Source organism: Adiantum capillus-veneris, chromosome 3 (genome assembly GCF_014529385.1).
Source record: "Adiantum capillus-veneris isolate H3 chromosome 3, ASM1452938v2, whole genome shotgun sequence".
Lineage (NCBI taxonomy): Eukaryota > Viridiplantae > Streptophyta > Polypodiopsida > Polypodiales > Pteridaceae > Adiantum > Adiantum capillus-veneris.
The window spans coordinates 170,548,023-170,620,111 of record NC_140933.1 but is presented as its reverse complement, the minus strand read 5'-3'; the positions used below and the strand labels follow the sequence as shown (position 1 = coordinate 170,620,111).

Genomic DNA, 72,089 nt, shown 5'->3' with positions numbered 1-72,089 from the left:
GCAATAGAAATTCTATTGGCAGTATGACATCAAGACCATAAACAAGGTTAAAGGGTGTAGCATTTAGAGCTGTTTTGAATAAAACTCGATAAGCCCATAGAGCAGCATGGAGATTCATTTCCCAGTCTGTCCTTCCTGAACTAACCACTTTGGTTAGTACCAAGCTAAGAATTTTATTCGTACACTCAGCTTGTCTGTTTTCTTGTAGTTGATTTGTTATGGATGACCATAAACTCATTAAGCAAATACTCTATTACCTCATTGAAGAAATAAGTTCCCCGATCATCACTGACAATCTCTATTGGTAGTCCATATCTCGTGAATACATACTCATATAAGAATGCAGAAATGGTTCTCGCATCATTCTTTTGGGTTGCTTTAGCCTCGGCCCACTTGGTCAAATAGTCCGTAGCTACAATGATATATTGAGCTTGGGTTCTATAAGCACGTAGTTGTATCGGTCCAACAAAATCTATACCCCATTTTGCGAAGGCTCTAGTCCCCATCATTGGTCTTAAGGGCAGTCTGTCTACTCGTGTTGGCATTTGTGCTCGTTGACAAGCATCACACCTTCGAACATATTCTTTAGCATCTACAAAAAGTGTTGGCCACCATATGCCTGCCATCAAGATTTCTCTTGCGGTGGTTTCACTAGAAAAGTAACCTCCAGCTAATGCAGCATGTGCTTGTTCTATAATCGGAATATACTCGTTTTCATTTGCACAAAGGCGCAAATGTTGATCTTTACCTCTCCGATACAATTGGTTCCCAATAAGAGCATAGTCTCTTGCTTCAGTTTCAATTGCTCTTTGACAACGTTTACTCATATCCTCAGGATACGTTCGGCTCGATAAGTAAGTAACCAGATAATTACTCCACTTAGGAACATGTGAAATTTAGAACAATGTTACATGAAGAATGGGTATTTGTTTTTGACATTGAGGGCAATCTTTTACAAAAGATCTAACATCTCTCCTCATAGTCGGCCAAACTACTCCAAGTCTCAAGATTCATTGCATAGTTTGGTCTTCCGCAAAGTAAAGTCCTACTATGGTAACATGTGCCTGATTTAGGTATTGTTCTTTTTCTTCAGGGTTAATGTATAAAAGCAATACCCCGTCCCAATTTCTTTTATATAGCCTTCCAGCTAGTAATTGATACATAGTCGATTGCTCGATTAAATCAATTGTGATAGGAAATTGTATTTGTGAATCCACTTGAGCTATTGTCATCAATGACACAATGTTTTCCGACCATCTAGGTATCATTTCCATGGAGAACAAATAGACATCTGGTAAATCATTGTCTACCCCTTCAGGTAATTCCCCTGAAACAATCCTTGACAAATGATCTACTCATTGATGTGTAGTGTCTTTTGTTACAACCACAGTGAAATCAAATTCAAGAAGAATGATGAACCATCTAACTATTCTCCTGTGATGCATGGCTTGTTGACCAAATACAACAAAGCTTGGTGGTCCACAAAGAACACAAACTTGTTGGCTAATAAGTAATATCTATACTTTTTAACGGCATAGATCATCCCTAGTCCTTCTCTTTCAGTGGTGGTGTAATTATTTTCTGCCATGTTCAATTGTCGGCTAGCATAACAAAAAGGAAAGTCAATTTTCCCATCTCCTGGTTGAGCTAGTATACAACCAATAGCAAATTTGAAACATCTACATGTACGTGGAATACCTTATCCCAATCTGGTGCTTTCAATATTGGAGCTGAGGTGAGAGCTTGCTTAAGCTTCATGAAGGATTATTCACATGCCTCAGTCCATTCAAAGTACGTAATCAAGCTATACATGGGTTTTGCAATTATAGCATACATGTAGATGAACCATCGCTAATAACCACAATGTCCCATGAAGGTTTGTACCCCCTTGACTATTGTTGGTCTAGGCAAATCAGCAATGACATGAATCTTCTCAATATCAGTAGTTATGCCATTTTTAGACATTATATGTCTAAGAATTTTCCCTTGTCTTCCCATGAATGTGCACTTTTCAGGATTTAAGCAAATCCTATAAAGTCTACATTTCTCAAATACCTTTTTGAGGTGTTCAAAATGATCAGCCCAGATTGACGAATGTACGCATAGATCATCCATATATACTTCTAAGAACCGTCGATAATAACCACAATGTCCCATGAAGGCTTGTACCCCCTTGACTATTGTTGGTCTAGGCAAATCAGCAATGACATGAATCTTCTCAATATCAGTAGTTATGCCATTTTTAGACATTATATGTCTAAGAATTTTCCCTTGTCTTCCCATGAATGTGCACTTTTCAGGATTTAAGCAAATCCTATAAAGTCTACATTTCTCAAATACCTTTTTGAGGTGTTCAAAATGATCAGCCCGGATTGACGAATGTACGCATAGATCATCCATATATACTTCTAAGAATTTTCGAAGATACTCTTTGAAAGCATGGCTCATCAACCTTTGAAACGTGGCATTAGTTAACCCAAACGGCATAACCCGATAGGCAAATATACCCCATTCTGTTGCAAACGTAGTTTTATGTTGATCTTTTGGGTCAACCAAAAGTTGATTGTATCCCAAAAAGCCGTCTAAGAAGCTGTAATCTTCTTTTCCTGCAACTCATTCTAAAACATACTCAGTTATCGAAGAGGAAAGTTGTCTCTCATGCTAGCTGCATTCACCTTTTTGAGATTAACACACACTCGTAATTTCCCATTCTTCTTAGGTACTACCACAATTGGAGACACCCAATCTGTGTGTTCAATTTCGTAAATGAATTCAACTTCCTTTAGTTTTTCAATATCTTCTTTGATCTTTTCCTGGCAAATGTTTCGTTATAAGTGTATGGTCTTTGTCTATTTGGTTTTGCATCATCTCTCATGGGTATAGTATGTTGACAGATTTCTGGATCAACACCCTTGAGATCCTTGTAAGACCAAGCAAAGATATCTCGGTATTCCTTTAATAAGCTCAGTAAAAGCTTTTCTTCTTCTTTTGTTAGGTCATTCGCAATGTAAGCAGGTCTACGCTCTTCTCCTGGTTCATCCAAGTCTACCCTTTTAGTGTTTTCATGCCCTTCGTAAGATTCGCCTTGTTTCCGTAGTTCCCTAACAGGTTGTTCAATTATGATTTTCCGATCTTGGAGAGTATAATTTTTGTAATGGGATGGAACATGCATTACATCCTTACCATCCTCTTCCGTGGTTTCCATTTTGGTTGTGTTTATCTCCTTTAGAGCTTTTTTCAACTCTTGATATTTCTTTTTCCGCTCGACTCTGGTCATGAGTAATTTTTTTGTTTAAAGGATATCTGCGAGTTATTTTTTCCTTGACACAATCATTAGCATCTATCTGCATCAGGAATTATGTTTTACTGGAGACTCATGGCATAGGTCGTGTTTTTACGATATTGGTGTCTCTCTTTCGTCTATACCATTTTTGTCTTCTTGATTTCTGGTTTGGAAAGTCAAAAAACTTTTTCTCCCCTCCCTTTAAGAGTAACTGAGCTCTCGTATGCTCTTTTTTTTACCGCGAATTTTCTGAGGTAGCTGAGTGTTCATCTAACTCATCAGGCATCATAATAGAGGTCTGAAAAGACTTGTTGAGCTTTCATCAAGTCCTTGGGTTCCTCATCTTCCTTTTCAATGTTGAGGACTAACATCATTTGGATGGGAATTATGTCGTAGCCATCCTCATTGCAAAATTAAGTAAGCATAGACGTACTCACACATACATCCATTGTCGCTAAAATTTGAGTCCACTCAAATGGCTCAAATAAATGCTCTGGAAAGGGTTCTGGTATGTAGGCTTCGTCTATGCAGTCCCTTTCTAGGATACATTCTTCTCGTCTTAAGCTTCCATTTTCTGAAGCTCCGCATATCCAAATAGGTGTGTCTTTGTTTAACCAGGATGGGAGTTTAGTTTCAGCCGAAGAGACTGAATCAAACTCTTGGATGGGTGTTTTCAAGACATCTCTATAAGTGTGATCTTTTAGATTGACTCTTGTTATAGATCCCACCTGCTTCAAGTACAGATAGTTGTTTCCCTAATCTTGGATAAGTTGTACCTGTTGCATGAAAGGTCTTCCCAATAGGATTTAATAGTTGAGTTTTTTCCCAAAGTCTACTATGGCAAAAGTGTGTTGATATTCAATTCCACAGGAATTGACTATCACTTTTTCAAGCAGCCCTAGTGGTCTCTCAATGTGTCCGTCAGCCAACTGCAATTTCATTTGAGTTTATCTTAATGGCTGGCTATCCCCAGGATTCCCATACTGCTTTAGTGGCTATGGCTATGCCATCTCCACTATCCAGTATTGCCATGGTTTCAATGTCATTATATTTCACTGGGAGGGTGGTGTTTCCTCCTTCCCCTTCATAATATTCTCCGACCTTGTTCATAGGAACTGATCGAATCTCTTTGTTTTCCATTTCATTTTTCAATTTTCCCAAATTCTTAGAGATTAACCCGTTATCCCCACCTTCTCTAGGATTTTCTGTAAATCGTTCCACAAGTATGATCTGAGTTTCAACAGTTCTCCCAAAGTAAGAGTGCATTGGATGGGTGTAGACATGATAGAATGAATGTTATCTACTTCTAAGGTCTGTTCAGCTCTTTTTACTTGAGTGGTCTTGCAAATGATGGATTTATCTTCGTTATCTCCCAAGTAAGAAGGTAATGTTTTTAATGTCAATGTTTAGATATTCCTGAAGCTTCCGATCCGCAATCCCTGTACAAGGATTGTAAATCCATGTTCATATCAGAAGGTAGGTTATCCAACCAGACTTCCTCTATAGGAGCTGACTTTAAAGTTAGGCTCCCATCATTGATCTCTCTCACCTTTTCCCATAAGTGTCCTGGCCAGTCTTCCTTTACGAATGGAATTCCGTCTAAGGCATCTTCGTTGTCCGGCACTATAAGCTCTGGTTCATTTGTTTCAAGGTAGGTTCTGCCACCACATCGAATTTTGCTTTCATTCCTTCTGACGTGAGCTCTTCAGGTTTTGCAATACTTTCAAGCTTGGGTTTTTTTTTATCCAGTATTTTTTGCGTGATTCTTACCAAATTTTGATAAGCCTCCAGCTTCATTGCTTCCATGTCTAGAGATGGATAGTTTTTCCACTTGTTTTCCATGTTTTGGCCTGCTTTAAGTCCTGCTTGGTAGGCTTCCAAGGCAGCATTAATAGGTTCAAAAATTTTATCAACTAGAATGGATCCTCTAGATTTCACGGTTGTTTCCTTGAATTCACTGCCAGTTTCTTTCAACTTGTCCTGGGCTAGCATTTTTGCTTTCTCTTTGATTTCAGCCCGTTGTTTTTGTTTTCTCATCTCATATCTTTTGCTTCTACTCCTTTTGATTCTTTAAGAAGAAATTTTTGTGTTCTCTGAATCATCAGAGGAGTTGTGTTTCTTTTTCTTTGCCTGGGCTCTAGTGATTACCTTGATTGGAACAATCGGTTCACTCTCTGATGAGCTACTAGGCATCACTTGGACTACGTTTACGACAGTTTTTCCCTTGTTCAAAGGATTCCTAGGACAATCTTCCGGAAAGTGTCCTCCCTTTTTGTAACATTATATGCAATAGGCTTCAATTGGTTTGAGGTTTTTGTCAGGCTCTGGACATTCGTTCTTCCAATGGTCATCAGCACCACAGTTATGACAGTTTCGTGTTCTAGGCTTCATCATGGGTCTTCCCATGGGAGGTCTGACACCTTGATTAGCTACATAATACATTGGTGCAAGCTCTGGTGGAGCATAAGTCATGGTTTCTTCCATTGGTGGTGGATGTGGACTATACCAATCTCCTTCTACCATTACTGTAGATAAACTAGGCTCTGCATAGAGTATAACAGGCACTAATGCTTGTTCATCTATGACTCCTTGAGAGTGCATGTACTTTACAGGCACTGCATTATGTCCTAGATACGGAGGTTGTTGTTCCAACATAGGTTGAGGTCTTTCCATACCCATTGGTGGTCTGTGAGCTTGGGCCATATTAGGCTGATATCTATACATGGGTTGTCCTTGTGGCCTCATGGGCATGTACTGAACATTCCCATCATACTTTGGTCTGAAGTAGCACTCATGGGTCTCATGGTTGGTCCATTTACCCTCGATTGCACACCATTTTTGTGGCCTAATTGGTTGTCCCTGTGGAGGTATCCCTTGTCCTGGTCCTCTCATAGGTGCTTTTTGCATATTGTTCATTATGTCGTTCATCCTTTTTAGCATATCTTCTATGGATGAGAGTGATGCAGCAGTAGCCATTTCCACTTGTGCTGGTTTAATGGATGCTATCTTCTCACTTTGGTTATCCTTTGGGACATCTTCTTTGTTGAATATCTCGCAATTGTCTCCTAGGTCAATCGCATCAGACACACATGTGTCTAGGGTTGTATGCTTTTTACTATAGAGTATAGCATGAAGTTCTTTGTTTAGCAGTCCCTCCAAAAATAAAGATACAAGTCGTTCTTCTGCAGGATCCATCTATGGGCATCTAGCAATGTATTGTTTCATTCGAGTTGCACAATCCCTAACAGACTCACCATGTTTCTGTTTAAAAGCTGTAGATTTGAGCTACTGTATTATGTTTAATCCCCGTTTTGGAACAAGCAGCTACAAATCCTTGAGCTTATGTGTTCAAGTCCATGATTGACCTTGGTGGAATGTTTTAGAACCATGTCAAAGCTTTCCCTTCTAATGTCATTCCAAACCCCTAGAATTGAGTATGGAAATCGAATATACGCTCTACTCTTAGCACTTGCTTAAAGCTTGCTAAGTGGTCATATGGATCCCTGATCCACTGTATTTTCTGACCCATTTTTTAAAATTAGCTGGTTTGACACGTCTATTTGGTTCAACTCCATGTCTTCTGGGAGTTGGTCATGTTCCAAGTCCTTCAAACCGGTATGTTGGAAATAGTGACTCATGTAGCCCTGGACTGGCCTTAGTGTCACCTGGTTTTTTACGTGATGAGGTGGTTTCTTGTTTCTTCACATTACTCTCAGATGATCTGGGCCACGGTGTTCATCCCTTGGAATTGTGTCTGGTCCTTGCCCCAATATCCAATCCCGTATGGAATACCCTTGGTATTTGGTTTGTTCTACCTACTCGGGAGTCATCATAACAAAGTTGTTATAACAATCCCTAAACAGGTAGGTTGGTAGGTATGATGATCCCTTATCTTTGATCTTGAAGATATAGATGATCTTCATGGCCGTTAATTGTCCTGGTTTGGCATGAGAAGTCCACAAAAAATCTTTTATGTTTCTATCTTCCCAACAATAGACTCCGATCCTAGGATTATCCGTACTAAGCCGTTTCAAAGGCTTCAAGTCTACTTGATCGTATCTCTCGAATTCCAAAGTTGATGGTCCTTCTTTTGCTCACATATCTGGGATTATAGTGTTTACTTCTAACCCCCATTTGTCTATCGCGTTAGGGTTTTCGACCTGTAAATACTGAGTTCCATTTCGATCCATGTACATTTTTCCTTATTTGTTTGCCCTAACTTCTTCTTCAAACTCAATACTATGGTCATCAATGCAAATAGCATACTCCTTGTTAGGGTCCAAGTAAACATGGGCTCCATGACAGTTAGTCTGTAGAAAGATAGTATATGCTTATAGTGCACTGTCGTTCCAGTTTCCGAGTGAGTCGAGTAAGAAGACCTTTTGGATATTGAATCTGAAAAAGTGTATGAGATTTCTTCAGGAATTGTGTGCAAGGAATTGCCTTGATTCATGCTTTCTTCGGTAGATACTCTACTAGAGGTTTCTCCAAGTATGCCCTGATTTCCTAGTGCATGACCAGATCTAAGGTTCATATAGAATTATGAAGCCCTGGATAGAGTACTCACCTTTGGACTGACTTGTCGTCAATTTCCACTTGATTCAATTACAACTTTCTATCAAGCCACTGATTCCTCGCTTGCAACCTGATTCCTGTACAAATTTAATCAAGTTAGTTATTCTTCTATAAAGATAGTGGAGCTCTTGAGAACTCTTGTGATTGGTCTCTGTGTATCACTTCAAATCGAGCTATGGGAGTCAAAATTTGACTTTCAGATTCGACTTTAGCAAAAATCAAATGTCTAATCTATAACCTATAAACTGAGTGTATCTGTACCAATTTTGATCCGATTGAACCCAAAATTGCCCTGTGGCCTTATATTATGTTGGTCTATCACTGTATGAGTTCAAAAGTCCAAAATTATGTCTCTGGATAGCAAAAGTAAATAATCGCGATTATTTACTTTTGTCAATTTTTTGCACTTTTTTGATAGGTTTGGCAAGTATACAATTTGTTAGAGTCTCTGGGCAAATTTCAACAAGTTTGGACCAATTTTGATCAACTGTTTGGTGTCCGCAGACTCTGATTTGGAAAATCTGGCTTAAGTATCACTTTTGGGATCCAAATTTCACCAAAATTGATTTGTGAGGTCTAGTTGATGTGCTTGGCCTTGTGGTATACTCAAATTTGCAAAATCATCAAGTTTTGAAGCAGATGTAAATAATCGCGCTTATTTACTCCAACTATAATTTTGTAAGTTTTTGCCCCAACTTTGATACAGATCTGTTAAGCACCTTAAGTTAAGGTCACTAGCCAATTTCCATCAAGTTTGGATAATTTTTTGTCAAATGGTCATCAATTATGTGTCCGCAGACTAACTTTGCAATTTTAGTCACAAATTTTACTCCAGTGGTCCAAATCTTACCAAATTTGGTTTGTGGGCTTATTACCACATGGTGAAGCTAGTGGTATGCAGACTTGGTCAAAAAGGTTGAAAAATAGGGCAGGTGTAAATAATCATGATTATTTACTTCTGATAAATTTTTGCAAATTTTTGGTCAACTGATCATAGCCACATGTTTATCACATCAACATAAGCCTATGAATCAAATTTCAACAAGTTTGGATAAATTTTTTCCAAATTTATACTCAAGATTCAAAAAGTTAGTACAAACTTTAGTTTTTACCCAGTTTTTTGCAAGTTTAGTGATCCAAATCTTTTGGGCCTTTACAAAAGTTGTTTGTACACATGCAATGAGTCAATGATATGAACCTTGGCCAATTTAGAGCAGAAAGTTAATAATCACGATTATTAACTTTAGGCTTGAATTGAGCACTTTTTTGTAATTTCCTCAAAGACAGTCTTTACATGATGTATTTTAAGCCTATAAATCAAGTCAAAACTTAATTTGGCCTAAAATGTCAAGAAAAAGTAAATAATCTGAGTTTTGGCCAACTCTTGAAATATTTACCTCGAAGTGTCTTTGAGCTTACCCCTGGTTCAGACAACTCTTAGGCTTACTCTCCAGTCGGATTGAGTGGATTCGAGTCTTTTCAAGCTATTTCTAGCCGTAGACCTGAACTTCTGCAACTTCCAATAACAACTCACACTTGATTCTTTCAGAGAGAGCAATGTTCTGAAATCCACCTCGGATCCTACTTACCCTTCTCCTAGATTCTCATGCAATGGGGTTGTGGAAAGTGTCCACAAACACTCGTTTTCTTGTGTTTTTTATGTTTTTCAGAGTCTTGATCTTAATACTTGTCTCGTCTACCAATTATTCTTCCAATCATAATCTAAATCTACAATCCTACAGTTCTAAAGGTACTCAGCAAGTACGATTACTTTCAAGCTACCTCTACACAGCAAAAGATGACAATCTTAAGCTATGCGGTTTCTAAAAGAAAGTTTTGAACTCTAGGAGAACCTAGAAGAAGTTAAAGGACAACTACACAAGATGCTCATGATTTTCCCTAGTTTAGGTCTCTTTGATCCCCGGCAGTGGCACCAAATATGGGACTCATGTCTAACCTCACCATCCTATCTTATTGCAGTATTAGTGAGAACCACGATTAATTTGTCAAACCATGGGATGAAGCTGACTCCATTAGTGCATAGAGGCTACAAGATGTTGTCAATCTCTCAAAAAACAACTAACAACTCGCATCTAACTCAAGCTACACTCAAGTGACTAAAATCACCAAAAGCCAATCGCTCATCGGCAAGCAAATCACATCCATTACAACATCAAATGACATCCAAACGTAACAAAACTTCTAGGACCAGTTTATAAGACCCAAGCACACATGCCTATGGCCTCAAACCCCACTTTAGATCAAGTTTCAAAATCGCGATTATTAACAGCAGTGGATTTTTGACCTAGTCGTTTTTGACCCAGAATGCATCTAAATGCTTAGCAATGATGCTCCAATACCCTGCCTATGCTTAGTTTCGATTTAAAAGTGTAAATTCCTAATTATGATGAAATTAAGCCGCAGGTCGGCGACGCCAAAAGCTACAAAATACGGTGAATGGATTACATCAATGCGTAGAGCTCTTACCTGCGGTTGCAATGCAACAAACGCATTTACAATGTGACAACCGGAGAGGGAGTAGGAAGCACGAGAAGGAGAGAAGTGAGCGTCGTTAGCTCACGCTGTGTATTTCTTATCAAAAACTTATAGAAAACTTACAAAAATTGGCTTTTATACCTTAGCCAAGGTTTTTGGGTGGTCAAAACTAATAATCTGGAGTTCTACCAAAGCTGGGAAATGACTGGCTGATACAATCTGGAAGCTTGTATCCCCGGCTCATTAATTACAAAGTTTATCCAAGAAAATAGGAGTTACAATATCCTCGATTTATCAAAATAATAATTGTTTTACAAGGAGAACTCCAAAAAATGGTGCCCGTGTTAGCTTGCTGCTAACAGTAAATAACGTACACCTAGGTAAAAATATTTAAATAAATACCAAAATAGCTATGAACAATTCCAATTTTAAGCCCTATATAGTATGAAATATTTACATACAAATGGATCATAATATATTTTTATTTTTATTTTTATTTACATTTGGCTCAACTAGCCCAATGACTAGCTAGTAGGAATTTAATATTTACGTAATTACCACAAATTTTGTGTGATCACAAGATCTTAATGACACATTTACATGATTACACTTAACATGATCACAAAGAATCTGGTTTAGGGCGACCTGAAACCCACTAAAATCCCATCGGGGTTTTCCATTTTCCTTGCGGGACCGACGAGCTTTTACTTTTTCCTACGGGCCCGTATTTCTTTGTTTCATCTTGAGAGAGAGAGAGAGAGAGAGAGAGAGAGAGAGAGAGAGAGAGAGAGAGAGAGAGAGAACTTGTCGACCGCCTTTGTAGGTACGTAGAGAGAGAGAGAGAGAGAACTTGTCGACCGCCTTTGTAGGTACGTTGAGAGGAGAGAGAGAGGGGATCGTGTGGGAGTGTGCTTTGCGTCGCAGTACGTGGCAGTAGCGGAGTGTGTGCGTAAGCTGTTCTACGGAACAGTGCTTACCATGAGAGCATCACCTCGGTGACGCGGGGAAGATGGCGTCCGTGTGGTAAGTATTGGCTTACTATTTGGGTACTACATTGGTAACGCGGTGAATCTAGTATCTTTATGATAAATCAACTTCCCTTTTCCTTTCCCAAAAAACATATGGGTATCGATCGGTAACGCGGCTATATGATGTTCGTATGCAAGCCATTATTTTTCCTTAGATTCAAGCGGCACTCGATCAGTAATGGGGCTAATAGAGTGTCATCTATTAGAAGCATCTGTTTTTGCATAGATGTGGCGTTCAGGTCGTTAACTCGACTGTACGAACGTCATATAATTTGTATGTGCATGTGCAGTTAATTTTTTAAGTATTAAATATACGAAATACTTGGTCGATAACGCGGCTATGAAGAGTATTTCATATACAAATGTTTGAATTGTTTGAGTTTGTTGTTTTTAAGTGCCCATATGAAATTATATACTAGCTAATTGTATTCAAAAGAATACTTTATTCATCAATCATCACTATTTTAAATGCTACATTTACATAAATTATATGCAAAAAAGTATTTGCACACAATTTGCATGTTAAATATTCATTTTTATCTTTTTAAAGGACCTCAAGCATTATCGCTATTTTTAATACTTCATTTACATAAATTCTCTGTAAAAAATAATTTGCACACAATTTGCATGTTAAATATTTTTTTGTATCTTTTTAAAGAGCATCAATTATCATCGATATTTTGAATGCTACATTTACATAAATTCTATGTAAAAAAGTGTGTGAACACAATTTGCATGCTAAATATTTATTTTATTTTTTTAAAGAGCAAGACATTCTTTGCAATTTTCTAGTCCGATTTGTATACTTCCAATGTTTTAAATGTTTTTGAAGTCTTTAAGTCGGTGTGTGCTTTGTTTGAACTAGTATGTCCGCACGGAGAAAAATATAAGTTAAAAATTCAATATATGTTGAAATGTACCAGATTGTTAACATGTATTGTTTGATCTGGATTAAGTTCTTATAAACCACTTGTTTAATCTGCATTTTATACGTGTAACAGATTGCAGTTTGAAGTGAAGAATGTTTTCAATTTTTATCAATAGTTCCTTGCACATTTCTTAAAGTCTTCAAGTCGTGGTGAAGGGTTTGCCTGAAATAGTGTGAGAGTGTTAGTGCCATTCGCAACCATGAATTTGTATTTGATATGTTGTTTTTTATTGTCCAGTGCAAATATGACGCCAGATCAAAAGAAAAGTATTATGCGTGCCATTCGTAAAGAATGTATTTTGGCAATCTCATCATGTGCAGATGGTCGCATACAGCAGATTAATGAAAGTGATGTCTTCATCAAAGCCCTCACTAGCGCTATATGGGAGAACATAGAGTGCAGGCTGCGAGGTGAAGGCCAATATGGGTTGTTGATTCCAGCAAGGATTCGAGAATTTGACCCCCACCACAAGGTTGGGACAATGTTGGGCAATATGAAAGTATGTTGCAGAAACTTAAAGGAAGATATCCCACTTGCCTGCGACATGTCAAAATTAGAGCTCTGGGATAAATTATGGGAGGAACAAAAGGTAAAGATGAAACGTGTGAAAGCGTAGGACCAGCAGCCTTAGCCAAGAGATTGAAGATGGCCCAAGATGTGCAAGCATCTTTGGGAGGTCGATCCGATGCCAGCGGCACCAACACAATCATGCGCATGGCTTTGAATGCCAAGTGCGCTCATCTTGTCGGCATCCCTTACGAAGCCTTGGTAGAAGGTATGAGGGTTGGAGCAGGCTCCTTTGGTGTATGCACATTGTACACCATCAAAGCCATCTCTTTTTTCCAGACCACATTACATATGTGGAAAAATGCTACAAGGAAGGGAGTGAGGTGAAATTTGACAGCTTTCAGACAGAGCAAGGAATGCAAACGCTTCACCCCTCCATTGTAAGGTGCATTGGCTTTACTACCGAAGCTCCTTGGATCACAATATTCCCATACTACAATGGGGGTACCGTGGACGACATGATGTGCCGCTTACCACCTGCTTATGGATTGTTCAGACGACACATGCACAGGCTACAACACGACTGAAGGTCATTGCGTGCAGTAAATCTTCTTGTACAAGAGATAGACAGGGCGCGAATCAAAGTAGTGATCGAGCATATGCCATCCATTTGTCACGCCTTAATCGATGGCGTTGCGGATGCCCACTCGGTCGGGATAGTGCACAGTGACATGAACCCGTTCAACATAATGTTGGACTTTAGTCGTACAAATAAACCCCACGTTGGCATCATTGATTGGGGGATGATGCTCGAATGCCATCTAAGCGCGGAGCAATTAATTATTTGCATCCAAGCACACAGTCGAACTCTACAATTTTGGAGGCACAAAGAGCAGGGGATGTAGAGATGGCTAAGCGGCCGTGGATTGCTCCAGAACTATATGATCCACGGTGCACAGATGCATACACAAAAGCGAGCGACATTTATGCATTGGGCTATCTATTCAACATGCTGGCAGATTTTTGGAGTGCAACCAGAAAAGTTTATTTTCTAGAAGAAGTTTTTCACCACCCGGATGAAGATGTTATGAGGGCTATTCAGATTAAAGTAGATTTTTGAATGAAGTTAAAAGAGCGGGAACAAAGAAGGAATGCATCTAACGTATTGATATTTTTCAAAGAACATTTAAAGACAGACTCTAACCCTGTCCGACGTCCCCTTGTTGAACTTGCACCATCATCTCCTCCGATCTAAATATTTTTATGATATACAAGTGTCTTGTGTAGGGTATTCTATTTTTTATTGAAGTGTATTATTTGGTTAAAGTGGTTCACCTCCCTGATTCAATATCTTTAGTCATTTCAAATTTTTCATGTTGAGTGTCGGTATTTCAAATTTGCCTTGTGGTTCAATCAGTCGCATTAGTTGTGGTTTGATTTAGTGGATTCTGACTTCTTATATAGTGACGAGAAGTTGCTATCTTGTGCATCTATGAGACTGTTGAATCATGAGAATATATATTTGCCAATGATATTGAATACTTGTCTATCTGTCGATTGTAGCTACAAGAGAAAATGGCCGATGAAGAACAAGATATTGACACCCAATCAGTGCCCGATGATCAGCAACAAGCGGATGTTAATGCATTTTAGTCCATGAAATCTCTAGCACATGGTATGTCAGCACAACAAGCGACTGTTACCATATACATGTAGTAGTGTTGTGTGTGAACACACTAGGACCGTCGGGGCATTTTTTCCCTCTTTAGGAAGTTTTTTACCCTGAGAATTGTATATACACCCATCACCCTAGGGCTATCTATCTTTCCATTGCACACTAAGTAATACACTCTCTATTGGGTGCCTTGAGATTCCTTCGTCTTCTCCAAGCTATGTGCGTTTCTGTGCAACCCTAATTCCAACAATTGGTATCAGAACAGGTTGCGTCCTCCCGGGCTTAGTCGCCAACTGCTCCAGCACACACCTGCTCACTTTCTCCAATTTCAGTGAGCATTGGCAAGCGTTCACAACTCGACAAAAATTTTGGGAGAGCTCGTAATGCCTAGTCTGCTCAGATTTTTGATTCGGGCTCATTTCGGCCTCCGTTTCCACTACAGGCAGTACTACACATGCTATTTCGTCATTTTGTGCAAAATTTCTGTCAGTGCCGTTTTCTGCATAACAGGTGCATTATAGTTTTCTATGGTTTATGATATATAGCACGTGTTGTTCCCGCTCCGTTTCTCCTATTTTTGGGCAGTTTTCACATCAGGTGCAGCATTTACCATGGCTAACAACAACACAGATGTGTTCAAGATGTTTGCTACTAAGGACATGTTGGACGGGGACAACTACCCTATGTGGGCTTATATGATGCAACATGTTCTTGTGTCAAAGGGCGTCTGGAACATTGTGCAGGGCATTGATGTACGTCCTGGTTCTGAGGATGTAGGCGATGTTAAGGATGTTCCAGGTCTTGCTGCAAGGATTGCTGCTATTAGAGTTGTTTTGCCTATGGCAGAACAAGCTCATTGGGATGTAAAGGATGCACAAGCTCATGCATTGATTGCGTTGTCTGTGAAGTGCACCATTGTTCCTCACATTCGTTCACCAAAATCTGCAAAACAGGCTTGGGATATTCTAGCAGGTCTGTATGTAAGCCGCAATGAGGCTAAAATTGCTTTGCTGCGTAAAGAGCTGGAGTCGAAGATTATGCATGAGGAAGATGATATGGACACTTTCCATGCTGGTGTCAAGGATATCAATGAGCAACTTATTTCGGCAAGTGAAGTCATTTCAAACAGTTCCGTTGTGCAGATTGTTCTTGATGCCTTACCAAATTCCTACCAGACTTTTGCTAGTACCTGGAGACTGATGACCAAAGGAAATCTTGAAGTTGTCAAGTTTGATGCATTATGCGCATTGCTGTTGCAAGAGTCACTTTTCAAAAAAAAAAGAACTAGGCAACGTGCAGTTGAATAGGCTTTTATTGCTTCTCAAAGAATGGGTGGTAACAGCAATGCGGCCACTTCTTTTGGTTCTGTTGCGAGTGGCAAAACTTATGTTCCTAATGCTTTTGCTGGCAGCAATTCGTCTGGAAATTCTGGTGGTAAGGGCAAAAAGAAGATGCGTTGCCATTATTGTAAAGCTAATGATCACTTGATCAAGCAGTGTCCTAAGTTGAAGGCCAAAGAGGCTAAGAAGAAAGAGGGTGCTTCCACTACAAATGCTAGTTCCACTACAAATGCAGCCATTGTTGAGTCTTCTGTGAAAGGAGATTGTGTTGCTGATGTTGATGCAGAATGGGCTTTTAGTGCAGAGTGCACTTATAATCCTGTTGTCCATGATGCATGCTTGTCAGTTGTTGCTGCAGATTCACATGTGCGGTATTTCGACAGTGGTGCTATAAAGCACATTACCTCACATCGTGAATTGTACACCTCTCTCGAGTCTCTGTCCCTCGTGGGAATTCCGTCACTTGTGCCAACAATGCCTCTTATCCGGTTGAGGGAGTTGGAAAGATTGTGCTTACTACTGCAAATGGCAATTCCTTCAAAGTTGTTGATGCACTTTATGTACCTGGGATCAAGAAGAATCTCTTGTCTATATCCACACTTGCTAGACTTGGACTTGTAGTCAAATTTGTGGATGACAGATGTACAGTTCCTGATCTCAGTTTTGGTGATGAAATTGTTGCATTTGTCCTTTTGTGCCGTGGGCTATATAAGCTCACTTTGTATGACAAGTGTGGAAAAAATTTTGCAAATGCTGTTGCAGATTCAAGGGCTATTTCAGATGCAAAACTTTGGCATGCACATTTTGGTCATCTGAATTTTGCTAGTTTGCTGCATTTGCAGCGGCTGCAGAAATCTAATATGGTTGCTTCTTTGCCGCCTCTTGAAGCACCTGTCAAACATGTTTGTGAAGGCTGTATTTTGGGTAAGATATAGCGTTCTAAGTTTCCAAAAGATGGTTCAGTTCGGGCCACATGCAGGTTGCAGCTTGTGCATAGTGATGTTTGTGGACCCATGCAAACTCCGTCCTTGGGCAATTACCTTGACTTCGTGACTTTCATTGATGATTACTCCAGGCATGCATGGGTATTTCCGCTTAAAGCAAAGTCCAAAGTTTTTATGTGCTTCAAACAGTTTCTGGCTATGGCTGAAAATGTCTCGAAATGTACTATGGACACCCTTCGTTCCGATCGAGGGAGGGAGTATATGTCTCATGAATTTAATGCATTTTTGGCTAGTCGTGGGATAAAACACCAATGTACAGTGCCTTATACACCTCAGCAAAATGGTGTTGCTGAGAGGAAAAACAGATCACTGACGGAAATGGCACGATGTATAGTCAAAAGTCAAGCCTTGCCGCATTCTTTTTGGCTTGAGGCCATCATGTGTGCCACTAATGTACTTAACAGGTGTCCTACGAAATCTTTGCAGTCTATTACTCCATATGAAGCATGCCATGATTGAAAGCGTTCTATTGAGCACATGCGTGTTTTTAGCTGTTTGGCATATTTTTGGTGCCACAAACACAGCGCAGAAAATCGGATAATAAGGCTCTCAAATGTTTTTTTCTTGGTTATAGTGCTGAAAGCAAAGGTTATAGGTTATATCATCCACAACAAAACGTATTCTAGTTTCATGAGATGTAGTGTTTGTGGAAGATTCTGTTCAGCCCTTGCTGTCATGTACTAGAGACAGTAATGTAAGCTCACACGACATTTATGACACTTTGTTGCCTCTTTTCAGTGGTGGAAATACGAATGTAATTTTCAATGAGGCAAATGTACATCCTAGGGGGGTTTATGAAAATGTTACAAATCAGCCTATTACTGATGCAGATGTACATGATGTACTTGATGAGGAAAGGGTTGAAAATGAGTAGGCTAGAGGTATGCCAAAATGGCTCGTGCACACTTTGCGTGACAGTAAATTGGATGAACCTTTGTCTAGTCGTACTCGTTCAGGCTCTCGACATGCATCTTATGCATCAGATTGTTATGCTTTGGCTGTGTCTAGCTTACATGATGTTGAGGAGCCCTGTCTTTTGATGAAGCACCGAATTCAGAAGGACAATGGTTTGAAGTCAAGCACGCCTTTGAAGCACCAAAACCTCAATTGTTGATAGTGAAAGAGCATGTACAATAGTGGTTCAAAATAGGGCACTCACACTCTCTCACTTTGCAATGTGTAGCATCAAAGATTCTCTCACACCAAGTGTGAAGCTCACAGGGTGATGACTACACCTAAATCTCTCCTCGCGTATAGAGTGTTGGGGTACTATGTGAGATGTTAAAGATGATTTACAAGAAGGAGAGGGACATATTTAGACGTTGGAGACCCCTTATTAAGGTTATTGATAACCTTATTTACACGCTAATCAAATCAAGATTAGGATTTCTTTTGAATATCAAAACATTGCAGACCTTCTTTGTCTGCTTGAGTCATGGTGGATGTGGGCTTAAAAGAGAGCATTATTGATGGTAGATAAGGTGAAAGTAGAGTTTTAAGGAAGGAGAGAGAGAGAGAGAGTTTATTATGCACATGTGTTGAGGTGAGGTCCTTTTATGGTTAGGTCAATGGCTATTTTGTCTTAGTATGTTAGTGGTTAGAGTGTTAGTAATCACTAAAAAGTTAACGATATATTTACAATAGGTAGAAGGAAGTGGATGGTTGAAGTAATAGAGAGAGGCATAGAGATGGTATATGTACATGTACAGTTCATATGAAAGCTATGGAAGTGAGAGGGGAGGTTAATAGTGAAGAGGGTGAGAGAAACCATCAAAGGTGTAGGTTTGAGTGAGGGATGGAGAGAAGTGAGTGTGTGTGGAAGTGAATGGAGGTGAGAGAAGACTGGGTAACTTGTGAGAAAAAGTGGACAGACTGGATTCCACCAAAATAATCATATCTCATTGGTGGAAGCTCCAAAAAATTATGAAAATTTTTGAGGTGATGATTCAACCAATGAGCTAAAGTTTTTATTTTGGACACTTCCTCAAATTTGCAGTGGAGGTGGATGCCAAAAATCCCACCAAAATGCCTGTTTTTCTTCCTATACAAAAGTCTTCAATGGCCCCCCTTTTGTTGAATGCATAATCCTCCAAGAGTGAACCCCTCCTTGCATGAGAGCATGACCTAATAGATTCTTGAGGGTTTGAAAATATGCGTGGATTAGGATTATTCACAAATATGATATATGTATATGATGGGAAAAAATAGGTTAGTATATAAACAATTCGTGGAATCTAGAACAGTGTCAGTTGTATATAAATATTATATATATATATATATATATATATATATATATATATGAAAATATAGGAAATCAAATGATGGGGCTCTCATTTATTTTATTGATTTAGGACTATTGACAAGAAGTAAGGAAAAATGCATGTAGAAAAATGAAAATTTAGTAAAAGGGAATGACTGGGTGAAAGGTATTTTTGTGAATTTTTCTCGGCGTGGATTCACACCAAGATTTGGAGAGGCTTGCATGAAAATACTTATTTATATAATAAGTATTGTACATAACATACTTAGGTAAATAATGCACACTTAGGTAAAAATATTTAAATAAATACCAAAATATTTATACACAGTCCCTATTTTTAGGCCCTATATACCATGAAATGTTTACACACAAATGGGTCATAATTATTATTTTTTAAAAATTTATTTATTTGGCTCAACTAGCTCAATGACTAGCTAGCTAAGGGTTTTAAGGAAATATGGGGAAAGTCCCCTAACTCACACATGCTTATATACTTTAAAGTGTGAGGATATCCACAGTTTTTGAGTGATTTTAATAGGGTGAGGTAGATCACTATGGCATTTCCGAATAGCCGAAAAACGGCTATCAATATACACAACAATTTTGATGAAAAAGCATTGCATAACACTCACGTGCATGACACTACACATGCAAATACACTCACACATCATGGGCATAATCAAAGAAATTTTATAGTATTTGCATCTAAGGCATCCAAGAAGACCAAGGAGTCTAGGGGCCCTCTGTCTATTGAAGAATTTGAGAAGGCTAAAACAAAAAATATATGGTTTACATATTTAGGGAGTGAATATGATAAAAAGGATTGTCCAAGGGAAAATGTAATGCCCAAGGTAAGGAGAAAGCGGTGCACAAGATGGAACTATTGCCTCTTGAGTCCTCCTCTCATTTCTCCAACGTGGAGGTAACACACATCAAAGCGGTGCACGAGTGCTACATCACAGCCTCAATGTGGCAGCCAACCTTTGGTCCACATAAGTTGGTGCATATGCATGGGTCTATCTAAGGTCACAAGGTGCAAATCTTGGTGGAAGATGGTGCTTCACATAGTTTCATTAACTATAAGTTAGTGAAACGGCTCAAACCCTAGACTCCAAGTTCTCGCCATTAAAAGGTAGCAATGATGAATGGCCATGATGCCGAGGTGTGGGATATTCAAGTGAAATTTGTACCAATGGAGATTCAAGGGAATTTCACGTCCTTGAAGTTTCAAGTCATGAATATGGAGCGAGCAGATATGGTCCTTAGTCGGGAGTGGTTACATAGTTTAGAATCATCACTCAAACATAGCTATGAGCACAATAGTTTGATGTTTGAATCCAAAGGCATGCACGTGCTGTTATTGGGAGAGAAGGATGTTCCTTCCTTGCCACTCATTTATACAACCAAGCTTAGGAAGCTCTCTTCTCAAAATGAAATAGAAGAACTCTTTTTGTCTTACTCCATGTGTTATTTTCTTTGAAATGTTGATAATGTTTTCAATGACAAATCCTCAACACCGCATGCTTCTCTCTCTTCACCTCCACCTATGGCTACTACTCTCTCTCCTAAACAAAAAAATGTTGCTAATACACTAAAAGATTTATTAGAGCAGTACAAAGATGTATTTTTAGATGATTTACCACAAGGATTACCACCAACACATGTTGCAAAACATGGCATAGCATGGTTGCAAGCAGTAAGCATGTAAGTAGACCACCCTACCAAATGAGTCATTATGAGGCTGTTGAGGTGGAACATCAACTTGCTAACTATCTTAGTAGAGGGTTTATACAACCCAATTCTTCACCATGGGCCTCTCCCATCTTGTTGGTGAAGAAAAAAGATGATAGTATGTCCATGTGTGTAGATTACTGTGGTTTGAATGTGGTTCCTATTAAGAACAAGTGGGAAATAAGTATCTGTTGCCAAGGGTGGATGAGTTATTGATAAACTATCCATACTTGTGTCTTTACAAACATTGACTTGATGTCATGGTATCATCAAGTACGCATTATGCTTGGTGATATAACAAAAATTGCATTCCAAATAAATTTTGGAAACTATGAGTTTTTGGTTATGCCCTTTGGGCTGACCAATGCTCCCGCAACTTTCATGATGCTTATGGACAATGTCTTGAGACCATATTTGGACAGGTTTTTAATCATTTTCCTCGATGGAATCCTAGTTTATAGTGCCTCTAAGGAAGAGCACTTACAACATCTAAAGCAAGTGTTTGAATTGTTATGAGAAAATAAGTTATATGCCAAAGAATCAAAGTCTGATTTTCTCGAGGAAATTGTTACCATATACATGTGGTAGTGATGTCTGTGAACACACTAGGACCGCCGGGGCATTTTTTCCCTCTTTAGGAGGTTTTTTCCCCCGTGCATCGTATATACGCCCATCACTCTAGGGCTATCTACCTTTCCATTGCACACTAAGTAATACACTCTCTATTGTGTGCCTTGAGCTTCCTTCGTCTTCTCCGAGCTGTGTGTGTTTCTCTGCAACCCTAATTCCAACAATTGGTATCAGAGCAGGTTGCGTCCTCCCGGGCTTAGTCGTCGGCTACTCCAGTACACACCTGCTCACTTTCTCCGATTTCAGTGAGCTTTGGTGAGCGTTCTCAGGTCGGCAAATACATCAGGCAGTATCGTAGAGCTTGATCTGCTCAGATTTTTGATTCGGGCTCATTTCGGCCTCCATTTCCACTACAGGCAGTACTACACATGCTATTTTGTCATTTTGTGCGGAATTTCTGTCAGTGCCGTTTTCTGCATAACAGGTGCCTTACAGTCGTCTACGGTTTGTGCTATATAGCATGTGTTGTTCCCGCTCCGTTTCTCCTATTTTCGGGCAGTTTTCACATCAGGTGCAGCATTTACCATGGCTGACAACAACAACACAGATATGTTCAAGATGTTTGCTGTTGAGGATAGGTTGGATGGGGACAATTACCCTATGTGGGCTTATATGATGCAACATGTTCTTGTGTCAAAGGGCGTCTGGAACATTGTGTAGGGCATTGATGTACGTCCTGGTTCTGAGGATGTAGGCGATGTTGAGAATGTTGCAGGTCTTGCTGCAAGGATTGTTGCTGTTAGAGTTGTTTTGCCTACAGCAGAGCAAGCTCGTTGGGATGTTAAGGATGCACAAGCTCATGCATTGATTGCGTTGTCTGTGAAGTGCACCATTGTTCCTCACATTCGTTCACCAAAATCTGCAAAACAGGCTTGGGATATTCTAGCAGGTCTGTATGTAAGCCGCAATGAGGCTAAAATTGCTTTGCTGCGTAAAGAGCTGGAGTCGAAGATTATGCATGAGGAAGATGATATGGACACTTTCCATGCTGGTGTCAAGGATATCAATGAGCAACTTATTTCGGCAAGTGAAGTCATTTCAAACAGTTCCGTTGTGCAGATTGTTCTTGATGCCTTACCAGATTCCTACCAGACTTTTGCTAGTACTTGGAGACTAATGACCCAAGGAAATCCTGAAGTTGTCAAGTTTGATGTATTATGCACATTGCTGGTGCAAGAGTCACTTTCTAGAAATAACAGGACTAGGCAGCGTGCAGTTGAATAGGCTTTTATTGCTTCTCAAAGAAAGGGTGGTAGCAATAATGCAGCCACTTCGAGTGGCAAAAATTGTGTTCCTAATGCTTCTGCTGGCAGCACTTCATCTGGCAATTTTGGTGATAAGGGCAAAAAGAAGATGCGTTTCCATTATTGTAAAGCCAATGATCACTTGATCAAGTCGTGTCCTAAGTTGAAGGCCAAAGAGGCTAAGAAGAAAGAGGGTGGTTCCACTACAAATGTTGGTTCCACTACAAATGCAGCCATTGTTGAGTCTTCTGTGAAAGGAGAGTGTGATGCTGATGTTGATGCAGAATGGGCTTTTAGCACAGAGTGCACTTACAATCCTGTTGTCCATGATGCATGCTTGTCAGTTGTTGCACATTCACATGTGTGGTATTTCGATAGTGGTGCTACAAAGCACATTACTTCACATCGTGAATTGTTTACCTCTCTCGACTCTGTCCCTCATGGGAATTCTATCACTTGTGCCAACAATGCCTCTTATCCACTTCAAGGAGTTGGAAAGATTGTGCTTACTGCTGCTAATGGCAGTTCTTTCACACTTGTTGCTGCACTTTATGTACCTGGGATCAAGAAGAATCTCTTGTCTGTATCCGCACTTGCTAGACTTGGACTTGTAGTCAAATTTGTGGATGACAGATGTACAGTTCATGATCTCAGTTTTGGTGATGAAATTGTTGCATCTGGTGTTTGAATGGAGCCCGTAATGTCAGCTATGCTATTGTACCTAATTTTTGCTTGCGGCTTGCTGCTTATGAATTTATCCAAGATATAGTATTTTGTGGCTTTGGTAGTGTGTACTGTTATTTCAAGTTGTGTCTTTAAACTATTTCAAGTTGAATATTTAACTTATTTCAAGCTGGGCCTTTAAACTATTTCAAGTTGGGTATTTAAAATCAAGTAGCTTAGTAAGTTGTGTCTCTTTGCTAGAAGATGTGGGTCTTAACTTTTATCATGTTGTTGCAATGTAGATATGGACGATGTTGTCCGAAGTAACAAGAGCCAACCTCAGAATGAAGAGAATATACTTTCCCCTAACTAGAATCCACCTCTCAATCCATTACTCAACCACAACTAGCACAACAGATTTATAGAGAGGAGGAAATCTGGGCTACAAGTGGCAACCTTAGGGCTTTGGTTGTCTCTCAAGAGGATGAATCAGAGCTTCTGGAGAGCCATTGACCTACAAGGAATGTAGACACTTGTGTTCCAACCATTTTGTGTGAAATACACTTTTTAGGGTCAACAACAATGCTAAAGGATCACCTTCTTAAAGATTCTTGACTTATGACACACTATTTTTGCAAAACATATGCTTTGTAGATTCATATAGGTATATAGGTCACCTCCAAAAAACAATCAGGTGGCAATCTACTTTGTGTAGCAATGTTATTGTTACTCCATGGTGCAGCTCTCAAAGTAGGTTTGATTGATCATCCTAGTACAGTAGGCATCCGTAAAGGACGCTCGGCAAAGAAGGTTCATGCTCAGGAGGCAAACCAAGAAGAGCCTCCTTGCAAAAAAGGATTCACATATCTCCCTGAAGAGACGACTTTGAGCAACTCACGACTCAAGGTGTGGACCTAGCAAGCTAAGGAGAGATGCTATGAGGCAAGGGTCCCGAGTTGAGTTCAGACTGGGCCCCTGGCCTCTAGACCCTTGGCCTAACATTACTCCGCCCTTGGAGACGCATTTTTGTTCTCAAAGTGGGATATTTCTACTAAAGAACACTAATGTTTTCTCAAGTGGCACCTTCCTTAGGTCTGGCTTTCCACTTGACTAATGCTTGTCGGTGTACATGATGATGTGTACGTAGATCACGATAGTAAAAAATGCTTTCATTCTCATGCATCTCAATAGGAGGTTCAATGAAATCAACCAAAATCTTCTCATCAATAACATTGTTGTCCTAATTTAAGAGTTTACATAAATGGCTTACATGGAATATTGGATGAATGTGAGAGTGTGCGGGTGAGAGTTTAAAGGCCATAACACCAACTCTCTTGAGTTTTTTAAAAGGCCCACAATATATGGGAGATAATTTAGGTGCAAACCTAGTCTTCAAACTTTCTGAATGCTTTGGCACATGCAAAAAAACCTCTTCCTCTTTCATGAAGATAACTTGTCAACATTTCTCATCAGCGTACTTTTTATACTGATCTTGTGATTGTCAAACATTTTGACGAGCTAGTTTCAATATTTCCATATGGTTGTGGAAAAAATCCTTGACCTGTTGAATCTTTTCAGCCACCAACCCTACCATAACTAGTGACCTAGGTTGAAAAGCATACATAAGCATGAAAGGACTAAAACCGATCCTCACATGCTTAGCACCATTTTAAGCAAACTCAAGAATAGGGAGATAATTTTCCCAATCAGATTTCTTCTTGCTACTGTATGCTCATAGCATATCCTCTAGTACTTGGTTGACTCGTTCAGTCTGGCCATCCATTTTAGGATGATCTTTAGTACTTATGTTGATTTGTGTACTCAATTGTTTAAACAAAGCCCTCCAAAAATGACTGCTATAACTTGGGATCATGATCACTCACAATGTTACCTGGCAACCCATACAACCTATATAGATTTTCCACAGATAACCTAGCTAACTTTGGAGTCTTAACTATGGATCTTGTTGGAATAAACTTTGCACAATTTAGTCAACTGGTCTATGACCACCCATATCGAGTCATGACCTTATACAGTGGTTGGGAAACCCACAATCAAATCCATAGAGACCATTAGGAATCTCCAATGGATGCAAGAGACCTCCAGCCTTCATGCACTCTGCTTTATTTACTTGATATTTCTACCAATGTAAGACATAGTCTTGAGCATAGCCTTTTGAACCTAGCTAGTAAAAATATCATCATATGAGTGCATAAGTTCTTTATTCCTAGGTGCCCTAAACTTGGACTATCATGACATTTATAAAGAATCTGGCACCAATTTTATTGTGGGTTTACCAACCAAGGTACAAGGTAATGACTTGGTATGGGTAGTCGTAGACCGGTTGACTAAATTGTGCAATTTTATTCCAACAAAATCCTTTGAGATACTTTTCCATTTACCATTCTCCAATGAATGCAAGAAACCGCTGGCCTTCAGGTGCCCTGTTTTATTTACTTGATATTTTTGGCAATGTAAAACATAGTCTTGAACATAGTCGTATAAACCCAGCGTGTAAAACTATCATCGTACGAGAGCATAAGTTTTCTTTATGCATGGGGGCCCTGCACTTGGACTGTTGTGACATACATAAAGAATTTGGTGCCGAATGTTCGCGTCCATTGGTACACAAACTCTCCCCTTGTGAGTAGGTACCCATCATCTATGGAAAAATTCTTCCATTTCTGCAGCTCATCACTTGAAAGAGGAGATGGGTGTGGAGATTAAAGACACACTACTAGCATTGGAGAGAGAAAGCTCCCTCATTTTCACATGGCTCCACACTTTGGAGCATGCCTTATTCTGCTCATATCTACCCTTGATAAACTCCAAAAACTCACTTCAAAGAGTATGCCTCATCATGCTCACATCGGCCCTTGAGAGATTCCAGATTCTCACTTTGAAGCTCAATAAAGAGAAGAAACTTGATCTCAGGCATACAACTAAGAGCATCAACTACTACAGTGTATTGTCCTTTACAATACCTGAGCTTTGCCTACTCTTGAAGAATCTCAATCCACTTGGCCTTTTGACCCTTCAAATTTGTTTGTTGTGTAAACCATTTTATGCTTTCATGGTCAAACACAATATCAAATTAATCTCCATGCAAATAATGTGCCATGTCTTCAAAACAAACACTAATGCATAGAGTTCTCTTTCATAAGTAGAATAATTTTGCTATGCAGAATTAATCTTCTTGCTTTCAAATGCAATTTACCTTCCGTCCCGTAGAGGGACTGCTCCAATAGCACGATTACTAGCATTGGTTTCTAAAACAAATGGTTTCAAAGGATCCACATTAGCCAAAATAGGAACTATAGCTAATGTGTTCTTGAGAGCATCAAAACTTTTATGTTGACCTTTTCCCCATTGAAAGGTTTTTTTGTTGGATTTCAATTGGTCTGTCATCGACACAACAATATGAGCATAGTTTTTAAAGAACCTTTGATTTCATGCAAATCCCAAGAAGATTTGTAACTCTTTTAGATTTCTAAGAGAAGGCCATCTCTAAATTGCATCCACTTTGGATTGATCCATGTGTAGCCCATTAAACCAAAATAGCAAATCCTAAGCAATGAATTTCTGTTGGAATTAGGGTTACAGAGAAACACACACAGCTTGGAGAAGACGAAGGAAGCTCAAGGCACACAATAGAGAGTGTGTTACTTAGTGTGCAATGGAAAGATAGATAGCCCTAGAGTGATGAGCGTATATACAATGCACGGGGGAAAAAACCTCCTAAAGAGGGAAAAAATGCCATGGCGGTCCTAGTGTGTTCACACACATCACTACCACATGTATATGGTAACAAATCCTCCCCGGAGTGATGCGGTAAACGAGAGTTGGCACATGACTAAAGGGAAGTGCCATGCCCTGAGGACATGATCAGTCCACAAAGGGCAGTAAGCCCAAAGCTTTGCGGAAAGCTTCAAGCTTCTCACGAGACAATGCCTTTGTGAAAAGATCTGCAAGGCTGTCCTGTGTTGGCACATAAGCCAAGCTGATCTCTCCTGCTGAGATCCTCTCCCTGACATAATGGTAATGCACCTCAATGTGCTTTGTGCGAGCATGAAAAACTGGGTTCCTCGCAACTGCCAATGTGCTCCGACTGTCAGTGTAGATAGTGTTGGCAGCGTCCTGTCCAACACCCAAAGCAGCCATAAGGCGTCTGAGCCATACACACTCAACCGTAGCTGTGAAGACTGCCCTGTACTCAGCCTCACAACTCGAAGTGGCCACAGTAGGTTGCTTCTTGCTCAACCATGATATACATGAACTGCCAAGCATGAAACAAAAACCACTTGTGGACACTCGCGTGTCAAAACAACCAGCCCAATCTGAGTCGGAAAAAGCATGTAAGTCTGGCGGCAATAATCCCCCCTTGGGATAAAACAAGCACAGATGTAAAGTGCCACTAAGGTAGCGGAAAATCCTCTCGACAGACTGCCAATGCTTAGACCCTGGGCTATGCATAAATCTACTGACCTGTGAGATTGCAAACTGAATATCCTCCCTCGTGTTGCATACATAATGAGGCAGCCAACAGCAGTTTGATAAACAGTGACATCAGCAGGATCGCCAGCATCATGTAGACTCAACTTCAAACCTGTTTCCATGGGAGTGGCAATAGGTTTGCAATCCTCAAGTCCAAACTTACATAGCAATGTCTCTATGTAACTTTTCTGACACAAGGCAATACCACCATCACACTGCTTAAACTGTATACCCAAGTAATGATGCAACAACCCCAAATCTTTCATCTTGAAAGTAGCATTCAAATCAGCCTTAAATTCAGCAATATGTCTCTCATTTGGTCCAGTGATCAGCAAATCATCGACATAAAGAACCACAATGAGAAGTACATCACCCTCACGCTTTACATACAATGTGCTTTCTGTTGGACTATTACGAAAGCCTCATTTAACCAAATGAGTGTCAGCTTTCTCATACGAAGCACGAGGAGATTGCTTCAACCCATACAAAGCCTTCTTACATCTGCACACTTTGTCCTCTTGTCCTTTTATGACAAAACCGTGAGGCTGCGTTACATAAACTTCCTCAAATATGTCACCATTCAAGAAAGCAGTAACAATGTCTGATTGATGTACATCCCAACCAAAATGAGCTGCCAATGCACATAGAAAATGCATAGTAGTCATACGACAAGTGGGAGCAAAAGTCTCTTCATAATCTATGCCTTTTTGCTGTGCATAACCCTTTGCAACAAGTCGAGCCTTATGGCGATCGATCTCACCATCCGGCTTACATTTCAACTTGTAAACCCACTTCGTACCAATGGCCTTTTTGCCAGGAGGAAAATCACATAAAGTCCATGTGTCATTTTCTATGAGTGCATCATATTCTGATTGCATGGCAGCCATCCAATTTTTTGAATTCTGTGCTTCATCAAATGACAGGGCTCCTCAACATCATGTAAGCTAGACACAGGCAAAGCATAACAATCTGATGCATAAGATGCATGGCGAGAGCCTGAACGAGTACGACTAGACAAAGGTGCATCCAATTTGCTGTCACGCAAAGTGTGCACGAGCCATTTTGGCATACCTCTAGCCTGCTCATTTTCAGCCCTTTCCTCATCAAGTACATCATGTACATCTGCATCAGTAATAGGCTGATCTGTAACATTTTCATAAACCCCCTAGGCTGTACATTTGCCTCATTGGAACTTACATTTGTATTTCCACCATTGAAAAGAGGCAACAAAGTGTCATAAATGTCCTGTGAGCTTACATTACTGTCTCTAGTACATGACACCAAGGGCTGAACAGAATCTTCCACGAACACTACATCCCGAGAAACCAGAATACGTTTTGTTTGCGGATGATACAACCTATAACCGTTGCTTTCAGCACTATAACCAATGAAAATACATTTGACAGCCTTATCATCCAATTTTCTGCGCTGCACTTGTGGCACCAAAGCATATGCCAAACAACCAAAAACACGCATGTGCTCAATAGAAGGCTTTCTATCATGCCATGCTTCATATGGAGTAATAGATTGCAAAGCTTTCGTAGGAAACCTGTTAAGTACATAAGTGACACACATGATGGCCTCAAGACAAAAAGAATGCGGTAAAGCTTGACTTTTGACCATACATCGTGCCATTTCCGTCAGTGACCTGTTTTTCCTCTCAGCAACACCATTTTGCTGAGGTGTATAAGGCATTGTACATTGGTGTTGTATACCATGACTAGCCAGAAATGCATTAAATTCATGAGACATATACTCCCCCCCTCGATCGGAACGGAGGGTGCCCATAGTACATTTCGAGACATTTTCAGCCATAGCTAGAAATTGTTTGAAGCACATAAAAACTTCGGACTTCGCTTTAAGTGGAAATACCCATGCATGCCTGGAGAATCATCAATGAAAGTCACGAAGTACAGGTAATTACCCAAGGACGGAGTTTGCATGGGCCCACAAACATCACTATGCACAAGTTGCAACCTGCATGTGGCCCGAACTGAACCATCCTTTGGAAACTTAGAACGCTGCATCTTACCCAAAATACAGCCTTCACAAACATGTTTGATAGGTGCTTCAAGAGGTGGCAAAGAAGCAACCATATCAGATTTCTGCAAACGCAGCAAACTGGCAAAATTCAGATGACCAAAACGTGCATGCCAAAGTTTTGCATCTGAAATAGCCCTTGAATCTGCAACAGCATTTGCAAAATTTTGTCCACACTTGTCATACAAAGTGAGCTTATACAGCCCACGGCAGAAAAAGGCTCAAATCCCATATTTTAGGTCTATCTAAGAGATTTATTAATTCTTCATGAATAAGGTTCTTGTTTACATTTTGGGGCCCTTAAAAGGTTCAAGCATGTATGCAATCAAGCATTTAAGGATGTAGAATAAGCTATATACATTAGAGGCTTTGATAAAAGGATGTGGGTTTGTGCTGATGTTTTTGGAGGCACCCATGGATAAGATTGTACTTTGTCCGCAATTCGCAATCCTGGAATACACTCCTTGCTTGCCAAAATGCAGTAAATATTCCTAGTTTGCAAGTCATTGCGAATAAAGTCGTGGATGTGTAGGAAGTTCATGGTCTACAAAAGAGCGTTATAGATTGTTAGAATGTTGTCTACAAACTATTGTACAACCCCAAACATGTGTTGAAACTATTTGACAGCAGGTTTACTTCCAAAATGATAGTAAGCTTGGATCCACTGCTCAAGATAGCCTCCATTCCAATGTTTGAAGATAAGCATCCACCTTTTGCTATGTTGTACAAGGGCATGGGCTAGAATCATGGCATGATGTTGCACTGTGATGGTCGTTGCTTCTTCAAGCAATATATGTAAATTTGGTTTGCTTCCTGGCTTGTCCTTGAAGATATTTTCCACATAGACTCAATCTTTGAAAGGAGTATGAGACACTGAGACTTGATTTACATTTTCATAATGCCCTTCACCAAGTTGGGGTGCTTGCAGATGAAATATGGAGGGCTCACCAAGAAAGTGCAAGATAGGGTGAACAACTAATGAAGTAGCTTCATCCTCTTCAGCCCTAGGGTGTTTAGAAGAGCCATCTCCATTATCTTTGCTCTTCAAATCTCAACGTAACTATGAAACAAGCTGCATCTACTCCTTGATTCTTAGATTGTCCTTGATTTTTGGATGAACCATACTCTCAAGACTTCTTAGGAATTGGCTAACAATTGATTCATTATGTTGTGCATAACGATGTTCAAGCAAAGAGCTGGGTCAAATGCTGAGGAAAACGTAGTTCATTTAGTAATAGCCAGGGATGAGGAATTTAGAACATCATAAGCAACTCCCTTCAGTGTGAGATGAAGGTCAGTAAGGGAAGAGGAATCTAGTACACCTAATCCCTCTCTGCAGTGCAACACGGTGGTCAACAACAACCAAAGATGGGGAATCTATTAAGGCTAGTCCCCTCTGCAATGCAACACAGTGCTCAGCAACAACTAGGTATGGGGAGTCTATTAAGGCTTACCCCCCCCCCCCCCCCCCAACAGTGTGACATGGTGGTCAGCAACAACAGCCAGGGGCAAGCAATCTAGTTGTATTCCCTAAGCCACTCCCTATAGTGTGACACAAAGGTCAACAACAAGAAGAGACAAGGAATTTATTACACCTAAACCCTCTCTACAGTCCATGGAATGAGCTGGGTACTTTCAGACACTATTCCAGGTTGGTAGTTAGAGTTAGTTCAGACAGGCATGAGACTTCAGAGTAGATCAGGCATAACTGAAAGACAAGACTGAAATTGGAAATACTGGACACTAGAATTGAAAGAGAATAACACTTAAACTAGAAACTGGAATGGAAATTTTATATTTGCATTATCTTAGTGAACAAATACAATGATATAGGTTTAGTGTATGATTCAAAGTACAAGAGCGTAACAGCTCCGAGATAGAAAGGTTCAAAATCCAAGAATAGTTACAGGATAAGCCAAGATAAGACAAAACACACAAAATATAGTAATAACCCTTATTTATAGGCCTTCGAATGGGCTCTGATTGATTGTACCTTGTACCGATTATACTGTAGTAATTGTCTCTAGAAGCTTCCAGTCCAATCATCCACCAGTTGCATGTTTAGCACCTTCTACATTCCTCCTTCTCTTTCTTGAATGTTGGTGTATACCAAAAATTTTAGCAGTTCTCAACATTTATCCATATGTTAGTCCACCTGACCCACTTCTTGTCTGGCACCTTCTTCTTAGGAGGTTTTTGTAAGACCTTGAAGGGCTTTAAGGCACTTGGACCATTGTTCTCCTTCTGAATGAGCCAATATAGAGCCTCCTATGCCAGTTGATCCTTTGTGACAGTCTTCATCTCAAACTCATATGGAGCGAGAGCATTCTAGGTCTTCGTGTCAAGATCATATAGCGTTCGTTTAACTCTAATAAGTGAGGCTCTGGCCAGCTTGTGATAGTAGGATGCAATGTGCACCCATCCCTGAGGTAATGGTTGATTGCACTTTATTCTAGCCTCAAACAAGATTTTAGCCATCTCTCTGAACTAGGGTTCAGAGGATGATTTGTTAGCTAATTCCTTCCTAGGGATCTTGGAGGCTTTGACTATGAGCTATAGGAGCTGATTTGTAAGCTTTATTAGCCTTTTAATATGTACTTTCCACTAGCCCATTTTCAGCTGAAAGTTTTCTAGGTCTTTAATTAGATCAATTGCTTGATCCTTCTTTAGAGCTTCAGTGACTACTTGATTTGAGGTCTTCCACGCTATACTGGCAACCTCATACCAGTCGTGGAGCCCGTCCACTATCTTGATGTAGCTTTGTTGGTGTGTTGGCTCACGGTATGTGGGGGGTAGAGTGCTAGGAAGAATTGTGAGAGTTCTATTTCCTTAGCGATATGGTATATAGCAACACTGGAGAATCTGGAACAAACTCCACAAATTTTAGGACCATCCGGTTTTCTTGTTGCATCATTTTCCTTGTAATGTGAACCAGGTGAAATAGACTCTTCAAGTTGATTTCCTGCTCTTTGAGGGTCATTCAAGTCTTTGGTCCTCTTCTACTACACATCATCAGTGGTTACACACCACTCTGGGACACTTTCGACTACTTGTATACATCTTGGATGTGGAGGCCATTTACATATTGGCTAGTTGTGATAACTCATTGCCTTCAGTCCAATACCATCCATTGGGGCCCCCACATACATCATCTAAAATCTCTCCAGATCCGAATAGATTGTCTCATCGTGTAAGAATTCATGGATCTAGAGATGACTTTGCTTCCTTGGTCTTTTGTTTAGTGTCAGCACGTCAATAGAGTTTGTGTGGTCAAACTCAAAGTCAGATTCTAAAATAATATTCTTTCCTTTGTCTGCTAACTCTGAGCCGTCTATTGTTGAGCCTGTTGTTGTGGATCCTTTTGTTGGGAGCCAACACCTTCAGGTTGCTCTTCATCTTCATTGTGGCCATCCCTTGTCTCGGAGAATCATGATCATCGTCATCATCATCATTGTCCTTGTGATGATGCTGGGTCTGCTACTCATCCTCTTGCTCAACATCCTCCATATCATAATCTTTGTCTCTTTCTTTTTTTAATCTAAGTATCAAAGATAGCCTCATTGACCAGTGTCGTGGTGTACTCGTTAGCTTTATCCTATAGATGTGACTAAATTGACTCTATGACTGTTTCCATAACGTTCAAATTCATAGTGAGATTCCCATCTTTGTCTATTATCTGTACTAGAGAGTGATATATGTATTTTTCAAGAATAGTTGTTTTCAGTACATGATGTTTCTAATGAAGTCGTTTGTAATCCTTTTGCTTCACATTCATCATGGAGGGTGGCCACTTCCCTATTCTGTTGCCATTATTCCAGCTGATAATGCAATATTTGCTTGACCCATTCAGTTTGCCCTTTCTTGAGAGTTACCAACTCAGCTTTACTCTTTTGCAGTTTTTCTTTTAGGTTGTCCAATTTTGTGGTAGAAACAGATGCTTGAGCCTCCATCATTAGGCCTATATAGTTTACAATGGTGTTCCAACCAGATTGGATGGCTACAGAGCAGCACATCCTTGTGTGATGGTTTTAGGGTTTTTTTGATCAATCTCATAGGACTCTCATAGACTATCATTGGGAAGGCGTAAGGTAGCATAGCTCCATCTGCCTTTTTCATAACCAAACACCCCTTCAATGATTGCTTCCGGAGGCATTGGAGCATGTCTAGTCTGACTATGGGTAGTCTGAAGCTTACTCAGTAGCATTGCCTGATGCTTGATTTTTTCCATTGTCTAGATTGGAACTAGTTTGGGTCTAATCAACACTGGTTTTTTGAGCCGTATCTCTGCTAGTTGTCTCCCTAGGCTCTTGTTTTGTGAGTTGGTTTGACTTTTGGCAGTATCTACCGGAGGAGCAGATGTGGTGTCTAGTTTCTTCACCTTGCCTAAAATTTCTTTAATAGCTCCATGTTTTTAGGCTTCTTGCTTGATGAGCTTGCCTTTGATTGGGTTGGTAGCGGCTTAACCCCTGTGTGCACTATTTCTTTTCACTTATCTTCCATCGGTGACTTTGTTGCTATATTTTCTAATTTTCCATCCTTCCCTTTAGCGGTCTTCTCTATTTTAGTATTTTCATAAATAGTTATCTTAGGTGCTCTATGCGGTACTGCCTTATCCCAAGCAGTGTGAACATTGGAGTGAGTTGGGGACAAGTTTTCCCAGTAGAGGAACTGCCAAACGTACCAAGCCTTGAAGAGGTTTTGAGAAATCCAATTCTCATGTTGTCAACTTTAGTGATATCCCATTGACCAATGCTATCCCCTTATCTGCTTGAAATGTGTTTAGCACTTGCTGGGTAATGTCATCATCAAAAGGTAGCCTAGCAGCCTCCACTACCACTTCTAAACACCATAGCTTAATTAGGGCTTGCTCATGCTCTTGAAACACATATTTTCCAATCTTGGTGTGTGCAACAAAACCTACTGCTTCAACTACTGAAGCTATCAATGACTTGTTCTGTGTAGACATGGTGTCAATAGTGTCTTTCATCTGCTCGAACATTTTTTTCCTTCCCATGCACCACTCAAGCAAGTAATCATGTGTAGAGAAATTGTACTCACTTGTAGAGGGGGGCGATTTGGAGAAGGAGCACTGAGGTGTTTATGGAAGAGCCACCACAAGTGTTGATGGAGTAGGTGTTGGTGGCGAAGAAGCTTGTTGTTGCAAGAATTTTGAAGACGAAGAAAGCTTTGCAAGAGTGGCACAAGAGGGTGTGAGTAAAGTGAAGATGGGTGCACCCTTTGCATAGTTATATGCACATGGACCATGAATGCTCCACTCCTTTCCTAACTCGGGATTGTGTGCGCCATTTGTGATATTATGTCATTCATGCAGTGATCGATTTTTTTATTGTTATTACTGACAAGACTCTCTTTATGATTGTGGCATTTATTTCCCTCTGATTATCATTATGTAATACTGGTGTTATTGGCCTTTCCCTTTGGGTTTGGACTGGCCTGTGTGATTTAGTCGGTGTTTGAATCTAGACTGAGTGTTGCACGTGACTGTTGAAGGGCTTAGATTGTACTGGTTCTACCATGTACCGAGTCTGAGATTATATCGGTTCTATCGGGCACTAAGTCTGAACTAGTTCTGGCAAATGTTGTTTCTCCACTGGTATGCTATGGAATAAGTCCAAGGGTTCATCTTTTGATTTTGGATGCACATCTGGTACTGGTTCTACTAGAATCCCCTCTGATATGGCATAGTATAACTTGACCTTTACCCCATTGTATACTCCTAGTAACAACAATCCCAATAAGTCTCTGAGCCTCATTGTACAATTGGAGAACACCCAATCCACCTCATAGGGTCCAAACCAGGCTATCTTCCAATTTGGTTTCTTTGGTCTCATTTTTTACTATGATAGCAGCACCAAATCACCCTTCTTGAACTCCCTGACCTTTATTTTACTATAATGCCAGTTCTTCCTCCTTTGCTAGACTACTTCCTATTCCAACATTGCCCTTTTTTTAGATCTCATCCAGTCATAACAATTTGTCCAACCTCGGCTTCAAATTTTGGTTAAAATCCATTCCATGTTCGACTTCTAGTCTCAAGCTAGGAATTGCAAATTCAATTGGGACCATTGTCTCTGTTCTAGCTTGGTGTCCCACTGGTGTCTTTTGAACTATCTTTGTGAGAATCGTCTAGATGGTTTTTTCTACCTAACTATTGCACATGGGATAGTAAGGCATGGATGTTTGGGGCTTAACTGAAAAGATCTCAGTCAGTATTTGAATGGTTTCATTGATAAAGTGTGTCCCCTGATCTGAGACAATCTCTATTGGACATCCATATCTGCATATGATGTTCTCATACAAGAATTTGGCAGTGTTAGCTGGTAAAGCCTGGCTTCAACCCATTTGATGAAAAAACATGTGGCCATCATAATATACTTGTTTTTCCTTGAAGTGATCTTATTATATGGCCCCATGAAATCCAGACCCCATGTCATGATTATTCCCAGTGGATGTACTAGACAATCTTTCCTAGAGGATATTCTTATATGTAATATCAATCTAGAAGTGTCCTCTTGCATCTCCATTGTGAGATTCAATAATAACTTGCCATTGGCACACATCTATGAAGTACATCATTAATACATAGTTTGTAAAGTGCTCCAGCAATGATGGTAAACTTCAGACTTCTTATGATCAATGCCTTCTTCTTATTCTGGGACCAGTCTTCTAGGAAACCTCCTATCTAAAGGAATTCATAAACATCTTGCCATTCTGGATCTGGTTCCTCTTTACTGAACTAGCTCAGCATCCATTGGCTTATCTCTTAATGATGTTTCTGAACAACCCTCTATGCTTATGGAAAGGAAGTTTGCACCACTGTGTGTTTTCACTGGCTTGTGGAAGATGTTGAATTCAAACTCCTTAAAAAAACATAATCCATATGATTAATCTTCCTTGTCTAATAAATTTTTTGATCAGAAACAACAGAGCTTGATGATCTACATAAAAATGAAATAATTTGCCCAATAGATAGTGTTTGAACTTGATAAAGCTAAATACCATTCCCAATGCTTCTCTCTCAGTAGTAGAGTATCCCTATTTGATCGAACTAAACCTGCAACTAGCAAAGTAGACCGGGTAGTCCATCTTTCCATCGAGTTGGACCAGTATAGCTCCCATCCCTATTCCAGAAGCATCTACATGCACATGGAAAATTACATCCCAGTTCGGTTGGCAAAGGACTAGCTTCATGTTGATCTCATCCTTTAGGCAGTGGAAACTCTCCTCACATTCTTTGATCCAGATAAACTTATTTCCTTTCTTGGTCAACTCATATAGAGGCAATGCCTTGGCTACAAACATGTGAACAAACCTCCTATAAAAGTTGATGTATCCTAGAAAGAAACTCAAGTCAAATGCCGTTGTTGATGCTCTAGTCTGTTGAACACACTTGACTTTTTCACTGTTGGCCATTTCAATCCCATTTCTAGACACTATGTGCTTTAACCTATCCTTTCTAGACCATAAACACTGATTTGAAGGGATTTAAATAGATCCTCTTTTCTTTGCACCTCTCGAAGACCATCTCCAAAAATAATAAACACACTTCTTCAATGGAGAAAACGGTAAAGTCATCCACAAATATAGCCAAGAACTTACACAAAAATTCACTAAAAATTTCCATCATACATCTTTGAAAGGTCATTGGAGCATTACACAATCCAAATGGCATTACTAGACTCCCCATTCAGTGATAAGTGTAGTTTTGGCCCGATCCTCAGGTGCAATCATCTTCAGTTGATTGTAGCCATTGTATCCATCCATGAAGCTAGACATTTGATGTGTTGTAGGTTGCTTTACAAAAAGGTGTTCTGTTGGAATTAGGGTTGCATAGAAACACACACAGCTTGGAGAAGACGAAGGAAGCTCAAGGCACACAATAGAGAGTGTGTTACTTAGTGTGCAATGGAAAGATAGATAGCCCTAGAGTGATGGGCGTATATACAATGCACGGGGGAAAAAAACTCCTAAAGAGGGAAAAAATGCCCCGGTGGTCCTAGTGTGTTCACACACATCACTACCACATGTATATGGTAACAAATCCCCCCTGGAGTGATGCGGTGAACGAGAGCTGGCACAGGAGTAAAGGGAAGTGCCAGGCCCTGAGGACAGGATCAGTCCACAAAGGGGATTAAGCCCAAAGCTTTGCGGAAAGCTTCAAGCTTCTCACGAGACAATGCCTTTGTGAAAAGATCTGCAAGGTTGTCCTGTGTTGGCACATAAGCCAAGCTGATCTCTCCTGCTGAGAGCCTCTCCCTGACATAGTGGTGATGCACCTCAATGTGCTTTGTGCGAGCATGAAAAACTGGGTTCCTCGCAACTGCCAATGCGCTCTGACTGTCAGTGTAGATAGTGTTGGCAGCGTCCTGTCCAACACCCAAATCAGCCATAAGGCGTCTAAGCCATACACACTCAACCGTAGCTGTGAAGACTACCCTGTACTCAGCCTCACAACTCGAAGTGGCCACAGTAGGTTGCTTCTTGCTCAACCATGATATACATGAACTGCCAAGCATGAAACAAAAACCACTTGTGGACACTCGCGTGTCAAAACAACCAGTCCAATCTGAGTCCGAAAAAGCATGTAAGTCTGGCGGCAATGATCCCCCCTTGGGATAAAACAAGCCAAGATGTAAAGTGCCACTAAGGTAGCGAAAAATCCTCTTGACGGCGTGCCAATGCTTAGACCCTGGGCTATGCATAAATCTGTTGACCTGTGAGACTGCAAATTGAATATCCGGCCTCGTGTTGCATACATAAATGAGGCAGCCAACAGCAGTTTGGTAAAGAGTGACATTAGCAGGATCACCAGCATCATGTAGACTCAACTTCAAACCTGTTTCCATGGGAGTGGCAATAGGTTTGCAATCCTCAAGTCCAAACTTACATAGCAATGTCTCTATGTAACTTTTCTGACACAAGGCAATACCACCATCACACTGCTTAAACTGTATACCCAAATAATGATGCAACAGCCCCAAATCTTTCATCTTGAAAGTAGCATTCAAATCAGCCTTAAATTCAGCAATATGTCTCTCATTTGGTCCAGTGATCAGCAAATCATCAACATAAAGAACCACAATGAGAAGTACATCACCCTCACGCTTTACATACAATGTGCTTTCTGTTGGACTATTACGAAAGCCTCATTTAACCAAATGAGTGCCAGCTTTCTCATACCAAGCACGAGGAGATTGCTTCAACCCATACACAGCCTTGTTACATTTGCACACTTTGTCCTCTTGTCCTTTTATGACAAAACCGCGAGGCTGCGTTACATAAACTTCCTCAAATATGTCACCATTCAACAAAGCAGTAACAATGTCTGATTGATGTACATCCCAACCAAAATGAGCTGCCAATGCACATAGAAAACGCACAGTAGTCATACGACAAGTGGGAGCAAAAGTCTCTTCATAGTCTATGCCTTTTTGCTGTGCATAACCTTTTGCAACAAGTCGAGCCTTATGGCGATCGATCTCACCATCCGGCTTGCGTTTCAACTTGTAAACCCACTTTGTACCAATGGCCTTTTTACCAGGAGGCAAATCACATAAAGTCCATGTGTCATTTTCTATCAGTGCATCATATTCTGATTGCATGGTAGCCATCCAATTTTCTGAATTCTGTGCTTCATCAAAAGACAGGGGCTCCTCAACATCATGTAAACTAGACACAGCCAAAGCATAACAATCTGATGCATAAGATGCATGGCGAGAGGCTAAACGAGTATGACTAGACAAAGGTGCATCCAATTTACTATCACGCAAAGTGTGCACCAGCCATTTTGGCATACCTCTAGCCTGCTCATTTTCAGCCCTTTCCTCATCAAGTACATCATGTACATCTGCATCAGTAATAGGCTGATCTGTAACATTTTCATAAACCCCCTAGGCTGTACATTTGCCTCATTGGAACTTACATTTGTATTTCCACCATTGAAAAGAGGCAACAAAGTGTCATAAATGTCCTGTGAGCTTACATTACTGTCTCTAGTACATGACACCAAGGGCTGAACAGAATCTTCCACGAACACTACATCCCGAGAAACCAGAATACGTTTTGTTTGCGAATGATACAACCTGTAACCTTTGCTATCAGCACTATAACCAACAAAAATACATTTGACATCCTTATCATCCAATTTTCTGCGCTGCACTTGTGGCACCAAAGCATATGCCAAACAGCCAAAAACACGCATGTGCTCAATAGAAGGTTTTCTATCATGCCATGCTTCATATGGAGTAATAGACTGCAAAGCTTTCGTAGGACACCTGTTAAGTACATAAGTGGCACGCATAATGGCCTCAAGCCAAAAAGAATGCAGCAAAGCTTGACTTTTGACCATACATCGTGCCATTTCCGTCAGTGACTTGTTTTTCCTCTCAGCAACACCATTTTGCTGAGGTGTATAAGGTACTGTACATTGGTGTTTTATCCCACGACTAGCTAGAAATGCTTTAAATTCATGAGACATATACTCCCCCCCTCGATCGGAACGGAGGGTGCCCATAGTACATTTCGAGACATTTTCAGCCATAGCTAGAAATTGTTTGAAGCACATAAAAACTTCGGACTTCGCTTTAAGCGGAAATACCCATGCATGCCTGGAGTAATCGTCAATGAAAGTCACGAAGTACAGGTAAATGCCCAAGGACGGAGTTTGCATGGGCCCACAAACATCACTATGCACAAGCTGCAACCTGCATGTGGCCCGAAATGAACCATCCTTTGGAAATTTAGAACGCTGCATCTTACCCAAAATACAGCCTTCACAAACATGTTTGATAGGTGCTTCAAGAGGTGGCAAAGAAGCAACCATATCAGATTTCTGCAAACGCAGCAAACTGGCAAAATTCAGATGACCAAAACGTGCATGCCAAAGTTTTGCATCTGAAATAGCCCTTGAATCTGCAACAGCATTTGTAAAATTTTGTCCACACTTGTCATACAAAGTGAGCTTATACAGCCCACGGCACAAAAGCCCAGATGCAACAATTTCATCACCAAAACTGAGATCATGAACTGTACATCTGTCATCCACAAATTTGACTACAAGTGCAAGTCTAGCAAGTGCGGATACAGACAAGAGATTCTTCTTGATCCTAGGTACATAAAGTGCATCAACAAGTGTGAAGGAACTGCCATTAGTAGCAGTGAGCACAATCTTTCCAACTCCTTGAACGGGAAAGGAGGCGTTGTTGGCACAAGTGACTGAATTCCCATGAGGGACAAACTCGAGAGAGGTAAACAATTCACGATGTGAGGTAATGTGCTTTGTAGCACCACTGTCGAAATACCACACATGTGAATCTGCAGCAAACTAACAAGCATTCATCATGGATAGCAGGATTGTAAGTGCACTCTCCGCTAAAAGCCCATTCTGCATCAACATCAGCATTACAGTCTCCTTTCACAGAAGACTCAACAATGGCTGCATTTGTAGTGGAACCAGCATTTGCAGTGGAACCACCCTCTTTCTTCTTAGCCTCTTTGGCCTTCAACTTAGGACACGACTTGATCAAGTGATCATTGGCTTTACAATAATGGTAGCGCGTCTTCTTTTTGCCCTTATCACCAGAATTTCTAGACGAATTTCTGCCAGCAGAAGCATTAGGAACATAATTTTTGCCACTTGCAGCAAAACCATAAGAAGTGGCTGCATTAGTGTTACCACCCTTTCTTTGAGAAGCAATAAAAGCTTGTTCAACTGCACGCTGCCTAGTCCTGTTTTTTCTGGAAAGTGACTCTTGCAACAACAATGTGCATAATGCATCAAACTTGACAACTTCAGGATTTCCTTGGGTCATCAGTCTCCAAGTACTAGCAAAAGTCTGGTAGGAATCTGATAAGGCATCAAGAACAGTCTGCACAAGGGAACTAACTGAAATGACTTCACCTGCAGAAATAAGCTGCTCATTGATATCCTTGACACTAGCAAGGAAAGTGTCCATATCATCTTCCTCATGCATAATCTTCGACTCCAGCTCTTTACGCAGCAAAGCAATTTTAGCCTCATTGCGGCTTGCATAAAGACCTGCTAAAATATCCCAAGCCTGTTTTGCAGATTTTGCTGAACGGATGTGAGGAACAATGGTGCGCTTCACAGACAATGCAATCAATGCATGAGCCTGCGCATCCTTAACATCCCAACGAGCTTGTTCTGCCGTAGGCAAAACAACTCTAATAGCAGCAATCCTTGCAGCAAGACCTGCAACATCCTCAACATCGCCTACATCCTCAGAACCCGGACGTATATCAATGCCCTGCACAATGTTCGAGACACCCTTTGACACAAGAACATGTTGCATCATATAAGCCCACATAGGGTAGTTGTCCTCATCCAACCTATCCTCAGTAGCAAACATCTTGAACACATCTGTGTTGTTGTTGTCAGCCATGGTAAATGCTGCACCTGATGTGAAAACTGCCCGAAAATAGGAGAAACGGAGCGGGAACAACCTGTGCTATATAGCACAAACCGTAGAAGACTATAAGGCACCTGTTATGCAGAAAACGGCACTGACAGAAATTCTGCACAAAATGACGAAATAGCCTGTGCAGTACTGCCTGAGTGGAAACGGAGGCCGAAATGAGCCCAAATCAAAATTATGAGCAGATTCAGCTCTTTGAGCTTTCCCCAAATTTTTGTCGATCTGCGATCGCTCGCCAAAGCTCACTGAAATTGGAGAAAGTGAGCAGGCGTGTGCTGGAGCAGCTGGCGACTAAGCCCGAGAGGACTTAGTCGCTGGAGCAGCTGGCGACTAAGCCCGGGAGGACGTGACCTGCTCTGATACCAATTGTTGGAATTAGGGTTGCAGAGAAACACACACAGCTTGGAGAAGACGAAGGAAACTCAAGGCACACAATAGAGAGTGTGTTACTTAGTGTGCAATGGAAAGATAGATAGCCCTAGAGTGATGGGCGTATATACAATGCACGGGGGAAAAAAACTCCTAAAGAGGGAAAAATGCCCCGGCGGTCCTAGTGTGTTCACACACATCAGTACCACATGTATATGGTAACATGTTCAAACATGAGAATAAGAGGAGAGAGAGAGGTGTCAGGGCATTTTTAGAGAGAGAGAGTAGGGATAAATATTGCAGATTTGCACTTGTCAGCTGAGGGAAGAGAAAGGAGGAAAAAAAGAAAGAAGACAAAGAGGGAAGAGTAACTCTTGGGTGGGAGAGTAACTCCAATAAGATCTAGTAAAATCTACAATAGGCATGTCTAAGCTATGTAGCCCACCATTCTAGCCTTTAGTCAAAACTTGATTAAGTTTTAAATATTTCCATAAATTGCCAAATAAAGAGGCCCTCCTATACCCCGTTCACTTCCTAATGATTTTCACTTGGAGTGCTCCCATATGGCTTGAATGGCAATAAGCATACCTTTTTGAACATTTTTTTAATGATTGACTTCTTAATTTCTTCTATGTTTGAGATTAGGTGCAGACCCTTATGATTATTCTGACTACTTGTATAGTCGAGCGGGTGAGCATCTTTATCTAACGTTTTTTCTTCCATTCACTCCTCTTCTTTATAGAAGACGTAAACCTTATAATTGCATTTTTTTGTTAGCTGGTCTGGAATGGAGTTCAAATTTACTCTAGAGGTAAACACAAAAGGAAGGCTTTAGAATGGAGTTCAAATTCACTCTAGAATTATTTTTATTATCATTAAAACACTGGTAAGTTTAGGGATCCTATAGGTGTAGATGTCTTCATTTATTGGAGGAGGACAAGATATTATTTCCTATAAGTTTTGTGCAATCAAGTTGATTTTAGCAAAAAGCTTGCAACATGATTGGTTGGAATATCTTTTGAGCATTGCTAGCCAACCTTGACCCCTCAAATACACAGGTAGAGGGATTGGAGGCCGGCCTAAACCACATCAACTCTTTGCATTCTTTATCCATTAGGTACCATCCTATGTGACCTCGTGGGCTGAGTATGCCTCCACGATTGGGCGGATGAGCGTGAGAGGGTGCTTAGGCCGGGTTCACGAGAGCTGACAGAAGACATTTGAAAAGGAGCGTGCCTCCACAGTGGAGGCTACCCATTGGCGCAAAAGGAAATTGCACTTGTCCGGACCCACAAAAAAATTGGTGAGCCTCCCCCCCCCGGTCGAAAGAGTAGCTCTATCGTCCACTTTTCAACACGAAACATGGATTTGCGTGTTTGAATTAAACTCAGCAGCCACACACTCAATAGCACTACTACTACACTATAACTCATTGGATGTCAAAACCTTGCGAATAAATTATAGGAAAAATTACTTTGTGGAAATTCCCAAAATACCCCTGAAATTTCAAAAATTCCCAAAATACCCTTGTATATATTTTGGTTAGATTATTCAAGATTTCTAATCTTCATTCCTATTTGACAATTGCAATTCGTTTTTGAGTGCTTAGCATGTAATTTGTCGCAAATTACCTCGCAAAAAAGGCAATAATGTCTAAAAATAATGAAGTGATTCATCTCCGAAGCCTACATAATCAGCTCAAATTCTACTTTTAGCATCTTGTATTGATAAACAACCAGTCTTCTTATGTAAATCTACAAAGTTTTTCTATCTTTGGAGAAATTTAATCTCACAACCAGGGGTATTTTGGGAATTTTGGAAAATTTGAAGGGTATTTGGGGAATTTATGACAAAATGTTGGGGGTAATATGGGAATTCTTTAAATTTCAGGGGTATTTTGGGAATTTCCACAAATAAGAGGTGTATTTTGGTAATTTTCCCTAAATTATATAGGGCTGCCTCCGTCCCTCGGAGGTTTCGTGATTATTTAGCGTGCTAAATAGAGTCGGACCTTGATGATGAGGGCAATCAAAACATTGAGTGCAACGAAAGCTGTGTTATAACGATAGCAGATCTCGCAAGAAGGAAACGATCTGTGTGTGTGTGTGTGTGTGTGTGTGTGTGTGTCGGAGAGAGAGAGAGAGAGAGAGAGAGAGAGATGAAGATCACTGCCCTCGTGGTGCTCAAGTGCTTGGGGGGAGCGGAGGAGGCTAAGGTGCTGGCCAATGCCTCTGATGTTTCCCATTTTAACTACTTCCAGCGACCCAGTGCCAAAGAGTTTATAGTCTTTGTTGCCCGCACTATTGCCAAACGCACCCCCTCTGGCCAACGCCAATCGGTTCAACAAGAAGGTTCTCTCTCTCTCTCTCTCTCTCTCTCTCTCTCTCTCTCCCCGCCTCCCCCACCCCCTGTTGTTCCCTCTCAAGTGCATTTGACGTACCCATGCACTTTGACTGTCCAATTAACGAAATGTAGAAGGCGTAAGTTGCCCTCACGTAGCCTTTTTTGTGTGCATTTGTGGAGGCCTGCCTCAGATGGTCCTCGCATCCGATTACTTGCCTTATGCTCCGTGAGCTAGTTTCAAAGCTGAAGTTGCATTTAGGGACTTGATCATGATGTAGAGTTTTGATCAATGGGGGTTTTGAAAGTCTCAGTTTTTGATATTGTGGAATCGATTATCTTGTGATTTCCATGTAATATTGTAATTGGAGGATTGAGTGTAAGGCTCTCTAATGAAGTTACTGTTTTTCTCTTTTTAGAGTACATGGTGCATGCCTACAATCGAAATGGGCTATGTGGTGTTGCTTTTGTTGATGCTCAATACCCCATGCGGAGTGCTTTTTCAGTTGTGAGTAAGGTATGTAAGAATTTTGTTCTAATGTGTGAGGTAACTTTGCTTTGCCATGCAATTGGAGTCATTGTAAAAGGTGATTTTATGTCTTAATTATTGTGAGCCACTAAATATCTTGTGCGATGAGACTAAATGGCACTTATTGATCTTTTCATGAAAAGTTACAAATTCTCTCTTGTAAATATATGCAACGTATTTCCTTAGCTCATTAATGGTGGTTTCTTGCTTTCAAGAAAGGGTGTCTATCTAGGGTTGCTATGCCTCATCCAACCTCTGCCTCACTACCTTTGTACACAAGGATAGCTTGCATTTTCCTACTTGCTTGTCTTTCTTTGTCAATGTCTGATCAACACTATGTAGCTGTTGACTATGACCCTTCTGATTCTATCATGTTGTTGTGCCGAGTCCTCGTGTTGTGTAGAACTCTATTGGGCCATCCTCGTCTGTCTGTGTTGTCACTCTTTAGGGCAATCCCTCACCAGATGCCCCATCTCATCACATCCAAGGCACTGGTACTCGTAACCACATTTTTTTGCAAGTGTGACACCCTTTTCCACTCAAAAGTGATGGTATCTAGAATTTTTGTAGAGCACAGATATGTGGGTTTGTACTAAGTACATAAATGGAATGCCAAAAATAGAACCCATGTGCCTCAACATATCTACCAACCAAAATTGTGCAGATAGCTTTGGAAAGCAATATTTACAAGGTATTTAGGGACTTGGCATCTTATCACGGTCACATCTAACCCTTTGATTAGTTGCATACCCTCTGAAAACTCTATGGTTACAAATCGGCGCTTGTTAATACAATCTACGTATTTCCTGAGCTCATTAATGGTGGTCCCTTGCTCTCAAGAAAGGGCAAGTTTGAAAAGAGAAGTCTGATAATCATGAAGTAGTTCGTCTCAAATCATTGTTTGCTCTTGTAAGGTTTCATAGTCAGCCTCCCTTATCCACAAGAAACCCTCATGGAAAACCCGCACTTTAGATTTGATCATGGGTGCTCTATCTGGATCAAGGAAAATTTGACGGCTGCCACAAACTGCTGACGTGTCAAAGCCCTGAAGAATGGAGGCAACTTACAGATGTCGGCTGAGGGGCTTTAACCCTAAGAAGAACAAGTAACAGAAGAAGAAGTCCTACCAACTTACGGGGTTAAAATAAAGGATTAAAATAAAGCAGGTCTCACGTACACACACACGCAAAGAAAGACTTGCGCCAAAAGCTGATGACGTGGCAGGTCTGTACGGATCTCCGCAATTTGCGTTGATAGTGCTGACGTGGCAGATTTTCGCAAAACGCGCTAACATACTGACGTGGCAGGTTGTACGAATTTTCGTAAATTACGTTGGTAGCTTTTTGGCATTTCTTTTGGACTAGAAGCTTTTGAATTTGAAGGCTTTTCATGTAAATTGCTTTCATAGGCCAAGGGCCTTTAAGTATGTGCTAAGGGCTCATTCTCTGGCATGCTTCCTGGAGAAGGTGCAGAGGCTGGAGTATTGGCTTGTACTTTGATGATGCAATATAAAGAAATACCGAAAGGGGCACCAAGGTTTGGGGCCAATACTCTCTGAGGTGGAATTCGGCCACTCCGTGTCGCGCGTCGTCTCTCTCTCAATTCAGTTATTATTGAAGTGCTAAAAGTCTGTTCAGTCTGTTCTTTTCTATTGGTAGGTGGTGCCCGTCTTGTGACAGTGGTATTAGAGCATCAGGCGTGTGCTTTTCTGAAAGCATACCGGTCGTACCAAAGAGCAGACAGAGCAAACCGGCGCTTCCAAAAGTCTAGTGGAATTTTATTTGAAGTATCTTTGGGTCCCGACCTCGGACTTATTAGCCACTCCCACTGTTCATTCATCGTGCATCGGGCGCGCTCTCGTCTTCATTGCTCATGGCTTACAGGGCATAAGTCATAAAGATCACTTGCAAGAGAAGGATCCAGATTTGTTTCGAGTCACTGTTTTTCTTGACGTCTATAGCAGGCCGCACACTCTAGAGTCCAAGGACTTGGCAAGCTTTCAAGAAATTTTTTGCCTGAAGTTATATGGTTTCTGAAATCTTTCTTCGGAGTGCAACTTCTGGCAGAGTGGGGTATCCTGAAATGCTTGCCATGGAAACCCTAGCAGATTAGAACTTGAAATTTCTCGACATCTCTCCGTAGATGTCCCTTCACGAGCAGATGACCTTGGAGGTCCAATGCGATTGCTATCTTGGGACTACAATCGCCGCCAAAGAAACACTGTCTGTCCAAGAGCCGATGGACCATGCTGTGCTCGGCTATGACCTTATGGAATGAACCTAATCCTAATTTTTGGTGCAGGTTTCAGGATGGAAAGTCAACCGACTTTCGAGCTCGACTTATGTCGAGATTGCTTTTTAAGTTTGAAATTTGATTGAGAACTTGTTTGGTGATCCTCTTGGAATTTGTTTGAAATGGATGGTATCTGTTTTGAACCTGTGTCGATTTGAAATGTTTGACTCTGGTTTTAATACTGGTTTCCTTGATTGGTGATTTTAACTCCCAGGTGGAGAAGTGAGAAATACTGTTTTGGTATTGTTTGAACCTTGGAACGATGCAGGCCGATGCTTGGGGAGCGTTTCGTTGCATGTTTGAAAACCTCGGAACGACGGAAGCCGATGTCTGGGGGGTGTTCCGTTGTATGTTAGAAAACCTCCGAACGACGCAGGCCGATGCCTGGGGAGCGTTTGGTTGTATGCTTGTAAAATAATTTTTGTTGTTGTGACTCCCAGCCCGGACCTGGATGGTTATGTGGGAGGAGTATTAAGAAGTCTGAGTAGTGGTTACTCTCAGCACCTCCAAACGACGCAAGGTGCGGCTTGGGGGGTGTTTGGTTGTAAAAGGCCTCTATATCTCCTGGCCCGGACCTTTTTAGGTTATGTGGGAGGATTGATGAGGGAGTCGTTGAATATCTCCTGGCCCGGCCCTTGTTAGGTTATGCGGGAGGAGTGACGAGGGAGTCGTTGAATATCTCGCGGCCCGGCCCTTGTTAGGTTATGCGGGAGGAGTGTTCATCGGCGGCTTTATGTTTCTATGTCTTGTAACATGCATATGTGAGCATTTGTGCTGCATTGTGATGTGCCAACCATTGAATATTCCTAATTGGATGAGATTGCTTGGGTATGTCATTTTAGTGCATCAAGACACCCTTGGAAGATGAGTGCGGTTTGGGTGTGATGGCTAATTTTACTACGTCGGAGTATCGAGAGTTCCAATCTGGACGAAAGGAGAAGCCAACTCCTTGATCAAAAGAGCCAAAAGGAGAAGCTAACTCCTTAACAAAAAGAGCAAATTGATTGTCCCTCAGAAATTTTTGAGCTAACTTGAGTTGTTTTGCAGATATGTTGTAATTGCGGACGATTACTCTCTTTCAAGAAGGGGAGATGTCACAAACTGCTAACGTATCAAAGCCTTGAAGAATGGAGCCAACTTACAGCTGTCAACCGAGGGGCCTAAATCCTAAGAAGAAGAAGTAACAGAAGAAGTCCTACCAACTTATGTGGACCCCGTCCGATGGGGCCCCAAGTGACACAAAGGATTAAAATAAAGCACGACCCACACACACACAAAGAAAGACTTGCGCCAATAGTTGATGACGTTTCAAAACTGTACGGATCTTCGCAATTTGCGCTGACAGTGTTGATGTAGCAGATTTCCGCAAAATGCGTTGACATTACAGATTTTTGTAAATTACTCTGGAAGCTTTTTGGCATTGCCTTTGGACCAAAAGCTTTTGAGTTTGAAGGCTTTTCATGTAAACCGCTTTTCATAGGCCAAGGGCCTTTAAAGATGTGCTAAGGGCTCATTCTCTGGCATGCTTCCTGGAGAAGGTGCAAAGTCGAGTACCGGCTTGTACTTTGATGATGCAATATAAAGAAATACTAAAAGAGGCGTCAGGGTTTGGGGCCAATACTCTCTGGGGTGGAATTCCACCACTCCGTGTCGCGTGTCGTCTCTCTCTCTCTCAGTTCAGTTGTTATTGAAGTGCTCAAAGTCTGTTTAGTATGTTTCTTTTCTATTAGCATGTGGTGCCCGTCTTGTGACAACGGCCTTCTGACAACCGTAGGAAAATTAGTTGACACATAGTGACCCACTCTTCAAAGATGCATGTAGAAGTCTCCACAGACCATGCAAAGTTGATATTTTCATGCAAAACTCTACGGTTACAAATCGGCGCTTGTAAATATAGGCAACATATTTTTTGAGCTCATTAATGGTGGTCCCTTGCCCTCAAGAAAGGGCAAGTTTGAGAAGAGAAGTTTGATATCTATGAAGTAGTTGGCCTCAACCAGTGTCTGCTCTTGTAAGGTATCATAGTCAGCCTCCTTCGTCCACAAGAAGCCCTCATGGAAAACCTTACTTTGGATTTGATCACGAGGACTCTATTTGGATCAAGGAAAATCCGATGGCCTCCTGACAACTGCTGGAAACATATGTCGACACATAGTGGCCCGCTCCTCAAAGATGCATCTAGAAATCTTCTTTCATGTAAAACTCTACAGTTACAAAGCGGCGCTTGTAAAAATAGGCGACGCATTTCCTGAGCTCATTAATAATGGTCCCTTGCTTTTAAGAAGGGGCAAGTTTGAAAAGAGAAGTTTGATATCTATGAAGTAGTTGGTCTCAACCATTGTTTGCTCTTGTAAGGTATCATAGTCAGCCTCCCTCGTCCACAAGAAACCCTCATGGAAAACCCGCACTTTGATCTGATCATGGGTGCTCCATCTAGATGGAGGAAAATCCGACGGCCCGCAGGAAATATATGTCGACACATAGTGACCCACTCCTCAAAGATGCATCTAGAAATCTCCACAAACCAATCGCAAAGAACTGGGCAGACAAAATTTGGACATTTGTTGGTGATGTAAAACATGCTGAATAGTCAAACTCCTTTGCAAATTGAGGAAACTCACTCTCCTGCTCACCCCCAAAAGCGCTTGCTTAAGAGGCACCTACGGCTAGATCCCCAAAGAATCCAAAGGTTGTTAAACTATCCTATCTTGGGGTACCCAAGGGTGATCCTTAAATGCCTTCGACTACTGGTCCTCATGCTCTTCAAGTTTGTCGAGCTATACTGGAACATCCTCTCGATCCTGATTTATTAATCTCTCCTGAAGAGGTCTGTCTGGGGCTGCTTTGCCTATTCCACCTCTACCTCACTATCCAGTGCCTAGGGCATAATAATAAAATAAAGCAACTCACACACACACACACACACACATACACACACACACACACATTGATGATTTGCATAGCGAATTGCTGATGTGGCTTAGATTGTACGGATTGCTCGTAATTCACGCTGGCAGGCTGTACGGACGTCGCACTCTGCGTTGGCTGTTGACGTGGCAACTGTACGGATTTTCATATTTTTTGTCGGTTGATTTCAGCGCCAGCTTTTGGACCAGATTGCTGTCTGGTCATGTGTAGCTCGGTTTTGGGCTTGGTTCCATGGTATCCAGTTGTCCTGCAGGCTGGGAATAGCATTCCTCAGCCTTGGTATATTTTTCCCCTTGAGCCTATGGGCATCCGGTGCCCCCCTTTCTACTCTCTCCCTATTTTCCCCTATTTACCAGATTGTGTGTAAGGTGCAGCGGAAGTGAATGTTGAACTTTGCCCAAGATGAGTGCTCCAAACTGTGCTCAAGGTTCCTTTTACTTACGGAAGGGAGAGCCTTCCGTTCCTTTAGTGAGAGAGTGCAATGGACATAAACAAAGTGGTGAACAGTGTGAATGAAGGTGCTGAGACCGAGAGATAGAGAGAGAAGAATACGACACCAGACAAGTTGTCAAACCCTCCTCCAAGGGCCCCTCTCTCGCCATCTATGCTATTGATTGCACAAATCTCTACAATGCTTGGACTTGCCAACGATGTCAACGACAATGAGGACGACGACGAGACGGGTTGAAATTTGAAAATGCTAATGGCTGAAATCTGCAAATCTTTATCTGCTGAATTTTGACTCTTATGTCGGTGATGATGTCGATGACGACGATGCAACGACGACGCGCTAAAAACGCAGATGTTGAAATCCGCGTTCTCCGGGCTGAATCTGCAAACTGCGCTGGATCTGACCGTGCGGCGAGGATCTGCTGCGGGAAGGTGAGATCTGCGAGGTTTGGGGGTCTATTGCGGAGTCTGATTGCTAAAAACTCAAAACGTGAGCTTGTCAAAAGTACAAAGTGTCAGACAATAAGGGCAAGTGGGAACAACAATTTACCTTTGCTTGAGTATGCATACAACAATACAATGCATTCGTCAACAGGCAAGGCACCCTTTGAAATTGTTAGAGGGTGGCAAAAAGGTCCTCCCATTTTGCATACAGAAGATAAGATTTTTGAAGGAGATCGATAGGTAGAAATTATCAATGAAATGTATAAGAAAATTAAGCTTGCCTTTGGAGAAGTCTGAGGCAAAGCAGAAAAGGGTTGTTGATTGTCATCGACGTGAACTCTTGTTTTCACCTGGTGATTGGATTCTATTGTGATTTGAAAAGGCAAGATTAAAGAAGATGTTGGGCAAGGAAAGGTCGTTTCCAAAGCCCAACATGTGCTACTATGGGCCTTTTCGAGTGATCGACAAGATCAACGATGTTGGATACAGACTGAAATTGCCAGACAATTGGAAGATCCTTAATGCGTTTCATGTGAGTCTTCTAAGACCTTTTGTGGGAGATGTGTGAAATGAAGATCAGCGTGAAGTTGAGGAACTTGATGGGATCTTGGTACTTGAGCAGATTTTGGCACATAAAGACAAAAAATTTAAGGGAAAAGTTGCTAGAGGTTATTTGGTGAAGTTCAAAAACTATTCACCTATGGATGCAAAGTGGATGGAAGAGAGTGAATGTAACTTGCAGCGGAAGTGAATGTTGAACTTTGCTCAAGATGAGTGCTCCGAATTGTGCTCAAGGTTTCCTTTTACTTACGGAAGGGAGAGCCTTCCGTTCCTTTAGTGAGAGAGTGCAATAGACACAAACAAAGTGGTGAGCACTGTGAATAAAGGTGCTGAGATTGAGAGATAGAAAGAGAAGAGAGAACGACACGGGAAAGTTGTAAAACCCTTCTCCAAGGGCCCCTCTCTCGATGGCGAGAGAGGTCTACGCTATTGATTGCACAAATCTGGTACAAGACACCGAGGCATGCTAAGGCTGAAAACTGAATGCTGTACAGACGACAGGACAACGATTGTGAATGGCTGAACTGACTTTCCTTCTGCTATTCCTTATGGGCTGATTTGCTGTCGCAAAACGCTGCCCCTTGCTGGTCCAAAAGCGCTAACTGCTGTATGTGTAAAAACGCTTCTATATTGGTCCAAAAACACTGGATCTGATGGTGGATAGAGCGCTGTTTTTGCTGGCTTTAGTTGCTGGTCCTTATTGCTGAGAAATGCTGGCTGTCCAGGTCCAAAAACGCCGCTAATGGGGGGCTGAAATCGCTGGGACAGCAGACTGAAAATCGCTGAAAACTGCAGCTTCACAAACGCTGGTTATGGTGCAGATAAGCCTAGCACTAGGTTTGCTTATATATTATCTTAGCAAAATTGCCCTACCTAGTTCCCAACAAAAGTCACTTAAAAATAATAAGTGAAAAATGTCAAAAATAGGAAAAATAGGTCTAATGCACTGGAAAATGCTCCAGATGGATTCTGATGGTAATGCTGATGATCATGCTGTGTGCAACCAGAGGATATGCATCTAATCTAAGTGTCTGGTCATGCACGGTCTGCGAACAGTCACAAAAGTGCAAGATCACTTCCTATTCTAGAGTGACTTGACTAAACTGAACCTTGGTCATGCTGTAGCTTGTCCACGGACACATAGAGTTGGATGTGTCACGTGACATCCCCTCTTTTTCAAAGTGAGGTATTGGTACCGAACTGTATGGCGTCGAGGGAGATCGCCAATAACATCCGGAATCCTGGAAAGGACTCTTCGCCGGCCCACTCTTATGTGTGGATCGTGCGATACTTGAACTTCATAAAGGTCTGCAACGCTTGCTTCTTTGGGCCGCGTCGAAAGCGACACAAAGTCATCTGTAGCTCCTTCAATGCTTCATCTTTGTCCATAGTCATGCGTCTACCTTCTTCAAGAATCTCCGAGGCTGAAAATTCTTGAAAACTCTTTCAACCGAAAAACATGAACATACCCATTCCATGTAAAGTGACTGGAAAAAATCTAATCTTCCTAAAAGACTGTGCATGCAATGTAGATGAAACAAGAGACGGAGTGCCAAACCGTTCATCAAACACATGCAAAACATGGAATCCAAACTCGTCTTTCTGATCTAAATCAATCAACTGTGCAAATCACAATGGACATGCAGATGCTTGATGCTCAATTCTTCTTGTGCGACTTTGTCATGCCAAGGAAGAGACATCGAATGTGACTTCCTAGAATGCAAACATTTCATCGTTTCATGAGAAATCCGCATACATCCGTGCTCATCCATGAGTGAATCGTGCTCAACGTACAATATGTCATGCCTAGGAAAAGGGATCACATAAAGACGCTGACTAAAATACAGGAAACGATCACGAATGAAACACTCGTACAATGTTTGCTGACTAATCATTCGTACACATAATACTTCCTGTGAGGGTTCTCTGGACCTAGGCTCGAGAGCCAAGATCGGTTCTTCGTGATCGATCGAATCTGCCTGTGGGGGTGCTGTGGACCTTGACTCGAAAGCCAAGATTGATTCTTCGTGATTGATCGAATTTGCAACGAGGTTAGCTTCGAAAAAGCATCAACTAAACCATCATCCTTGTGAACAATCACGTCTTGATCATACAAATCATCATGCTCGTGAGAAATCACATCGTGATCATCATGCAAATCATCATGCTTGTCATTGTCATCCAAATCATCATGCTTATCATCATGCAAATCTTGTGTGTCGTGCTTTGGAGAAGACGAGACTGAGAGAGTCTCCGTCTCCTGAATTGTCACAAACGGGAGCGCATAACAATATAAAATACATTCGGATAAATAGAATTTATCACTTATTACTGAAGCCAAAGGATATAGAGAGAAATAGATAGAGAGAGAGATAGAGAGTGAGAAGATCGACACAGTACTAGGGACCAGAAGATGGGTTGGTCTCCCCTCGTAATAGTATCTTTATTACTGAGGAGAAGTCTATACAAGCACTTGAACCGAACGTATTACCACGTTCGTTCTAGAATAAGACTTGATGGTTCCCGGAAGCCTTGGCTTCCGATTCCTAGGGCAAAACCCTATTCCAAGGAACTTCCGTTCCTTATTCCAAATCCTTGAGAACCAAGGTTCTCGCCTCTGGATCTCACCTTCCAGAATCAGGGCATGACATCCCTGCAACTCTCTTTTCCAACTCTGTTTCCAGAGTCCTCTTCCCGCATAACAACTCTACTTTTCCGGACACGAAGTCCTTGCTTGGGAATCCCAACTTCCGGATCACAACTTGAGAGACTACCTCTCTCCGATCCATGGATCTACTTCCCAAACTCGGGTACCAAACCCTTGGGTTGATTTGGCTCTAGTTCCTCAGAGCGCTTTTCTCCTGCAGAGGCTCATGCCTTCCTCTGCTCCTACTCCCTCACGAAGAGGAAGTACACCTGCAATCAAATACTCAGTGATCATAACATGAAAATTGTTACCTTCAAAGTCTCGACGCTCGAAACGCAACTCGGTTCGCGAAAAGCAATTCCCTGGAAGAGATCTCTGCATAGAAAATCCTCTCTTCCAATCCTACACACAAAAGAAGAGTGTTCTCGGGTTCCTTCTCGTAAATCAGCCCCGTTTACGACGTTTATGGGCTGAAAACAGAGAAAAACATCATGTCGCGATGGAAACATGCTCCTTAGGCACTTCTTCGCGAGGGAACTCGCGCATTGGGTCCTGGTGACGTCTGGTACACTTGGGGCAGCCATGGGCATCACCGGCAATGTCTTCTTTGCGGATGAAATCTGCAGCAGCATCTCCTTGCAAAAAACTGATCCTCCCCTGAGTGAGGGCATGTGATGCTTTTATAGCTCTTGGCCACGGGCACAAATAGCTGCTCGCATAGAGATTGCGGCTGTTTTTTTTTTTTTTTAAATTTTTTTTTTTCGCTGTTTTGTCAGAAAAAGAAAGAGAGAAAACATTTGCTGATCTCTTGCCTTATATATTAGATGGCTCCCACTTATTAAGTGGGCGCCGTCGTATTTTAAAAATAGTCTGAATCTACCCAAAAACTCAATAAAAGCTTATAAGTTAAAAACAATACTTTCACAGCACTTCCTAAGCGTCCTTGGATGCAATCTCACGCATAGTTGCAATGCAGACATAGACTTCCTCACGGGAAAGCATCTGTTTTTCCTCAAAGTTTCCTCTGAACCCATCTTCATTCAAGTGCTTGCTTTTTCTTGTGCACAATTCCAACACAGTTCGAAATTTCCTCTTGACTATGGATATTTCCTTTCCGATGCACCTGTCACCCACCTTGTGACGCATCAGGAATACCCATCACCTAGTCCTTTCCTACCGAACTTACGGTACAATCTCCTTCGTGATGCTCTGTCACCCATCCTATGACGCATCAAAGATGTCCATTTCCGGATGGTCGGATACTTCTTCCCGATGCTCCCTGTCACCCATCTGATGTGATGTATCAAAAGTATCCGTTCTTGGTGGCCTTACAGATATTCCCGTTCACAGTGCTCCCGTCATTACTTTGAATGATGCACTAGGAATACTCTGTACTCGGATGTCTCCAGTGAGAAAAACCCTCACTTAAAATTCCAATAATTCATTTAGAATTAGGTGTTCCAAGCGAGAAAACCCTCTCACTTATAAATCCAATAATTCATTTAGAATTATTTTTCTGTCGGATAAAGCCAATTTAGCAACATCTGGATCCTTTCAATCTTCGCCTGCACATTAGAAATGAGAGATGAAGAATGAACAACTTGCTCTCCACGAATGACAATGGGAGAGTCACTTTTGGCATTGAAAGTGAACGTAGTTTCCGCCCAATCAATGAGAGGGTTACGCTCACGAGACCATCTAATGCCCAAAATCATATCACATCCTGAGAGAAGAGAGACTAAAATTTTTCTATGGAAAGTGGCCCGTTGACCCGTAAACAACACATCAAGGCACTCTTTTGATGAGAGAGTCCATACCGGGAGTGAAGCAAAAGACCTTGAGAGGAGATTTCTGACTAACCTCTAGGCGGGCTCTCTCAACAAGAGAGGGACTAATCACATCATGGATATTGCCTGGGTCAAACAATATGACAGAACGTTGCCCCGTCATATGACCATAACATTTAATGAGAAACTCATCAATGGGAGGGTCATGAGGAACTTGGGGCACACTCGTGTTGTCGTTTATTGCATTGATAGAGGAAGTGGGTTATGTGGATTCTTTAGATTCATTAGAGTCAAGCTTAGGACATGTTCTTTTTACGTGACCCTTAATGTGACAATGGAAACAACGACCTTCCTTAGGATAAGTGCTTTGCTCTTTCCGATGTGATGTATCCTCCTAAAATTTAGGTTTAGCAATTGTGTTAGCTTTACCCTTAGGTTCATTTTGAGAATTCTTTTCTGAGAGACTATTGGAAGATTGGTTAGAAGAGTTACCGTTCTTACCATTCTTACCGTTCTTACCGTTTTGAGAAGTCGGAGAAGTCTTAGAGGTACTTGTGGAAGTCTTGTTTTCCTTAGGCTTTCCCTTGTTGTGCTTCATCTCCTGTGCGAGAGCAATCGCTATCGCCTTGTTGAGATCGATTGGCTCAAGCACCTCGACATCATACTTGATATACTCGTCCAATCCATAAAGGAATGCCTCCTTGCGCTCCGCATCCGATTTGCGTAATTGAATGCTGCAAAACACAATTAGAGAAAGACATAACTGGCATACCATTTTGCTTGAGACCGCACCAATTGTCCTTCAATCGTGCGAGGTACTGTGGTGGCATAAACCGCGCTTTGAGCTTGTCTTGGAAGTCGGCCCAATTGAAGGAAAGGGGCGTGAATTCATCGGCTTCCTCTAGGTGCGTTGCTAACTGTGCCTCTTGCCATGCGTGGTACCAATTGATGACATCACCGGCAAGGTACATAGTTGCCGTCAAAACCTTGCTATTTCCTGTCTTCTTAGTTGTCGCAAAATAAACATCAAATTGATGCAACCAAGAATGAATAACCGTAGCATCCATCTTACCATCATACTTACTGAATTGGATCTTCTCTGTGACTCGGTTGTTGGAGTCCGAATCTCGGCTTGCGCCACTTGATGAACTACCAACATCTTTCGCTAGCTCAGACTTCGAGGCGAGAACATGTCGTACAAACTCTTGCATGCGTAATTCTCTTTGTGCCTCACGATCGGCCTCCAAGGCCGCTCGTCTTTCTTCGCGTGCTTCGCGCTCGTGCTTCAAGGCAACGTGATTTGGCTTCTTGTTGTGCCATCATGTCCATCATCGACTTGATCAAAGCCTCTATAGGATTCGGTAGAACTCATGGCGTAGATGGCGAAGGAGGAGGGTCGGGAAAACCTCCTGGTGGGGAAAACTCTTCTTCACCACTCCCATGCTCACCACCTCCATGCGAAGTATCCATTCCGCTTCGGGTGATGACCATACACTTGAAGTCTTGGGTTCTTAAGTTCACAAGGAACTTGGGTTCTTGTGGGTCTTGGGTTCTTGGGGATCTTGAGTTCTTAAGGTTCTTGAGGTTCTTCTTTCGCTTGCAATCTGTGTTAGAGAAGGATCTTCACTTCACCCGAGTTGTGCTCTTTTCCACGGGCGCACCCCTTGGCGGCCTTGCGCTCACACCAAGGTTGCTTTTTCCCACCTCACGTCGATTGGCCGGTCGCTAAGTGCACGGTTCACTCTCAATGAGTGAAAAGAGGCACAAGGGGAGGCTGGACAAGCCCTTCTTTCTTGGGTTTCCTGTCACTCTTCAAAAACACGATTAGAAATTGACACGCCCAAGTGGACTTGGGTTACGTGCGACCGCAACAAGCAAAAAGATAATTTGTGGTTCTTTTCTTGAGTGATACAGAACATTGCCAAAGCTCTGAGACCAATGTAACTTGCAGCGGAAGTGAATGTTGAAACTTTGCTCAAGATGAGTGCTCCGAACTGTGCTCAAGGTTTCCTTTTACTTACGGAAGGGAGAGCCTTCCGTTCCTTTAGTGAGAGAGTGCAATGGACACAAACAAAGTGATGAACACTGTGAATAAAGGTGCTGAGACTGAGAGATAGAAAGAGAAGAGAATACGACACCGGAAAGTTGTAAAACCCTCCTCCAAGGGCCCCTCTCTCGCCATGGAGAGAGGTCTACGCTATTGATTGCACAAATCTGGTACAAGACACTGATGCAACTCTAAGTGATGCTAAGGCTGAAAACTGAATGCTGTACAGACGACAGGACGACAACTGTGATTGGCTGAACTGACTTTCCTTTTGCTATACCTTATGGGCTGATTTGCTGTCGCAAAACGCTGCCCCTTGCTGGTCCAAAAGCACTAACTGCTCTGCAGGTGTAAAACCGCTGCTGTACTGGTCCAAAAACACTGGATCTGATGGTGGATAGATCGCTGTTTTTGCTGGCTTTAGTTGCTGGTCCTTATTGCTGAAAAACGCTGGCTGTCCAAGTCCAAAAACGCCGCTAATGGGGGGCTGAAATCGCTGGGACAGCGGACCGAAAATCGCTGAAAACTGCAGCTTCACAAACGCTGGCTATTATGCTGGGAGCGCCAGGTGTATGGGCTGAAAAAACACCGAGTCTAAGTGCTGAAAACGCTGGCTGTGCTCATGAGAGAAAACGCCAAGGTTCTTGGGTTGGTCTTGCTTGAGAGAGAGAGAGAGGTAGATGCCTGCTGCAATTGCTTGCCTGTGCCCTGTCTCTCTTCTGCCAGATAAGCCTAGCAATAGGTTTGCTTATATATTATCTTAGCAAAATTGCCCTACCTAGTTCCCAACAAAAGTCACTTAAAAATAATAAGTGAAAAATGTTAAAAATAAGGAAAATAGGTCTAATGCACTGGATGGTCATGCTGTAGCTTGTCCACGGACACATAGGGTTGGATGTGTCACGTGACAGTGAACTAATAGAGTGAATAAATGTAGTGCAGCTTTACCTTGAAGCCTTTGGTTTACAACCCACGTATTCCCCAACTGAGTTCACTTCAATAGAGCAAAGGTCAAAGGTTTTGACAATCCTAGACGTGTACTTTGACTGACAGGGGTTTTGGCACCGTTATGTTGCTGAAATTGGCTCGAAAACCTGCAATTTCAGCCCTGGACAGGTTTGGACAGCTTGGTGAGAGTTTGGTGTAAGTGTTCGGGTTGTTTATTTGCAATTGAATAAAGAAGTACCGAAAGGGGCGCCAGTCTTTGGGGCCTACATAGTGTTATTGTCTACTTGGGAGTGCTCTAGCTACTAAGTCGTGGATTGTTTTGACATTGTGAATTCTAGTTACAAGTTCAATTGTGAAGTTTCTTTGTGTCATAAAGTGCAGGGAAATTTCGACGACATAGTTACGAGTGAAAGCTAAAGTTTACCGCCCTCTAGTAAGGCTATAGGCCGGCTTCACTAATCGACACTATGTAGCTTTTGATTGTGACCCCTCTAATTTCTATCATGCTGTCGTGCAGAGTCCTTGTGTTGTGTAGAACGATATTGGGTCCGTTGTGGCTGTGAGGCCATCCTCGTGCGACAAGTCTGTCTCTGTTGTCACCATCTAAGGCAATCCATGCCCCATCTCATGACATCTAAGGCACTGGTTCAATCTACCCGTAACCACAATTTTCTATGAGTGTAACACCCTTTTCCACTCAAAAGTGATGGTATCTAGAAACTTTGTGGAGCACAGATGTGTGGGTTTGTACTAAGTACATAATCCCAAAAATAGAACCCATTTGCCTCAACATACCTAGCAACCAAAACTTGTAGATAGCTTTGGAAAGCAATATTTACAATGTTGGCATGTTGTCACATGTACATCTACCCTCTGATTTCTATCATGTTGTCGTGCAGAGTCCTTGTGGTTTGTAGAACTATATTGGTTCTGTTGTGGCTATGAGGCCATCCTCGTGCGAGTCGGGACAAGTCTGTCTCTGTTGTCACCCTCTAAGGCAATCCATGCCCCGTCTCATGACATCCAAGGCACTGGTTCAATCTACGCGTAACCACAGTTTTCTGCAAGTGTAACACCCTTTTCCACTCAAAAGTGATGGTATCTAGAAACTTTGTGGAGCACAGATGTGTGGGTTTGTACTATGTACATAAATGGAATCCCAAAAATAGAACCCATTTGCCTCAACATATCTAGCGACAACCAAAACTGTATAGGGAGCTTTGGAAAGCATTATTTACAAGGTATTTAGGGACTCGGCATCTTGTCACGTGCACATCCAACCCTCTGATTAGTTGCATGCCCCCGAATTGCACATGAGCACAACCACTACCTGCTAGGTGTAGGCACTTGGGAGTGTTCCCATAGTCATTAGTGCCAACTCTAGGAAATTAATTGCATATGAAGCACCTCTTGTAAGAGCCAAATTGTGGGATTTAATTGTGAGATTGTCTGACCCAGCATTTATTAGATATAAAGGTCACCACTTGATCGTAAGTCAGCACCCCCATGGGCATATAGCGTCCTCAGAGCAGAGCACCATCTCCTTGGCGTTTTGCTAGCCTCCGCACCCAGCATCCTGTACCGTTTTTGCACGAGAATCAGCATACATCATGAAATCAGCCTACAACACCCCATCAGTACCAGCTTTAGTTTTCAGCCATAACCTTGCTGTACCGTCACAGAGCCACTCACACCAGCGTTTTTAGATTCAGCCCTCAGATCAGCCAGCGTTTTTTCAGTTTTCAGCCCACCCTTGACATCAGCCATAGCCTCAACGATGGTTGCAGATCCCATCAATTCCACTAACGTTTTTGCATTTCAGCCCTTATCCTCGCAAAACCAAGCATCATCAGCAAGATCCCATGTGCATATCAACATCTAGGACCATTGTATCAGCATTTGTGCAATCTAAAGCAAATACCTTTCGGTGTTAATCTTCTTCTCTGTATCACTCACAGAACCTTCACTCACAATATCATTTTCTCTTCTCTCTCTAGTCTGTTGCACATCTCTCACATGAAGTAAAAGGAACTCTCTCATGCAGTGAAAGGAACCTTGAATACGCAGTGAGCACTCATCGTGAGCGTTCACCATAAATCACTTCCGTTGCACATTATACAATTTGTCCTCAAAAGCAGCTAATGTAAAATTATCATACCACGGATGTAGAAAAATCAGTTTGTTTTTGAAAGCAAGAGAGTGCGGCTGATGGCCCTAGAGGGAAGCTCCTGTGATGAGAAAACAGCAATGAAGGTACCTCTGTCCATTAGGATGGCGTCCTCCACCGTGCCTTCATCCGAAGCGGCTAGATTGCACTTTAGCTACTCTCGGATCTTGACTCAAGCGTAGGTGCTTTCGACCAGACAGCCAACAGTCCCTTTGAGAGAGAACCTCAATACGGTCACCAATCTTGTGCTATAGATCTTTTGAGATGAGAAATGATAGTACCATAACACTCCAGAAAGTAGAGCCTGCTGTAAACTGCAAATACCCAATCCCAACACTCACTCACTAACCTTTTCACCTCACCCCTCGAAACCCACGAAAGTGTAGGATGTGTGTGTGCGCGCACGTTGAAAGTGGGGTTGGATTGCAAGAGGGCAAAAGGCTGGCAAAGACAAGGAACGGCGCAGAGGCTGTGATGGGTCGACAAACAGCACCCGGCTGGCTGCTGCAGTTGATCAAATAGGGAAGGAAGATGCTCCACCAGCTGTTTTCCACAGTTTTGAGCCGCAAATCTCTCTCTCTCTCTCTCTCTCTCTCTCTCTCTCTCATACACACACACACATTATTGTTTCTCTCTCTCTCTCTATCGCACTGTCTCTCTCTCTCTCTCTCTCTCTCTCTCTCTCTCTCTCTCTCTTTTTAACCTTTAAAGCTTTTAAACCTTTCAACCCCATTAACCTTTTAACTTTTTAAGCTTTTAATCTTTTAATGTACTAACTTTTTAACCCCCTTTTTAACTCTATCGTACTGCCTCTCTCTCTCCCCCCACCCGCTGCCCCCCCTCCCGCGTTTTACTCTATCGTGCTGCCTCTCTCTCTCTCTCTCTCTCTCTCTCTCTCTCTCTCTCTCTCTCTCTCCCTCTCCCGTCCCCGCTCCCACCACTTTTTAACTTTTGGGCCCCATAGGTCATTATGGCCTTTTGAGGACTTTAGTATAACATTTCATTTCTACACCCCCCCTCCCCCCCCTCTCCTTCACTTTTGTTTTCAAGGCGCGCGCACACACACACACACACACACACACACACACACACACACACACACACACACACACACACACACACACACACACACACACACACACACACACACACACACACACACAGAGCTGAACATATTGAGGGCACCGGGCCACACCGCCTCGCGCTCCGCCGCTCGTCGCGATCGCCGCCAGTGTGGGTGCACACGTACATCCAGTGCGGCGCGTGCTGCTAGAGTGGGTGCACACGCGCATCTAACCCCCTTGCGGACGACGATCAAACATGAGGAAGACGAACGAAAAAGCTGACCCCCTAGAGGATGCCATTCGAAAATGCAAAGAGGAAATGACGGAGACCATCACCAAGATGAACCGCAATCTCTGGGGCACAATAAACATTCTCGAAGGACGTGTGCTGATCCAAGAGAGCAAGATAAGCACGTTGGAAGACCGAGTGACGACCCAAGAGGAAGAGATCACGTCACTCAAGAAAGAACTTGTCGAAGCCCGATCAAGAAACACACTGGAAGAGGGCGAACTGCAACCCTCAGTAATTAACACGATCAAGGAACAAGTACGGGCCATCAAAGAGGGAGAAGAACAGCACAAAGAAATGACGACTTCTTGGGTGGATGTTCTTACCAAAACCCAACAGAAGGCAGACGAAGGCGAGAAATGGATCAAGGTGGCCAAGAAAGGAAAAGACAAGGAGATAATGCCCAGGTCCACACCCAACAACATCATTAACCAGACACTAGAGGAGGAGCAGAGAAGAAGGGTGCGCGCTTTACATGTGAGAATTTGCGGTCTTACAGACAAAGGCAATGTGGACGAAGAAGTAAAAGAACTCACAGCCTTGATGGGGATTCATGAGCCGACACACACAAGGGCATGGAGAGTGGGCAACATAAAGAAAAATAGAGGCAGTGGAGAAACCTCAAAAGAAAGAGCACTCATCCTCCGTTTTCCCTCCATGGAATCAAAGAAGTCATTCTTGAAGAAAAGACCACCTCTTAAAGAGACTCTTAAAGAGACTGGCATCTTTCTTGGGGACGATCTCACCCTCTCGCAGATCGCTCATATGCAGGAAGTAATGCCGGAGATTAGAGCGGCAAGGGGAAAAGGCAAGATCGCTTTTTACCGAGACGGAAAAGTGGTAATACTTGAGCGACGCTCCACATGACGGTGCGAAACTTATGGGACCACACTCAAAGTAGCTGCCTGGAACTGCAATGGATCTATGCGTCTTGATGTGGGTGCTTTTGAGGATAGCTTTAATGGAAGAGACATCATCTTCTACTCTGAGACACACCAGGCCCCTCCGCAATCCATGCCTCACATCAGTGGATATAGGTGGGAGACAGCCTACAGACAGGAGACACGCTCAGAGCACAGAGGGCGGGGCTCGGGAGGAGTGACAATGTTATTTAGAGAGGATCTGCAGCCACTGATACATATAGCCCGCAGGGACGAGCATGCTAGGTACATGTGGGTGAGACTGAAAGCAGAGACAGGCAGATACCTCTATCTAGCTATTTGTTACTTTCCCCCGAGTACATCAGTGTATGCACCACCCAAAGGACAGTCCCCTTTCTCTATTTTGGATGGTGACATATGGGAGTTCTCTAGGGACGGTGACATTATCATCCTCGGGGACTTCAATGCTAGGACTGCCCATCACCAGGCAGTGTTTTATGATACTTCAGAGGAGATGCTAAGAGAGATAGATGTGGCAGAGACGGGCCTTTCGAGACTATCACACGATATGGAATATACTGAGTATGGGCGACACCTGATAGACATGGGCACTGCACATGGATTGGCCATCTTGAACGGCCTACAGAGATTTCCTGCTGCGAGAGGCTTTACTTGCTTCCCACACAGACATGGAGCCAGCATGGTGGACTATGTCATGGCACAAGCGAATCTCATCTCTAGTATTGAGGATCTCACAGTTGGGCCCAGACCGGTCGGAGTGGCGGTGGATCATGCTCTGGTGTCAATGACCATCTCCTTCCATTTCAGTGCAGCACACAGGCCACGAGTAGCAGTCCCTACTCGCTACACATTCACAAGGGAGACGGACTCTGTATACATGGACGGAATCTACAGACGCCTATGCACTGAGGACCCGGGGCAACCTCTGGAGGAGCTAACTACTATACTGACACAGACACTACATGAGGCAGCAGCTGAAGCATACCCACACACCCAGCCTGAGCAGAGCCGCCGATTTGGGAGCATGCCTCAGAACAGCTGGTACGATGAGGAGTGCCGCCAGACTAGAGCCAGACTTCAGAGGGAGGTGCTGTTGGGGGACGTCACTCACAGACAGTCACAGATGGACTTCCGACGCCTGGTGCGGCGGAAGAAGAGGGCTTTTTTGGCTAGACTCGAGCAGGATCTATATCAGCTATTCTTGAGTCAAGACTTGCGTGAGGCGTGGCGGCTCTTTCATGAGCAGTCCCCCGCTATTTCCTCCACAGGGACCTGGGGTCAGTACGCATCATCTTTGTACACAGTACGTGGACAGCCGCCCCTCCCCAACCCCCCCGACCCATGCCCACATACATGTGTCTTTTTCACTGCTGAGATGGTGAAGAAAGCCATTGACAGGATGAAGACTGGGAGAGCATATGATCATGAGGGCCTAGTAGTTGAGCATTTCATGCATGCCAAAGACCTACTAACAGAGCTTCTAGCAGTTATGTTTAACCGTGCCATGTGTGAGGGCCTACCGGACACTTGGAGCCTATCTACAATCGTACCTATCTTCAAATCAGGAGACCCCATGGAGCCTGGGAATTATCGCACTATTATGATTGGGCACACACTGGCACGGTTGTATGCATCCATTCTTGAGCAACAGCTGAGTAGATGGCCAGAGAGGGAAGGAATACGTGCAACTGGGCAGGTAGGATTCAGGAGAGGCTTCTCTACTCTTGACCATATCCTAACACTCAGGGCCATCATCGAGGAAGGCAGATCTCATGGGAGACGGATCTATTGTAGCTTTGTGGACTTTCGCAAAGCTTTCGACACGGTACCCAGAGCTAGACTGATGCGCAGATTACAGGAATGGGAGTATCCACAGAACTCATTTGGGGGATCATGGCATTGTACAGATCAGTAGTAGGGCATGTACGCACCCCGGAGGGACTTTCTACACCGGTTCACTCCACTATTGGGGTGAAGCAGGGCTGCCCGCTCTCTCCCACTCTTTTCGGTATGTATGTGGATGAGATTTCTGACTACATTGACAGCGATGGGGATAAAGGTGCTCAGTTGACAGGGACATGGATTCCACTTTTGTTATATGCTGATGACATAGTGTTGATCTCCGAATCCCCAGAGGGAATGCAACGTCAATTGGATGCTCTGCATACGTTTGCCCACGAAAGTGGTTTGTCTGTCAACCTGGGTAAAAGCAAGGTTATGGTGTTTAATACCACCCCACAGTGGATCAGGAGGTCAGCACCCACACTCACATACGGCCAGGAGACTGTGGAGTACACAGACGCTTACACTTACCTTGGAGTGGTTTTTGGCGGACCTACATTCTCACTCACTTACCAGAGCCCACGCAGCATTGGGTAGATTGGAGAGGATGTGTTCGCAGGTTCAGTTTCAGGAGCCCCGGACGAAGCTCTGGCTCTTTGACACCTTGGTGGCTTCAGCATTGCTCTATGGAACCGAGATATGGGGACCTTCACTGGATCACCACGGAAGGACGGGTCGCTCAGACGGATGGGGGAACATGGAGAAACCTATCGTCTCTATGATCTCGCGGCTCATTAGAGCCAAGGCATCAGTACCACGGGCCATTATCCGAGCAGAGCTAGCGGCCCCCCCACTTGTGGTGGAGGCGCTCACCAGATCAGTCTCCTTCATAAACCGCACATGGGCACTTCCTCGAGACAGATATGCTCGCATAGCACTTGAAGCCTCTCGACAGTTAGCCATACAAGGAGATACAACATGCTGGTATGGGGAGATGACATCATGGTTTCAGGCACATGGGTTCAGCATAGACCGGCTGCCACCATTCCATTACTCATTGGATGCACCATCTCTCACCCTTACACAGTCAGAGATCACCAAGCTCATACGCCAAGACCTGACCCAGCTAGACACCAGAAGGACATGGATACAACCAGCACAGGAATTGGGCACGAAGATGGCTTTTTACAAAGACCACCTTCTCCAGCTTACGGAAGATGGTTTTGTGGCGAGACCCAGATACATGGATACCCACTTGTCTCATGGGATACGATGTGCTATTGGCCAGTTACGCACATCTTCTCACCAGTTGCGGATTGAGACGGGGAGATACAGCGGAGTACCAGCAGAGGACAGGACATGCCCCTTGTGTAACATGGAACCTGAGACAGAGCTACACTATACATGTCGTTGCCCCGTCTACTACGAGATACGAGGCCGCTTCCATTGCTTGTTCAGAGAAGGTTTTGGACCACTCTCAAGAGTCATGGGATACGAAGATCAGAGATGCCTGTGTTTGTTCTTGCTCGAGTTGCGCAGACACAGAGATAGCCTGATGAATGGCGAGGCTAGCGAGTCTCAAAGACGGATCACAGACTTCTTCAGAGCAGACACGGGACAGCCGCAAGAGCCAGTCCCACAGCAGAGCTCCCCCTCGTCTCATACCAGAGGCACACTGATTGACTGAGCGATTGAACTGGGGAAATCCAGGCGCCCACGACTGCGAAGAACTACACAACATCGACGGAGGCTACGACAGAAAATTCAGAGCACGCTGGCCAGACATGCAGGACGCCCGGTCAGACTACTAACCATGGAGGAATTTGATGAGATTCGCCAACGACCGATGCTAGATCTCTTGTGATTCAGCTATCCCAACAAGCCACCCATTTTTTGCTTGGTCTTTTGCTTGGTTCACATCGATCAACTTAGGACCCCATAGTAAATATCTTTGTTTTGTACTGTTGTTAGGTTATTTTGTTACTCTGACTTTGTATCAGATCCACCACTTTGTAACTTTCGGGTCTCATAGGTCATTATGGCCTTTTGAAGACGTTAATATAACATTTCATTTCATTTCATTTCTCTCTTCGGCAACATACTCCGACACAAAGCTCTCTGGACTGCCAGCTTTGGAATAGCCTCTCTATCCTGGTCCTATTAATCTAGGAACTATATTGCGACTGTCTGCTCCCAACATCCAACAGTTGTGCACCATCTAGTCCCAAAATGCTTGCCGTTGAACATTGATTTGCAGTGGCCAAGTTGGTAGTGCGACAAGGCTCCAGTGTGAGCTGTTCAGAGCCCAGAGTTTATAGAGGCCTTCTCCACATCACCCCCTTACATTGGATCCCATGGGTGGACCTACTTTTAGTGGTATGATAGCTGCTGTGAACCCTTAGTTTTACTTTTCGGTTCTCCATCCGTCACCCCACCCTTCGAACTGTACTATGTATACAGCGAGTTTCTGTGAGCCTTACTTTCCAACCTGTAACGATGAGCTTTAGGGACATCACAGTGAAAAATGTGACTATCATACATGTTACATAGATGTTGAGATGAACATGTTGATTTGTTAAGTGAACTGCTTGAGAAGATATGGTAGAATATATCGTGGAACAGGCCGCAATTCATTATGTCTCTGAATTTTAAATGCAGAAAAAGGACATAAACACCCTTTGGTTAGAGTTTTGGAGGTGATCTCTTGGGTTTCCTGTCTAGATCTTGTGAGTGAGGGCTTCTTTGTGGCTGTACCCGTCCTTGTGTGGCGTTTCTAGATTCTAGGCATTGTGAACATATACCAGTTTTGTCCAGTATGGCTTTAATAACTTGGACTAATATTTTGAAGTCGAACAAGATATTGGGTTGTAAACTTGCAAGCTTTGGAACCACGATAGGGCTGTACCCTCTAGTGTCAGTCCAAATCCTTGGACGATAGTATGGGGTCCCTTACTTCTTCGGCAAATAACACTTGACGATACTGCACTACATGGCGATACGGGTCCCTAGTCTGGTCAAATCATCTACACAATATTTGCAAATGGGAGGGTCTTATTTCTTAAGGCCTCAGTCTAGCTAAGGGTCTGCTGGTTTCTTTCTCGCCCCATGAACTTAGTAGCTGCTAGTTTCTCTCTCGCCCCATGAACTTAGTAGCTGCTAGTTTTTCTCTCGCCCCATGAACTTAGTATTTCGTTGTGCACTCAACACTTCAATGTTGTTCTATGTGCCTTTCGAATCTGTCAAGAAAGCAGTTTGTGAACATATTTTGATCTTTTATTGTGTTGCATTTAGGTACTGGATGAGTATGAACGAGTTTTTGGAAATTCTTGGTTAACCGTCGCAGCAGACAAAGCAGAGTCTTGGCCCTTCTTGAATGAAGCCTTAGTCAAGTATCAGGTATGTTGAATGAGAGGAACCCGAGTAGGTAGCATGCAAGCTCTCTTTTCAAGGTTGTGAATAGATTTTGTTTGGCCTTGGCAGGATCCTACAGAAGCCGACAAACTTCTGAAAATACAGCGGGAATTAGATGAGACGAAGCATATTCTGGTCGGCATTTTTGTCAATGACAACAAGGTTTCGCTGCTTAGAATGTCTGGTCTCAGCTTCAGGACTAAAAAAGTTTGGTACTTCTGTGCAGCACCGGACTATTGACAGTGTCCTTGAGCGAGGGGAAAAGCTGGATTCTCTTGTTGAGAAGAGTTCGGACTTGAGCATGGCATCCCAGGTGAATTTTGGTCCACGGTTCTCATTATTTTGCTGAAGGTATCTGTCAAGTGTTTCTCTTGAAGATTGATTTTGCATAACTTGTTGCAGGTATTCTACAAGCAGGCAAAAAAGGCAAACCAGTGCTGTACAATTTTGTGAATGAAATTGTCTTTCGCAATCTGCTTTTTGCCCCAACCAAAGCTTCATAATGTAACTTATTACCTTTTAGGTCTTCTAGTCTGGGTCAATTGGAGATCCATTTATGATTTACATCAAGGCGGGGTATTGTATATCTTCGATTTCAGGGGTGCACAGGGCTTGGATGGCCTTGGAGTAATTCCATTCGTAGTTCTTTGGTTTACGTGGAATAATGTACAATCATTAGTTGAGCGGCCCTCAAGCAAATTTTCATGTCGTCCTAAGTGATTCTTTCAAGTATTTTCTGTATGTATTGGAAGCAGATATTGTTTCGGCTCATGATGAAGGCGGTGAACAAATACGATGTTTTCAGGGGAGCATTACAATAAGTAGAGTTCAATACTTCTTGATTTACTTCAACTGCTGTGGTAAGTTTTGAGTAATTGAAGTTATGAGAGCATTCCTGTAATTTGATGCTAGTTCAAACAAAAGAAAATGATTAACCTGTGACTTAGCATCTAACTAGGAGTTTGGGTGAGCCATTCATTTTAGGATTTGATGAGACAACTGCACACACAGAGAGAGAGAGAGAGAGAGAGAGAGAGAGAGAGAGAGAGAGAGAGAGAGAGGTATGCACTTTAATAAGAACTTTCTCAATTCAACCTGCAGTTAGCAAATATGTAAATATTTGGAATGCAGCCTTGTTGCCTACGCGTGTGTGAAGTTTAGTTTCCTTGGTATGGTAGGGAGAGATTCTAATATAGGAAGATATTTGTAGATGTACGACAAATCTATTTTACCCAAAAATACAAGGAAACAAGTTATTGCTTAAACAAATGCAACCACTCTCTTTTAAGGGAGATGGTGATGATATTGAAAAGGAAGAAATATGGATCAAAGCTATGGGCGATAATTCCTCTACGACAAAGACTAGGTAGACTTGTATTTCAAGGAACCCAATTTTTGATGTTTGGACCAAGCATATAAAGATATAGTACCATTATGTTTGTGAGAAGACCAAGGATGACTCTATTCACCTTAGTATGTTCCTACGTTGGAACACACCAAACCTCACCAAACCTCTACCACAAGCAGCATTATCCGCTCATGCCACTCCCTTGGATTGGTCCCCTGTCCAAGAGCTTTAGATTCGTGTGCTTTAGCCCGATTAGGCAGCTGCTGCCAGCTGGAGTCTGTCGTGTAGCCCTTGTGTGTGTTGAGGTTTTGTAGCAGTCATCGAGTCCTCAATCTTAAAGCCACCCCTCAGCCCACTAAATCTCAGAAACTAAGAAGGCAGCCCAGCCATCTCTGCTGGATTAAGTGTCGATCAAGAAGTTTAGGAGGCCGGCCTTGAGCAACAACAACGTAGCCCTTCCGGCTCTTTTTCATGCCAAATATGCTCGCTTTCTACGTGCTGGCCCCTCATAGTCTATCATGTAGTAGGCGGTGGCCTTTTATAATCAACAAGGGAGGGCACCGACCAAGCAGCTCTTGAAGTCATACACATAAGCAACTCATCGTCTTCTTCTTCTGGTTGCTCAGCACCAGCGTCACCATATATTACTTGTACCGCCCAAGAAACCTACTACACCTCAATAGTCTGAGCAGGTTGTCGTCCTCTTGCTGCTTTTGATACCTGCACAAACTACTACTCATGTGTTCATCATCACCAACCTGTCGCACCTGGTGCAGAATATGGAATTGCTACGCTTTTTGGCACTCAGGTGTACTTGCCCTGATCAAAGCCTTACACAAACAGGTCATTTTTTATGAAGTCTCAAGAATTGTGTCAGACAATGCAATGAAGACAAGGAGCTAGAGGTCACTATCAAAGTCCACATGACGATGCACCCTCATGCTGATGCAGATGATGATACAAAATCCATGGTCAGAATCAGCAAATCTTATACACAAGAAGATTTAGAAAATTTTCTCCTGTAGGAAAACGAAGTCTTTCCCAATGTTTTTCATACAATGCATAACATCATGAGCTTTTGCTCGAGAGGCACCGCATACCTAGCTAGGTACGATTGGGGCCAGGGGAACACCTCCCCCCCCCCCCCCCCCCCCTCCACCGGGCCGGCGGTCCCTTGCCCCCAATCGTACCTAGCTAGGTATGTGGTGCCTCCCTCACAAAAGCTCATGATGTTGAAGTAAGTCACAATGTAGAAATTATTGTGAGAAGTTGTCCAAAACTTCTTATGATATACAAAGCAGATACCTTCATCTAATTTGGACTCAGTTTTATGATGCGGGTCGCATCCTGGCCACAATGGAACCATCGAAAAAACAAGAAAGTGAGTTGCTACAGCTTGGTTGCATTGTTGCAGAGGTGCTTGACTGCAG

At 42.3% G+C, this 72,089-nt stretch overlaps 1 protein-coding gene across 1 annotated transcript; it reads left to right on the top strand.

Moving 5' to 3' along the window:
• Nucleotides 1-44,726: 44,726 nt before the first annotated feature.
• LOC147462178 (VAMP-like protein YKT61) lies at nt 44,727-70,102 on the top strand. The gene is made up of 6 exons (XM_086502878.1): nt 44,727-45,074; nt 45,483-45,580; nt 69,192-69,296; nt 69,381-69,446; nt 69,538-69,624; nt 69,714-70,102. Exons 1-6 carry the CDS (start codon nt 44,882-44,884, stop codon nt 69,762-69,764), a joined length of 600 nt encoding a protein of 199 aa, XP_086359004.1. The 5' UTR covers nt 44,727-44,881; the 3' UTR covers nt 69,765-70,102.
• The last annotated feature ends 1,987 nt before the right edge of the window (nt 70,103-72,089 follow it).

Bases quoted from the DNA above. Each gene is read 5' to 3' on its own strand.
- LOC147462178 (XM_086502878.1), top strand. From the start codon at position 44,882: ATGAAGATCACTGCCCTCGTGGTGCTCAAGTGCTTGGGGGGAGCGGAG. The intron at 45,075-45,482 runs GTTCTCTCTCTC...TTCTCTTTTTAG, and splicing joins CCAATCGGTTCAACAAGAAG to AGTACATGGTGCATGCCTAC. The intron at 69,297-69,380 runs GTATGTTGAATG...TGGCCTTGGCAG, and splicing joins AAGCCTTAGTCAAGTATCAG to GATCCTACAGAAGCCGACAA.